General features: G+C 40.7%; 6 protein-coding genes and 1 pseudogene across 6 annotated transcripts; 5 read left to right on the forward strand and 2 right to left on the reverse strand.

Annotated features, from left to right (window-relative positions):
- Positions 1–3,095: 3,095 nt before the first annotated feature.
- LOC146375781 (uncharacterized) lies at positions 3,096–22,142 on the reverse strand. The gene is made up of 4 exons (XM_084946397.1): positions 21,969–22,142; positions 5,152–5,240; positions 4,105–4,285; positions 3,096–3,617 (listed from the first exon to the last, which is right to left on the reverse strand). Exons 1-4 carry the CDS (start codon positions 21,987–21,989, stop codon positions 3,546–3,548), a joined length of 363 nt encoding a protein of 120 aa, XP_084802523.1. The 5' UTR covers positions 21,990–22,142; the 3' UTR covers positions 3,096–3,545.
- Positions 11,281–12,246, forward strand: LOC146375782 (uncharacterized). The gene has a single exon (XM_084946668.1). The coding sequence runs from the start codon at positions 11,281–11,283 to the stop codon at positions 12,244–12,246; it is 966 nt and encodes a 321-aa protein (XP_084802794.1).
- LOC146375783 (uncharacterized) lies at positions 13,868–15,564 on the forward strand (annotated as a pseudogene).
- Positions 16,508–17,806, forward strand: LOC146375784 (uncharacterized). Its single transcript, XM_084946398.1, has 6 exons — positions 16,508–16,563; positions 16,661–16,711; positions 16,800–16,844; positions 16,929–16,993; positions 17,070–17,178; positions 17,298–17,806. The coding sequence occupies exons 2-6, from the start codon at positions 16,703–16,705 to the stop codon at positions 17,565–17,567; spliced, it is 498 nt and encodes a 165-aa protein (XP_084802524.1). The 5' UTR covers positions 16,508–16,563; positions 16,661–16,702; the 3' UTR covers positions 17,568–17,806.
- An 11,372-nt stretch (positions 22,143–33,514) lies between the features above and the next one.
- LOC146375785 (C-X-C motif chemokine 10-like) lies at positions 33,515–34,431 on the forward strand. Its single transcript, XM_084947162.1, has 4 exons — positions 33,515–33,619; positions 33,735–33,861; positions 33,946–34,026; positions 34,126–34,431. Exons 1-4 carry the CDS (start codon positions 33,568–33,570, stop codon positions 34,184–34,186), a joined length of 321 nt encoding a protein of 106 aa, XP_084803288.1. The 5' UTR covers positions 33,515–33,567; the 3' UTR covers positions 34,187–34,431.
- A 2,138-nt stretch (positions 34,432–36,569) lies between these two features.
- Positions 36,570–37,387, forward strand: LOC146375786 (C-X-C motif chemokine 10-like). Its single transcript, XM_084947404.1, has 4 exons — positions 36,570–36,621; positions 36,737–36,863; positions 36,948–37,028; positions 37,130–37,387. Exons 1-4 carry the CDS (start codon positions 36,570–36,572, stop codon positions 37,188–37,190), a joined length of 321 nt encoding a protein of 106 aa, XP_084803530.1. The 3' UTR covers positions 37,191–37,387.
- Positions 37,388–42,991: 5,604 nt separating this feature from the next.
- On the reverse strand, positions 42,992–58,778 carry ppm1f (protein phosphatase, Mg2+/Mn2+ dependent, 1F). The gene is made up of 8 exons (XM_084946430.1): positions 58,521–58,778; positions 52,602–52,828; positions 51,326–51,462; positions 50,334–50,536; positions 49,605–49,793; positions 49,330–49,473; positions 48,890–48,983; positions 42,992–44,764 (listed from the first exon to the last, which is right to left on the reverse strand). Exons 2-8 carry the CDS (start codon positions 52,766–52,768, stop codon positions 44,439–44,441), a joined length of 1,260 nt encoding a protein of 419 aa, XP_084802556.1. The 5' UTR covers positions 52,769–52,828; positions 58,521–58,778; the 3' UTR covers positions 42,992–44,438.
- Positions 58,779–71,316: the final 12,538 nt, after the last annotated feature.

Consider the following 71,316-nt stretch of genomic DNA (forward strand, 5'->3'; position numbering starts at 1 on the left):
TGCATTTAGGTGACCATGATGAGAGAGACAGACAGAAGTTGTGTTCCAAAACGTCGGCTGCATCCTTCGGAGGACCTGGCCTTCGCGGTCTACGTGGGCTGGGTCCTTCGAAGACCGAGAAGGCCGGAAGTGCGAGGCTGTGAAACGGAACGGTCTAGCCTTCAGATTTGCGTCACCGCTGTCTCGGTGGAGTTTAATAAACTCGGCCGTCTGCTCCGCGCTATCTAAAATATAACAGGACACTGGCGTAAATTCTCAACCGTCTCACACTTCTGTTTAATCAGTTTTCTGTTTGACGTTTATTCAGCTGTGTGAAAATCCCGGAGGAACCCACCAGATAGATTAATAACGTTTTATTTAATCTAATAACTTTGATCTCAGCCAAACCGATTTACTCCGGAACAAATAAAACACCGAAAAAAAGGCAAACAATTACATTTTTAAGTTATCCGAGTGACTTATATATCATGTTTAACCTGAGTAGCAAAAGAGCGGGGATCTGAAAACGACGAAGCCGCGATTCCGCTGCTCTCGCCGGCTCGAGTGACCACTGAACCCTCCCCGGCTTGCTATCCAGCGGGAACAGACGTCTCCAAAAACGTCGGCGCACTTTTGCAAATATGCGATGTCTTGATAAACCAAGCAGATATTTGAAATTTACACAGCTTCTTTCTCGCCTGAAAATATGTTAAAAGTTTATTTTGTGACCCAGAAGGAGTAATAAGACTAATTTTAAAACTTAGCAGCGGCCGCCATTGTTGGCAGCTGAAATTTGGCTGGGCCGCGCTATGAATTCTGGGATATGGTGGGCCACGAAGGACACACCCGACCCATCCTTCAAATTCGGGGAAATGAAGGACGCATTTGTTGGCCGCATTTGAAGGAGTTGACGAATTGGTTGGCTCAGATGCTGGCAGTTCTCGCTGCAGTCTACCATTAGCGTCTCCTTTCAGGCCAGGATATACGAATGTCACCGAGCAGTGTCTAAGTTTGTGGTAAAAGGCTTGCACCCATTTGCACCCAGAAGTGTGAGACGGTCGATTTTCGGTAAGTGAATGTGTTTAATTGTAGGCAGGGACATTACTGGATATTCTTGTGTAATTGCTACAGAACAATTTATGTTATACTTTGTTATTGCTACAGAAGAATATTTATTTTATTATTTTACATTTACAATTTTTTTTCCTGGGGACCCCGTGACACCCCATTGAAGAGCCATAGGCTGGATCTCTTAAGGATCTCTTAAGATCTCACTGTTGGGTTTGTAAGGCCATGTTACTCCTAAATTTCTATCTTGTTCAAAGAGAAGATATAAAACAAATTTCTAAGCTAATCGACCTGTGTGTTCTCCTTTTTTTTAAAAAAAGAATCGATAAGAGAATCGATAAAGAATCGAATCGTTAAACAGAATCGAAAATGGAATCGTAATCGTGAAAATCTTATCAATACCCATCCCTAAACGAGACAATTCTACTACAACAGCAAAAACAAGACACAAGTCACCATAGTTTTTGTGTTACTTGTGCACAAGGGAGAGAACTGTGACGAGCGCCGTTCCTTCCGCTCGAACACCAGTCGCTCTTGTCTGCTCCCTCATAACACTGTTCTTTATTGAGGTTACATGAATATGCATAAGTTCATTAACATATGACATCTTACATAGGCATACATGTGAACAAAGAATACCTTGTCTGTGCGTTCGTGTAGGTGTGTGTGTGTGCGTGGGGGGGGGTGTTAGGATGTGACCCTGTGAAGACTCCCCACACCTACTGGCGCCAGGGAGTCCAGCAGTTCACTTGAACAGAAGGCTCTTACACTCAAACAGATATACGTGTGTTTGCTATACCACATATCAGCAAGAGAAGATACAACCTCTCTCATGACCCTAGGAGGTGTGTGATCTATGCCAGAACATTGAAGAGGAGTGAACGTACTCCCCTCTTCACGCTACACAGGGTTGTTACAGACCTCCTAGGATGAGACACTCTTTCAATCTACAAACGACTATATACTTCTAAGCATAAATGATTATATATTTCTAAATACAAATGAGAATAATAAAATATAAAACCAGGTCACTCTATAGTAGACACGCACAGCCTCCTCTCCCTCTGCCCTGTCCTCTGTCCTTTCCTCTTCCTCTGCAACCCATGTTTCCACTCACCACGGCACCAGCATCAGCGCTGCATTGTGCAGGTCGGTACTTTGCATCTCTTCCTTTGCTGTTTTCTTTGTCTCCAGCCTTTTCTTTGCTATGAAGCGCCTTGAGGCGACTTTTGTTGTGATTTGGCGCTATATAAATAAAATTGAATTGAATTGAATTGAATTTTCTGGGCATGTCAGGTCTCAGTCCTTGGAAAATGTGTCCACAGAGCTGACTCTCATTGGGGTCATCTTCCACTTCGGTGGCTTAAACATGCCACCATTGGCTTTGAATGTTCTTTGCAGGTGTTTAATTTAACCATGTTAACTTTGTCAGGGAAAGCCTGTCAAAAAGCAACAGTCAGGTCAGCTATGGCATTCCAGTAATCCTAGTTGTCGCCATGTGTCCAGGACTGTGTCCAATATATGTTCTTAGGTATATTGATTCTATTAATATCCATCATTTATTTATTGCATGTTTAAGGACTTTGTTTTCCTTTCAAATAAACATTCCTTTAAACATCTGCCTGCCTACTAGACTGCATTTGGGGTCCTCAGGCATTAATTTGATTTATGCTGTTATCAGTGTTTGCAATGATAGCATGGCTGTGGTGTCATATCAATGTATGCTCTCAGTGTTTGCTGATATCAAACTGTGGTATGAGGACCACTGTGGGTTAATCTTTGTAGTGATACTCACTTTTTTTTTTAATTTAGACCTGGTTTAATTCTGGTATAGTTGAATATTTGTATATAATCCTCGCAGCTGTCAGACTGTATAACAGGGGTCACCAGCCTTTCTTAAAACAGAGCTAGATAAAATTGTGAACAGTTTGGTTCAACTTTAGTTATATGGTTCTATCTAGCATATTCTATCTTGATAAGCTATGTCTTATCACAGGTTAATTTTTCAAAAATATTAACAATGATTTAAGCAAGGAAAGGGCTACATGTCAACATACAACTCTTTATTTCTATTAATGTCTTACTTCATTCCTACCTGATTGACATGTCTAGGAATTATGAGTGATTGGCACACTGTAGTGGTAAAAGTTGCTACCAATCAAATTATGATATGGTAAAGTTAAAACAAAACACAACTGACTGTTTTATATTATATCTAATATATATTATGTAATTATCCTTATAATTACAAAATGTTTTATGTAAGATTTATGTTTTGTAATTTAAATCTGACATCACAAAAGTATCTTGGAATTTGAATAATGTGTTTTGTAACTGCAGTACACATAATACTAATTTTGAATAATTTTGTCCAGGTTCCTTGCCACCGGGGACTGCTTCAGGACCATCGCGTTCACGTGTCCACGGTGTGCCAGATCACCCCCCAGGTAGCGACGGCCATCTGGGACTGTCTAGTGGACGACTTCATGGCTGTGTCCTCAGCTGGAGACTGGCAGTCCATCACAGAGGGATTCCAGGAGCGCTGGAACTTCCTTCTCTGCTGTGGAGCTCTGGATGGGAAGCACGTCCAGACAAAGGCACCCCATATATCATATAGGAGACACACACATTGATATACACTAAATATTTATTCCATTTCTTTTTTTGTGGTGCCCAAATTTATGCACCTGCTTGATTTTGTTTAAACAATTGCACACTTTTTGTAAATCCAGTAAACTTCTTTTCACTTCTCAAATATCACTGTGTGTGTCTCCTGTATGATATATTTAACTGACATTTTTTATTGTAACAACCAACGATTTATACAGGAAAATAATGACTATTAACAAGATTGCCCAAACTTTTGCATCCCACTGTATTAGTATATATTGTCATTAGTATAATATGAAATAAATTCTACATGTGTCAAGTCGTGTGCCAACATTTGCTGTGTAGTAGAACTGAGACATTAGTCATTATAAAAATGTATTTGAAATAATATTAAAATTCTCACACAGAAAAACATTAAACATAAATATATAAAATATAAGTATTTACAGAGAGACAGGAATAAAAAGGACCCAGCTGCTCTCCAGAGCAGGAACAAGGCTGAGGAGGAAATGCTCCATTGGAGACTGGTGTGGCCTCTTCAGGGACACCAGGATGGCCAGCTCCACCGCCGATGGACCGTCCTGGGACCCGTCCCTCATCTGCCTCGGAGCTGTCCTCCTCTGTGGGCCTGTAAAACACAGCACAAAACACAAAGAAATGAGAAGGCTGCTACTAGATTTTAATTTCAACATTGAGAAAAAAAAAAACCAAAACAGGATATAATCAGATTGGTTGTAGATATTTAGTAAAGGTGATCAGTAAAGGGAATCTCACCGAGTAAGGCTGGGTCATATCATACCATTCACAGTAATACCGGTATAATGTTCGGCAACGATAAGAAAATGAAATATCGCGATAGAATATGGGTAAAACGCACATGCGCAGTGCCTTTGTTTTCATACGCACATGGCGGAAAAAGTGTGCCGGCAACAGAGAATGAGAAGGGCGAAAGCGGATCGTTGAATGAAACTGATGAATCAGAATTGGTTTGTAAAAATGCTGCAACTTCAGTGGTGTGGGACTGGTTTAGCTTTTGTCCGTCAGATACACAACAAAGCACTAGTTTTGGTAGCGCATGCTAGCGGGCCATCGTTATTACCGTGTTGTTTGGAAAATACGGCACACTTAAAATCAATCCTTTGATTTTTCTGAAAATCGACAGTGCCTCTCAAATGTTTTTGTACGACTTTGCTAAGCTACGAACCCGCACCGCATGACGGATTTTTGGAAATTTGCATTTGCACTGTTAAATTTTTATATAACTTTAATGCACATAAAAAAAATGCAGTTTAAATACATTGATGTACATTGATGATAATAAAGTTGTGGAGTTGTAAAGTATTTTGTCTAGCGTCAATTATATCGTCAGTTATATCGTTATCGCAAATTTTCAAATGTTTATCATGATAAATATTTTTGGTCATATCGCCCTGCTCTACCACCGAGTACAACGCTATCAGTGCTTGCTGTACATCTGATGCTACAATTGCATACCTGTGGGTGCAGCAGCAGGAGCGGAGGGACCAGGGACCGGGGAGCCAGGAGAAGCAACGGGGGATGCTCTGCTGCAGAATCAGTTGGTTCTATCAAGACAATATTAAATGTTAACAGGATGAATACAATAATCATAGAGAAAGTATATACAGTGGTCCCTCATTTATTGCAGCAGGGGTTATCAGAATAACTAGCCCCTCACCACGCATTTTATACACTTTTTCCCCCACACACGAACATTAGTCACAGTTCTCACAAGTTGATTCTCAAAGTAAGAAAAATAAGGTCGTACGTGATATGAATGAAGTGGTAAATGAATTTAATTCTTTTTTTGTAAATATTGGGCCTAACCTGGCAAACTTAATTGGAAAACAAGATGATTCAGAATGGAAAGGAGATAGCAGAGTGGTACAGTCTATGTTTTTAGGGGAAATCACTGAAAAAGAAATCATAGCTATTGTAGCAGAATCTAAAAACAAGACATCCACTGACTGTGATGGGTTAGACATGGTCATCGTAAAAAAGACCTTGGATTGTATAATCAAACCTCTCTGTTATATTTTTAATCTCTCATTTTATTTGGGTGTATTTCCTGACCGAATGAAAGTGGCAAAAGTTATCCCTCTTTATAAATCGGGAGACACACATAGTTTTAATAATTATAGACCAGTATCATTGCTATCACAGTTTTCTAAAGTGCTTGAAAAACTCTTTGCACAAAGATTTGATAGTTTCATTGAAAAACATCAACTGTTAAGCGAAAGTCAGTACGGATTTCGACGGAACAGATCAACAGCATTAGCATTAATGAATACTATTGAAGACATTTCATCAGCAACACATCATAATAAATATACTATAGGGGTATTCGTTGATTTAAGAAAAGCTTTTGACACTCTGCAACACTCCATCTTGATTTCTAAGTTAAGAACTTATGGTGTGAGAGGAATAGTATTGAACTGGTTAAGCAGCTATTTAGATAATAGGTTTCAGCATGTGCAGTGTTTAGGCAATTCATCTGATAGAATGAAAATAGAATGTGGGGTCCCTCAAGGTTCTGTTTTAGGACCAAAACTTTTTAATTTATATATAAATGACATTTGTGATGTGTCAAAAATGTTGAATTTTGTTTTGTTTGCAGACGATACTAATTTTTATTGTTCCTGAGAGAACTTGAAAGAATTGGCTAAAATTATGGTTATTGAAATGAAAAAAATTTAAAAAATGGTTTGATGTAAATGAGTTATCACTGAATTTGGAAAAAACAAAGTTTATGATATTCGGAAACCGTGTAAAGGAGGAAGAGATAGTATTATCTATAGAGGGAGTATTAATTGAAAGAGTGACAGAATTCCGTTTTCTGGGTGTAATAGTGGATGACAAGTTAACATGGAAATCACATATTGAACATGTTAAAAAAAAGTTGGCTAAAAGTATTTATATCCTGGGTAATGTTAGATATATATTAGATTACAAGACAATGAGAATATTATATTTTTCATTGTTTCTACCCTATCTGAGCTATTGTGTTGAAGTATGGGGGAATACATACGTGACTAATATGAAACCATTATATTTATTACAGAAGAGAGCGCTTCGAATTATGCATAATGTTAAATATAGAGAACACACTAATAATTTGTAAAAAAAAAAAATCGAAATTGTTAAAACTAGAAGACATAGTGAAATTACAGACTTTAACTATTATGTTTAGGGCGAAAAATAAAACACTACCTCTTAAGTTACAAAGTTTATTTGTATTGTGTTCAGAAAATGGGGACGGCAGAAGGAAGTTTTATTTTAAGCACCGGTTTGCTCGAACCACACAAAGGCAAATGTGTCCAACAGTCATAGGAATAAGAAACTGGAATTCTCTCAGTGATCATCTTAAGTGTTGTATAAATGTTTCTCAATTTAAAATCTGCTATAAGAATAAAATGATAAACCAATATGAAGAAGTTGAAAAGAATAGAATTTAATTGTAGAAAAATGATCCTTTTAGTTTGATATTTAGTGGTATTGCTCATTGTTGAGTATATTGTTCTGTTTGCTTTGTTTTGTTTTGTTATGTGCAGAAAACTGTCATAGTGTAATTTTGGTTGCCTACTTGTATTATCACAGATAGGGGGCAGGTATCAATAAGAATTGATTCTTCTTCCTGCTCCTTTTCATGCATGGAAACAGTGTTACTTTAATTGAAAGGAAGGTTGTGTATGGGAATGCATTACTGCTGTACCATGTGTGAAACAAAAAAAATAAAAAATAAATAAAAAAGTGCAAACCTTTGTAGATTGCAAAACGTAAAAATATTATTATCCCGCGTTTTGTCTTCATCTACCTGCCACTTTCGTGCGCCTTTTTTCCTCGCGGTGCAGGTGTCTATTTCCGAATGAAGGTCATAGTTATGGGTGTTTTTGTGCTGTTTTTTCTATTGGACGTGATGGTTATCAAAACCAAACATGATAAATTTGGCAAGCGCAGGAGCACGGAGATTTGTCAATCAGGCTGCAGAATGCAATACTGTACTGTGCAATAAAAAATGAGCGAAAAAGCGAGGCAGTGACGGATGAGCGGGACCACTGTGTCCTGTTTATTAATAAACAAAATATATTCCTATATGACAACATGCATAAAAGCAGAACGGTATTTGTACATCAGTGGAGAAGGGTCTGGCTGCAGCCACTGTGGAGCTCCACAGTAACCGGATACACGTGACCTCCACAGTAACCGGATACACGGGACCGCCACAGTAGCCGGAAGCACGTGACCTCCACAGTAGCCGTAAACACGCATGGATACCGTGGAAGTCTTGCAAGTTGATCGCAAAGGTTGGGACAGAGTCTTTCTTAAATAAATTTGCCGTTAGTGATTTCATAATTCTAGGAATCGTCTAGTTTTCTTACAATGATCATGTTGCCACTTTTTTTGCGTTACAACAACATTCCTTCTTATTTTAATGTTTTTTCATCGTGCTCCATGGCAGAGAAACACACAGATATGCTTTTTCCTGGGCCTGGTTTAAGTAAGAGAGCTGGATTAACGGCTTCTGTGGGCGAGAAGAAGCAAAAAACACATTTTGCATTAGAGTATGATTTATTGTTGGCGTCAGAGATGCAAAATAACGAATACTTCAATACTGTACTTAAGTAGAATTTTCTGGTATCTTTACTTTACTGCTGTACTTTTTTGTGCCTACTGTATACTTCTTTATACTTCTACTTCTCACATTTTAGCACGCGTATCTGTACTTTGTAATCCGTACATTTGTAAATCAGTCCCCCGCACGCGTGCTTTGGACGCAAGATTACTTCAAAATTTTGCACATAAATTATATTTTAGACCCTGTACTTCTTACTTCCACTTGACTAAAAAGTCGAGTCAGTGCTTTTTAAACAGAGGTATCTAAACTGTAGTAAGGAACGTGTGTACTTGTGACACCTTTGGTTAGCGTCAACACTGTAAATTTCGTCACAAACAGATTTATATATTTATCAATACTTCTATTCGTTATTCTATTCTGTACAGCTTTTTTATTGCCCAGATTTTAGTTAGCCCCTGTTCAATTGACTGTTATACAGGGAGTGCAGAATTATTAGGCAAGTTGTATTTTTGAGGAATAATTTTATTATTGAACAACAACCATGTTCTCAATGAACCCAAAAAACTCATTAATATCAAAGCTGAATGTTTTTGGAAGTAGTTTTTAGTTTGTTTTTAGTTTTAGCTATTTTAGGGGGATATCTGTGTGTGCAGGTGACTATTACTGTGCATAATTATTAGGCAACTCAACAAAAAACAAATATATACCCATTTCAATTATTTATTTTTACCAGTAAAACCAATATAACATCTCCACATTCACAAATATACATTTCTGACATTCAAAAACAAAACAAAAACAAATCAGCGACCAATATAGCCACCTTTCTTTGCAAGGACACTCAAAAGCCTGCCATCCATGGATTCTGTCAGTGTTTTGATCTGTTCACCATCAACATTGCGTGCAGCAGCAACCACAGCCTCCCAGACACTGTTCAGAGAGGTGTACTGTTTTCCCTCCTTGTAAATCTCACATTTGATGATGGACCACAGGTTCTCAATGGGGTTCAGATCAGGTGAACAAGGTGGCCATGTCATTAGTTTTTCTTCTTTTATACCCTTTCTTGCCAGCCACGCTGTGGAGTACTTGGACGCGTGTAATGGAGCATTGTCCTGCATGAAAATCATGTTTTTCTTGAAGGATGCAGACTTCTTCCTGTACCACTGCTTGAAGAAGGTGTCTTCCAGAAACTGGCAGTAGGACTGGGAGTTGAGCTTGACTCCATCCTCAACCCGAAAAGGCCCCACAAGCTCATCTTTGATGATACCAGCCCAAACCAGTACTCCACCTCCACCTTGCTGGCGTCTGAGTCGGACTGGAGCTCTCTGCCCTTTACCAATCCAGCCACGGGCCCATCCATCTGGCCCATCAAGACTCACTCTCATTTCATCAGTCCATAAAACCTTAGAAAGTCTTGACGTTTCAGCTTGTGTGTCTTGTTCAGTGGTGGTCGTCTTTCAGCCTTTCTTACCTTGGCCATGTCTCTGAGTATTGCACACCTTGTGCTTTTGGGCACTCCAGTGATGTTGCAGCTCTGAAATATGGCCAAACTGGTGGCAAGTGGCATCTTGGCAGCTGCACGCTTGACTTTTCTCAGTTCATGGGCAGTTATTTTGCGCCTTGGTTTTTCCACACGCCTCTTGCGACCCTGTTGACTATTTTGAATGAAACGCTTGATTGTTCGATGATCACGCTTCAGAAGCTTTGCAATTTTGAGACTGCTGCATCCCTCTGCAAGATATCTCACTATTTTTGACTTTTCTGAGCCTGTCAAGTCCTTCTTTTGACCCATTTTGCCAAAGGAAAGGACGTTGCCTAATAATTATGCACACCTGATATAGGGTGTTGATGTCATTAGACCACACCCCTTCTCATTACAGAGATGCACATCACCTAATATGCTTAATTGGTAGTAGGCTTTTGAGCCTATACAGCTTGGAGTAAGACAACATGCATGAAGAGGATGATGTGGACAAAATACTCATTTGCCTAATAATTCTGCACTCCCTGTATGTCAATAGAAACATATCTCACAAATTAAAGTGTCTTGTAAAATATTTGTGGTTTTTTTTCAAGAATTTTCTTCCCAAATCTATTACATGCCAACTGTAAATTGTTATTTCTGCTAAAACCTTAACTTAAATGTGTATATGGTGTTTCTCTGTTTCTCTCTCTGTTTTAGATGCACATGTCAATCTGGAATTCGGGCTTAAAGCCAGAATTGCAGGAATGCAACAGGTGTTGCAGAGGACTCTTTCACTGCCCTCTGTGCCCCACTTTCAGCCCTACTGTCAGGGCAAAGATTGAGGAGCATCTAAGTGTGCATATAAAAAATGCTTTGCCTTTCAAAGGTATGTTTGTATTAAATATACTTTATAGTTATAAATATGCACTTTTTTAAGCACTTCTGCAGTATCTTTGTTGACTTAAAAGTTGCTGTTGATATTGTACAGTTCAGTGCATTCATCTGCAACAAAAATAGTGTTTTTATAAAATATATTTTTATTTACTTTTCACCACTTTTCTTGACATAACTTTTGTGATCCATACCATTTTGCTTTCATTACTGAGGTTGGCTTGGATGTTTTTGTTAACATGTACAATCTGATTGTTAGACAAATTGATTGCATTCTATACAACTACATTTAAATTACATCTGTTTGTTTGTTTGTTTGTTTTTTTCTCTTACAGATAAAATGATATGCTGGTGCAGGCTGCCTTGTAGGACAACAGGACACTTTCACTGCCCTGTCTGTAAGATTACAATCATACGGCGTGGGGATATGGCAAGGCATTTATTGTCTTGTCAGCATTCTTCAATGCCAAGTCAGCCACCATTATCAGGACTGCTCCCCACTGAACTCTCCGAGGAGACCTGTATTCCTCCGGCAGTACTCTTCGAGGAGCCCCGTCTCCCCCCCAAGGTTTTGTCTTCGGTATCTGAACCATTTTCTGAGTCTTTGTTAGAACATTCATATGCTCTACCCTCTGTGTTCAATAAAACTGCAGCTGATGGAAAGTCCATGAAAATGACATGCCCTCAGTGTGGCCTTACTCTTCGTACCAAAAACTACAAGGCTCACATGATGAGGAAACACTCCAACCAATCAATAGATGTTTGCCTGGCCAGTCATCTGCAGTGTGTTTGTGTAGATGAAACTACAGGGTTATTTGCTGTGCAGAGAACTGGCCATGGGTTTTCTGTGCCAGTTCACGTTCAGAGGAAAACATGGGGGATGTCTCACAATATCAGATGTGAGCTGGAGGAATGTCAGCGATACCAGTTGCTGGCCCAGCGGAGCGGACTAGGCTTCAGTTTATGTGAGCACCTTCGCTCACTAGATTACTGCCGAGAAACTGTAAAGGAGGTTTTTCTTCAAGAGCACATCGTGATGGAAATGGTGGACCTTAAATTTTTTGGAGAGGCCAAAGCTGCTACATGCATAAAGAGACAGAAAGCTGCCCAGATGGCACATGCTCCACTTTGTGTGAGGGTGGATTTTGGTGGATCCTCAACACAGATCTGTTTGTCTGTATTTGAGCCAGAAATACACAGTTTCTGCCGTCTTGGCAGAATATTTGTGACTTACAATGCTCTGAGGAACACCTGGCATTGTGCTTGTGCAAAGCCACGAATATCATGTCCTCATAAAAACATAGCTAAATGGCATCTCTTCCAGACACAGAGAGACATCTTCAAATCAACTGAACCACTATCATCAGGCACCCCATCACAGATGACTCAGGAGAGTTCTTCCTTTGAGGACAATGCTGCCGTCGAAAGGAGTATACGCTATATTTTTAAAGAGAAAAAAATTCCTGGATCTTTTCCAGAAAATGTCATCTCACAGAAAATGGATCATCAGAAACAGCTCTTTCCATGTGAAACGTTGTGCCAGGTGTGCCCAGAGCACCCAAAACTTGATGAGGCTGTTCTAGTTACCAATAAAGCGAGGATTGTCAGCATGATGGGAGTGATTGAGAGTAAGTTTTAATGAATAAGATTAAACATCAGTGTGAAATAATTAGTTATAATTGTTCTTATACTAATGTTTTGACATTAATGTGATTTGTCTTTAACAGATGTTTCAACACACCATAGATCGTGTCCTCGGTGCCACATGGTCTACAGATACCAGGAGTGGTCAGATGGGCTTCACAACTTTGACAACCACGTTGTTTTGTCTCTTGAACTCTGCCTTTTTTTGAGAGAAAATCTGCAGGTGAGGATCACAAAAATAAAATATACTCATCTGAAGATTGCTTTAAAAATGTGTTTGTGTCATTATGATATTTTGGTGCCCAAATTTAAATATCTGTGTAATCATAGTCTTCTTCACCCTATTGTCATATTACAGAACCATGTATCCGCTTCAAGGGTCATTGACTCATTGGAGGGCTTAAGAAGAGTGAAGTTTCCTTCTAGGGATACCATTTTTCATGCTTATTGCCATTTTGAGGCTTTCACTGACGCAGAATACATGTACTCCTGCATAAACTGTGGGTTTCACCCCCTGTGGTAGTTATGGACTTACACAGAAAAGGGGTGTTCAAGTTAGCAGGTAAGTTTAATGTACATTTGTGTATATAGTTCATTGTATACATTATGTGCATGTTCTTATGAGTCAATTTATTATAGTGAGTGACCTCAAAGCCCCAGAAGACTTCAATGGTGAACATGACATTGAAGGTTTTTGGAACTCTATTCACCTGGAAATGATAAGCCGTGGGTTTTTTCCAAGTGAGTGATGGCAAAAACTTATTGAAAGTCATTCAGTGTTTTAAAGTAATTTAGATTGTAATTAAAAACATGCCATTTTCTGTAGGCGGCGTGAAGAATCCATTTTCAGTTCCACCAAGTTACACGCCCTGGGCACCATGGATCGGGAGTGAAACTCGAACAAGTGACATTATGCTTAACACAGAGTTTCAAAAAGTAGGAACAAACTCTTCACATGAAGCAAAGCTTAGCAATGTCACAGAAGACCGTCTGTTGGATGAACTCGCCAAACAAAAGGTAACATTGCTTTGAAGTTTTCAGAATATGTGACATAAAGTTCTGGGGTTGTTCCATTTACAGTTTTCCCTAATTACTGTCAGGTTGGAGTGGTAAGAAAATTGTGTAAAGCATGCAACATCGACTCCAAAGGCTCCCGCTTTGATCTCATCACCAGACTGAGGGAGAAGATGAAGAGCAGGCAGACATATGATAAGGTCTTTCAAAGCATATGGGGTGCCTCTGGTAAGCATCACTTAGCGATTATTAGAAGTAGCATTAAAATATGTAATTACAATCACAAACAACTTTTTAAATCTTTGCTTGCAGGAGGATGGTCTGTAATACTATGTCCACATGGCATTGTATACAGTGTTAAATTTAATCTCCGTGCTGAAAGTCCCCGGGATTTTGCTGACCTTCTCCTGTCCTGGAAGCACATGCCAAACGTCTGTGTTTACGATTTTGCGAGGGGTTTGGCAGCACACACCAATTTGCGGGTTCCTGATAAACTGCCATTTCATCCACATGAAGGTCGACTGGCTGAGCCCACTGAGGAAAATGTCAAGGCTGCACAGGATGGAAGCCTGAAAGTGAATCTTCCATGGCTACATGAAAGGATGGATAGTGTAAATGAAAATCCTCATCCTGTCACTGGATCATCTGACCATTATGTCCTGTATGACAGATTTCATGAGGGAAATACAAAAGATCCCAAGGACATATTACGCAGAATTCAACTTGTCCCGGAGCTGAAAGGCTGGCTGAACAGTCAAGTTGTTGAACAGTTCTTTGCAAACATGAGGAAAAGCAATTACTTTTTAAGTAATATGAGTCCATCCACACATGTGTTTCTGATGAGAAATATAAATCATCATTATAACACTGTCACCAACAAGAAACTTCTGGAGAGGCAGCTAAGACATGGTCGACTTGGAAAGATCAATATCTCATTGTCGGCACTGGGTCAAGCTGTCATAGGTAAGTACATGCATTGTCTCATGACCAGAACGCTACCATTATTTACATGTTAGATTTGTTCCTATCTGTGTGTGTATATTCTTTTCTTTGTGTACCTTGCCCCACAGATGTGCAATAAACCCAGAGAAATCACAGAAACGGTGTTGAACCCAGCACCTTCAATGTCTGGTGACACCGGTAAAATTTCTTATTTTGAATAGTGATTGTCATATATAGGTGAAATAATAATCTTGCATTCATTATCTTGTTGTAGTTGATGGCTCATAAACGAATTTGTCACATGCTGTTTCAAATGAATTTCCTTCTATAAATAATGCTTATTTTTCTTGCATTTGTATGCATTTAATATGCATTCTATGTAGTGTTTTGTCTGAAACCTGTTAAAATCCCTATAGAACCTCAGGAAAGAGTTGACAACAAGAAAGCCAATAGAAGGTCAACAGATGCAACTTTTGCTGAACTGTGTGGACCACCGTGCGAAGCTCTGACAAAGCCTGAGAACATTTTGGCCAGCCGTTCATCATGGTGTTTTGTACCGCACCCTGGCCAACAACAGCTTGTATGTTAAAGTTTTCAGATGTCGCAAAGTGCAACTTTTAGTGCTTATCTGATTTTGTCATCCACAGTCTATGACACCTATCTGTTTTTTTTAGCTCAACTATGTTCTGGACATCAGCAGACCCAAAGATGAGCTGATTGTTGAAACGTCTTCTGGATGCCTCACGCGGGCAGATTTTTGGACACTGGGTTTAAACAAACAAATGGAATCGACTGTAAGTATTTTTTTTTCTATGAATATGAAATAATAAAGTGTACATTCATTTTTTTCATGATTTTTTCTGTTTCAGATTGGAAATGGCTGTTTTGAGCTTATCACTAAAATTGTTCAGTCAAAGGTACTGTATGTTGTATATGATGATTGTCAAGCTTTAATTTAAAGAGTTGTTGTTTTAAATGTTTTTTTTTTTGTTTTTTTTTACATTCTAGGGGATAAGCATTTACATAGAAAATCTGTATGTCACCCGGACTTGGCTTGCACCCTATGGCTGTGGTCCATTGCAGTCCTTTCCTGTAAGTGTACCGTCCTTTAAAGAAACAAGCAAGTAATCAAAATGATTTTTTTTATAACTTTGGTGAGAGTTCATATACAGGATACTTAAAAATACAATTCTGTTTCAGACTGATGCTCAGAGGATGGACATCATAGTTCTCCCTCTCTGGACACCTGGTCATTTCCAGTTGTGTGTAAGTCTTGTTTTTTGACACATACACACTGTTAGAATTTTGCTATGTGTCTGAGATGTATTCAAGCTTTTATGATGCAGTTTCAAAAGTCTTTGATTGTGATCACTTTAGGTACTGAAGCCACCTAAAAGAGAAATCCTCTTTCTTGACCCATTATACACCAAGGCAGGATTTGGTGGCCAACAATATGTTTCACTTTTGAGGTCACATTTTTATAAGCATTTTTGGTTTGTTCCGGAGTTTTCAGGAACCTGTTCAGTGTTCCAGGTTAGGTGCATCCCAGATCATGTTCTGCTGATCTTGAGTGTTCACACATACAGTACACTCACATGCTTTTTTTATAAACTATATCAGCAAATTTCTGTGTGGAGTTTGCATGTTCTCCCCGTGTTTGCGTGGGTTCCCTCTGGGTACTCCGGCTTCCTCCCACCGCCCAAAGACATGCAGCTTGTGGGGATAGGTTAATTGGATAATCCAAATTGCCACTAGGTGTAACTGTGTGAATGAATGTGAGTGCAAATGGTTGTCTGTCCCTGTGTGTTGGCCCTGCGACAGACTGGCGACCTGTCCAGTCTGTCGCCCTATGACAGCTGGGATAGGCTCCAGCGCCCCCCGCGACCCTGAAAAGGATAAGCGGAAGCGAATGGATGGATGGATGGATGGATGGATATATCAGCATGATGCTTCAACATTTTATTCTATTTCTCATCTTCACATTATGATCAAGTCAGTGATGCTGTCTTTAGATGAGTTTCAGACATAAATAGGGTCTTCAAATGTTCTAGTTTAACATAAAACACCATTAAAAATTAGTTTATAAAATATGCCAACCTTAACTTAAAGCTGTAAATGCTTTATTTTGACCAACTGTGAGCATGTGACTGTACTTTTTCATTTTGTTATGCTGTTTTGTTGAGGTCGTGTTCCTAAGGCCTGTAGTTACAGTTGGTGCTATTAGCAATAAACATTTCACACCCATCATGATGACATCTGTTAACTTGTGAATGTAACTGTCTTTAAAAAAAAAAGGTATCTTGCAGTGAAGATCATTCCCGGGCAGTGGTCAGAAAAAAAGAGCTTTGACTTGAAGGTATGTGCTAGTTTAAGTGTATGGTGAATAATATGAATTACACTAGTCTTCTTTTAAGGGATTTTATTAACGAGCCTTTATTTTCAATGTAATACAGGGTTTTCCAAGCCAAGACTATGGAGTTGACTGTGGGATCTTCATGCTGATGGTAATTTTTCTCTTCTCTTCTTGAGATTCATACAGAAGCTAATTTAAGCTTCTAAAAAAATGACATTTTTATTTTTTCTTCCAAATAGTCTGCTCTGTACGTGGCACTGGATGCTTCATTTGACTATACTATAGTAAGTATTCTATTTACTTTCACAGCAATGGAGTCTTGAATCTTTTGAAAGTTGTTAAATATGTTTCATATTAATATTTTACAGTCAGACATGCCCTACTTGCGTAAATGGTGGTGCTTGCTGTTGATGGAGAACTTTGATCTCAGGAGGTATTTATATTTTGACTTCTGTTCTATGTTGTGTCAAAGTTTACACACCTTAACAATATCAACATTTTCTGTTAAGCTCTGGCAAGCTATTTGCACACTGGAGAGAGGAAGCCAAAGCTGTGCTTGAAGGACAACACGTGCCCATTTTCAGACTGAAAAAGCGCAAGTTCCACGAAATCAGTCAGGTCAGTATTCACTTTAAACAGTAGTGTAATTACATGGTTAGTGACATTTGAATAACTGTTAAAAAACTGTTCTGCAACAGAGAAATAACTATGTTTTTATCCCCATTTGCCTGACACAGGAGCCAGCAGTTATTGAAGATCTGCGTCCTGCTGTGCAGTGGGTTGTCCAAAATAAGGCACTTTTCCGTGGACACGTAACAATGCCAAAATATCTGTCCTTAAATCAAGGAGACCAGCAGAGGGTCTTAAGAGACATGTCAGAGGAAGAAGACACTGGAGCAAGGGACTTGTTCCTCTTTGTTTTTCAGTTTGCAGAGGACATGGAGCTCTTTTTGAAAGCATGTGCTGATGAGCAGGGACTAAGGGTCAGTGCTATGTTTGACATGTAATGAACAAATGAAGGCACTGGCTGTGTTTGTTTGTTTGTTTAATATGTCGTTGTTGTTGTTTTTTGTTTTGTTTTTGCATAGTACAAAATTCCAATTAAACTTATTTCAAAATGTTGTTCACTTGATTCTATGTCCATACTTATAATAAAGGATTACAGTGTAACAGCATTAAATGTAAATGTAACAGCATTTTTTTTAAACTTGTAATTTCAAAATAAAAAGCTTATTGTTGATATTAACAGTAAAGAATTGTAATCAATAATATTTTTTATACATTTTAAACATTAACACTCTGGGCTCGATCCTGGCCATTTGTGGACACTTCACTTATTCTTTTTTTTTTGACTACTGCACTGCAGTGGACCAAAAGAATGACACGGGTTTGATCTTAAGGATCTAATAGTTGTGTGTGTTGTGCACAGTGTTGGGTAAGTTACTTTAAATTAGTAACTTAGTTACATTACTAGTTACTTCTATCAAAAGTAACTCAGTTACTTCAAGTTACTCGTTACTTTCAGAGTAACTAGTTACTAGGGAAAGTAACTTTGGTTTTACTCAGAATTCTCTTGTTAATGTGTTGCTTCCATAACTGGATACCCAGCAAGATTGCCAGTCTTCTAGCTTGCTTACTTGCCACAAGTGCACTGTGCCACCTACCAATAGAAAGGAAAAAATAATGTGCACATTTCCACGAGAGAAATCCCACACCTGATTCTATCCTAGCCTGCTTTTTACATCCAACACAAAAACTGCAGTCGTGGTGCTTTCGATTGTACTCAGAACTCGGAAATTCTGCCTTCTGAATAGGAAGATGTAGGTAACACCAGACTGAAGATGAGCTGCATACAGAGCTGGACTCGGACAAAAAAATCGTCCCGGGCATTTTGACTAGACCACCATTATAGGAAAAATCATAAAGCCTTTGAATGAAAATAAACACTGTTGTGACAGTGATGTACACTGTTCTGATGGTATATATGTATCAATCTATCAATTGTTTGTTGTAAGACTCAGATAATTATTTTTTTAAAAGTGAGACATTTTAAATGAGAATAAGAAAGTATTTCCTTGTGCCCCCCTTTCCCTTTTAATGCCCTACATGGACCCCTGGCAACACTTTACTAGACCCGCCCCTGCACAGTTACCAGCTGTCAGCTACTTAGAAAAGGATCCTGGTGTTATTTGTCTCTCAGAAACAGTTCATAACTTCCCTTCAACTCATTCCTGTCACCTAAAAGGTAAACCTTTTTCTCCATCACAGCTCTGATGATTCAGTAAGGACATCTCCTGGTTTCATCTGCATGTTTCCCTCTCACCACATATCCAAACCGATATCATGACCAGCAGCTTTACAGCTGTGGCTCCAGCAAACATCAGCTGATACTAGAAATTAATATTACATAAATTCTAACGACAGCTGATCAAGCTTAAAAGTGCTGCTGTTGTTTACCGCGACATCCGCTGGTTTCCTCTTTCTGGCGCAAAGTGGGCGATAAATAAACAAGAGAGAAAAGCCGATCAGCTGATCATTGATCAGTTTCATGATTGAAGTAGAAACAGGAGAGGGAGGGTGAGAGGATGAGAGAAGAAGAGGGAGCTGTGCAGCGTAAACACAGAATAACTCCAGCTTTGTGTCTTTTTCATTGTAGCTGAAGTCCGGGACAAACTGTTCCTTTTCACCTCAATACGAAACGCGTAATATTTTCTCTGAATACGAGACGATTCCGTTTTTTACGGGACGGTTGGCAACTCTAATAATTAACCTTATGAACAAAATAAAGTTCAACATCAGTAACATAGCACCCACCCAGCTGTATAGAAACTCCGTCATGCTAGCTAGCACGCAGTACGAAAAAGTCAGCATAACGAAAATAAACTCCACCTAAACTTGGTTCATATCTGACCCAGATGGACTGCAGGTTATAACTTCTTACCTGAAGTTCAGTTCACCTGACACTCTCGGACCAGCGGCCGCTTCGGGTCTCTCCTCTTGCCTCCCTTTTCCTTCATCCACCTGCTGGCTTCCACCACTTTCTAATGTTATTGAATCTGTGGAAGCTCCGCGATAGCCACCACACGAAGTAACGAATAACGAGCCTATCTAAATCCCAGTAACGAGTAACGCGTTCCCGGTTTTGGCACAATAACTAGTTACCGTGCTCGTTACCACAATAATAACGTAGTTACTGTAACGCGTTACTTAATAACGCGTTAGTCCCAACACTGGTTGTGCATGACATTGCCACACAAATATGTATTTGCAAGATAGAGTAGAATAAATTATGACGCATGAAATATTACATAGGCTGCAGTGAATTTCTGTTGATACAGACTATTGAGCTTTGAGTTTCCCAGTCAAACTTAGCTTTGAGGCACATGCTAAAAACACTTTTACTCTTGTACATTTCATAACAAGACACCATAGCCAAAATATTAACAAAATATAAATTATTAAAAAATTCAAAGCTGCAGCACATACAGCAACAAACACCGTTAGTAAATGTGTCCTGGAGTTTATGCAGGTGCAGAAAGTGCTGCTGCTGCAAGTAAGCCTAACAGCTTCCAGATCACTTATTTTTCTGGAAAGATGGTAGGAAGGGCATCACTGCTCATTTCTACAGTCACCCAGATCTTGGAATACAATCCCTTTGTACCATGAAACCACTTCGCAGTACTAGGAGTCCACTAAAACCTATAAAGAGAGTGATCCTGGAAGAAATGGGGCGCACACTAGTGACCTCAACAATTGCAAGACAGCCTTTTCCCCGATGCTCAGATGGGGAAAAAAAGGAAGTTTCATGAAAACATTAGGACTTGATCACCGTTTTATCTGAAAAGTTAATGGTAATACATAACCTAACTGGCTATAAAGAGTAAAAAATTTAGATACAATTTTGATTTTGATGAAAAGGACTGGTGCTATTTTAAAGAGTCACGTCGGTAAAAGTAGATAAATGTTTTAAGAAATATACATTTTATAGCATTTTGTGAACATACACAAAAAGTGGCCATTTTTGGCAACAAACAAGCTGAGAGAGAGTTTTATATTTTTTGCTCTCCTTGAACAAAAATAATAGTGCATAATAATCAATGTTGATGTTAATCAATTAGATGTCCCAGACACTACTATTAATAATACAGCAGTCCCTCGTTTATCGCTGGTGTTACGTTCTAAAAATAACCCGCAGTAGGTGAAATCCATGAAGTAGCCAACTTTATTTTTTACAATTATTATAGATGTTAAGACTGTAAAACCCCTCACTACATGCTTTATACACTTTTCTCAGACAGGCATGAACATTTTCACACTTTTCTCTTTTGTTTAAACACTCTTAGAGTTCAAACCTTCGTAGAAACATAAGTCCAGTATTATGGAATGAAACCAAAAGGTGCATTTGAGGGTGCAAAACGTTTCATCGGCATTGTTGTGTTTGTTTGGGAGAAAACTTACAAACATACAGTACAGCACTTCAGAGTTACACTGCTAGCGATCGAAGATTTATGTAAATTCGACAAGCTAAACGCATTCTGTACTGTACAGCAGGAGTCCCCAACCTTTTTTGCACCACAGACCACTTTAATGTCAGACAATATTTTCAGGGAACGACCTTTAAGGTGTCGCGGATAAATACAACAAAAGAATAAAAAAAAGAAACTGTGGTATTTTGTAAATATAATAATAAACGTGACTTGAGCTGTGCGCCAACAACAATGACAGTGACATCCTCCTCTCTGCTTCTTAATGCTCTCTGGTCGCTATGGTAACGCGTAAATAGTTCTTTCAAAATAAGACACACAACTACAACCATACATTTCACACCGGAGGATCAACTCTCGCAGAATGGTACCAAAGGACTCACGGACCGGTACCGGTCCGTGGGCCTATTAGGGACCGCTCCTGTACAGGAGACACTGGACTAGATTGATTGACAATGGTCTACAGCAATCAGAACGCACAACACGATGTACTGTAAAAAAAACAAATAAATCAGCGAAACAGCAAGTGTCGCGGAAGGTGCGCCGCGTTATAGCGAGGGACCACTGTACACTTTTGGCCACGAACAATTTTAGGGGATGGTGAATTTTTTTGAACAAACCCAGAGTGTTAAAAAACCCCCACTTAAAACCATTTTTATTTCTCAGCAGCATCAATAGTAACAAAAACGCAATTTAGTTTTCGCTGTCAAAGTCGATTTAACTGAAATTACGTGTTTCCGGTTACTGTGGAGGTCACGTGTTTCCGGTTACTGTGGAGGTCACGTGTTTCCGGTTACTGTGGAGCTCCACAGTGGCTGCAGCCAGGTGCTCTTGCATCAGTGGGAAAATAGCGGTGGCTTGTTAGCTTTTGTGCGGCTTCCCCGGGTCAGTCAAAAATTTCAAAAGAGAAATGAATGAACTTACCAAGTTGTCCGATCTCTTCATATATCTTCCTCCAAGCTTGGTCCTTTATATTCCTGTCTCGGTACAGAAAGCAGCTGGTGTCGTACATCTCCGGGTTGTTTGCAACAGCGTTGATTAGCCTTTCCTCCATATTGAATGAAGAATGAAGGGCTTTGGCTGGATCCGCCCCTTTGACCTAGGTCAGAGCCACGTCACCAGGCTCCTGATTGGTTGTTGCGGCCCGAATTGACGCTGGAGTTTAGATTTTTCCAACTGCGCATGCACAAAATGCAACACAAAAACTCATGTGTGTGGTTTTATTCGCGAGTCAAACGCGCCAGACGTATGGCGTTATTTTTGTGCCACTATTCTGAGCGCACGTAAAAAAAAAGTTTGCAGGTGCAGGTGTTGTATTTTGAGGAGAAATTTATTTTGAGCATAGAAAAGCTGAATTTGAGTGAACAAAATTCATTGCTGCGTGCAAAAAATGTATTTCAGTGTTTGCTATTATCCATACACACACACACAATAGCAGCCCCTCTTGCTCAGTTTTTGCATTTGCGCTTGCTTGCAACGTGTTGCTGCGCTCTCAACATTTCTGCCCGTGTGCGCTCAACCAGTGTTGCCAACTCCTCAGTAAGGAAAATCGTTATTGGCTGTCCTAAAAGTCGCTAGAAGTCGCCAAATGACGTCATCGCCCAATTTGCATAATTGGTCATGCTAATGTAATTGTAACCTACGTTGTTGGAGAGAGAAATAACATCGTGGAAGAGACATAAAGTGAGTAAAAAACGTCCTAAATGCAGTTAGAATTTATTTAGAACTACAAATTAAATTTCTTTTAGCAATTATTGTTTTTTAATGTCACAATTCCAACCCTACTCCTTTATCCGGGCCTGAACCAGCAAAAGTGACCCGATTTTTCAAGTCATTTTTTACAACATTTAGTAAAATATTTGTAACCAGTGTTGGGGAGTAACAGAATACGTGTACCGTCGTTATGTATTTAAAATACAAAATATGAGTATTCTGTTGCAGTTACCTTTTAAAAGGGTGGTATTCAGAACACAGTTACAGTTGCTAGGGGCGATCGTGGCTCAAGAGTTGGCAGTTTGTCTTGTAATTGGAAGGTTGTCGGTTCGAGCCCTGGCTCCCACAGTCTCTGTCGTTGTGACCTTGGGCAAGACACTTCACCCGTTGCCTACTGGTGGTGGTCAGAGGGCCTGGTGGCGCCAGTGTCCGGCAGCCTCGCCTCTGTCAGTGCGCCCCAGGGTAGCTGTGGCTACAATGTAGCTTGCCATCACGAGTGTGTGAATGGGTGGATGACTGAATGTAGTGTAAAGCGCTTTGGGGTCCTTAGGGACTAAGTAAAGCCCTATACAAATACAGGCCGTTTACCATTTACTTCGTTGAAATAAATGTATTATGTGGTATTTTCCTGTTTCATATGCTATGCCCTCTCTATTTTTGGTAATTTCACGCCGGTGGAAATCCAAACAAATGGTAAATGGATTGATTCTTATATAGCGCTTTTCTACTCTCCCGGAGTACTCAAAGCGCTCTATACAACATGCCTCATTCACCCATTCACACCCACTCATACAAGCACTTCTAAACTCAAGTGCAACGTAAACTACATTCATAAACTATATTCATACACAAAACACATATTAAGAGGCTCTAATTCCTGGGTCTCAATCTCACGGCCCATGTCACCCCTACTTGCAGCCCGCATAATGACGTGTAGAAATATTTTTAAAAATTATTCAAAAAATTATTTAATATGAAGGGAATAGGTAGAGTGTTACAGGCATAGGCCTAAAGAATGTAGCATCATGGACAGTGTGCTCCGTGCTGCAGGGACAATGTGTCTGTGAGCGCAAGGGAGGGAGAAAAAGGAGAGTCGAAAAGTACGAGTTGTCACCTATCAGAAAGAGATGGAAGCGTGTAAATATAATAATAACCACTGCAGCCAAAAAGAGTGCCTGACGAGCCCAGTTGTAAGTAAGCTATTAAGACTCGACTGTACACTGTGTTCGTGTTTTCCTCCGAAACAATAAGTTCCGTTGGAGCAGCCTTTCAACGCCTATCTCTTTCTCTCACTAGCAAAGCTGACCCAGATAAGAAAGTAAAGCTAGTTTTCGGTTATGAGCCCGACACGGTACCCGACATATTAGCCAGAGGTCCCTTTACTACGGTTCGGAGCCGCGGACCTGTTTTATATACGCGCGGAATAATTTTCTATACCAGAGCGCTACTGTTAAGAGATGTATTCTAAAACACTTCTTCAGCTGAGAGTCAGAGAGGAGAAACACACAGTTTTACTTGTTGCTTAGCAAGGGCAGCTCTGAGCTCTCGCACGAGAGTGAGGGCTCAGGGACTTGCAGCTCTGAGACTGCCCTGGTCTTTATTTATACATCAGTGGGTGTTTGTTCCTTACATTGGAATGTGGAGGTGTATATGTATGTATGTGTGTGTGTGTGCGTGTGTCAGAGTGTGACCCCATAAACGACTTCCCTAAACCTGATGGTCTGGAAAATCCAACAATTCATCTATATGTAAAAAAGGCACTTAGACTAAAACCGACATATCTACATTTATCCTACTGTAAAACAATAAAAGAAGGTACAACCTTTCCCATGCTCCCAGGATGTGGGTGTGAATGCCAGAGCACTCTGGAATGCACACAAAGCCTTTGCAAACTATTAAGGATCGCACATCCTATCACTACCATATGCAAACTTATATTATTAAAAAATTATACTGACTACTAAGTACAATTTTCTATTGACAGCTACAAAAAGTGCAGCCTTACCTGATGTCCACCTTACTTTTACTCATTTTATATTAAGATTTAAAAATCTATTTGGTATTGGTATGGCGAATAGCCTTCAGTAATAGTAATAAATCACACAGCAATAGTAGTCAAGTTCAAGTTCAAGTTCAAATTTTATTCGCCACATGCAGTGGCAGGTTGCCCTGCAGTGGAGTGCAGTACATTCATGTAGTTGTAAAATAAAGCATGATAATATATTAAGTAATCCAAAGTATTCAGAATACGTTACTTCATTGAGTAACGTAACGGAATACGTTACAAAATACATTTTGGGGCATGTGTTCTGTAATCTGTAGTGGGATACTTTTTTTTTTTTTTTTTTTTTTGTGTCCCGTTTGGATCTTTAGCCATCAGAATTGTTGTCTTAAGGCCAAGAAAGATGCCAAGCGGATTTATTTTACCAAGTGGATCATCATGGCCTTGCCATATTGGTCCATTTGATTGACCTTTATTATAATTATGAATTTATTTTATTTTCGGTTGCTACAAACGGGACAGACATGACTGGGGGATAGGACAGGGAGAAAGAATGAAAGAAAGAGAGGGAGAGAAAGAAAACCAAAGGGGAGAAGAGACGGTGAGAAGGGGGGGAAGAAAGAAAAAACAAAACAAAACAAACAAAACACCTGGATCACCTGTATGGAGAAAAAAAACAGAAGAGAAAGCAAACAACAAAGAGCAACATAATAAAAACAAAAAAAACAGCACCATCACAATAAACTAGCTAGCAGTAGATAACAGTAGATACTAAATAATAAACGATATTGTGCAGCACGCAAGATAGACAGCGCACAATGTGCTTTGAGGCAGCAGCCAAGAAAGGTGTAGTCCGCGTCTGTGAACACCCGTGTGTACACCTGTGTGCATACCTGTGTGGATCAGCATGCTTGTATTCCAAAGATTTCTCCATGTAACGATCTGCTAGGGAGTGTGGGGAGCCATAGCCCCGTCCACCAGGGTATGAAGCAGGTATGGAGGAGATCCAGGCCCCAGATATCCAGAGGCCCCAGAGTACAAGGACCCGAGGAGGACCACCAAAGGGGGGGAACCGTGCCACCCTCCTGGGAAGAGCTGGGTAGAGCCCGAAACGAGAGGTCACCCCGCAGCTACGGAGCAGAGGCCAGAGGGGGTTGCAGTGGCGTGCCCGCGGGCTCTGCCGGCAGCCAGCTGTGCCAGAGAGGACCGAGCTTCAGGCCCAGAGGCCAGAGGCCTGAGGGCATCCCACCGCCGGGAAGGAGCCCAGCCGGGCCACAGGCGCCCGGCCCCGCCAATTGGCCACCAGGAGTGAGCCGGTACATACATGAGCGCCCAGCCCCAGACGACAAGGACCACCAACACACCAACGTCTGAGGGCATCAGCCACCGGCAGGGAGTGTGGTGAGGGGAGATAGGCCTCCGTACTTTAGAGGGCCTGAGATGTACCCAGAGAGGTTGAGTCTAAGACCCAACCTGACATATAGACACAGACGAACAGGCACACGCGGACACAAACGTGCATTCCCACCCCATATGCACAACCAAATACTCGGCACTCACCCAATGTGTAGACAGACACAAATAGACACTGCACAGACAGTCGCACTCCCCAAACATACTCTATATCCCAGGTCCAGGTACCCCCGCCCTCAGAGGGGCAAGCCGCACCTAGACCCAGGAGATGTAACCCTTCTCTCTGGGGTGGAGGCAAGCGGACCACCTCCTTATCTGCAGTAGCAGGGAGGCCCCGCATCCCAGACCCCAGTCTGACGGCCAGCACCTCCTCCCAGCCCCCCAGCCCTGACGGCTAACAGAACCGGGGTGAGTGAAGACCTCAAACCTCCCTACGCCCGCTCATATGTAGTGTTGCTGTGTGCTGTTCTAAAGTGCATTTAAAACTCAGGAGAGCATGGTACTAGCTTCCTCTCAGAGAGCAGCACGGCTCCTCCCAAAAACCCTTAGTGTCTAAATGCATTTAAAATTGAGGGTAGGGCACCAGCGCCAGAGGTGGGTTGGAGTACACCGACCATCCTCTGGATGCTGTAAAACGTGCCCACCCCCAAGGCCCTATATGTATGTGTTATGTGAGAGTGTGAGTAATGTGTGAGCTGGCCCTCCCTGGGGCCAGCTCCCCCGCTGACCCCAGTAGGCACCCCCACACTCTGGAACCCACCAGGGCAAGGGGGCCCAGGCCCATCCGGACCGGGGCCCGCAGCAGCAGCACCGCCCAGCCCCACAGAGTCCGGGGCAGCCCACCCGACTCCACCACAGAGAAAACTGCACCCACCCCATCATCCAATCATCTCCCAAACTACACAAGACAATAGACACCCAGGTTGAGTTCATTCTCCACCTCTCCTATATCTCTCCCCCCACCTGCAGAGTGAGCTCCTGTAGTGAGGAGACCACCTGCAAAGAGTGGAATACATTTTAAAAGTAACCATCCCTACACTGTTTGTAACTTTTTATATTTAAAACACAATTTTAAATGTTAAATCTAAATGTAAAATTTTAGATCTAAATATTATATTTACATCTAAATGTTAAATCTAAATATTATATTTAAAGCTAAATAGTCGATAGTCCCATTCTGAACTAACTGGTATATTTGGGCCCTTTGGCATACCTCTGGTTTTTAAATGTGCTATATAAATAAAATAGTATTGTATTGTAATTGTAAATGTTAAATTTAAATTTAAATTTAATTTCAGCATGTTTCACTTTACAAACGGCGATCAGTGCAAGTACAACAGGCACAAGGAGCAGTACCCTTCATGGAGAAGGAGACTAGAGGCTAAGATCCAGGTGGTATGGATGGAGGTTAGCCAGCTATTAGAGCTGCAGAAATGGGCAATGAAGAAAGTACCTAAGAAGTACAGCAAGCTGTCCACACCTGAAGCCTTGGCCAGAGTGATAGAAGGCAGGAGAATAAACCATCTCTTCATCACAGAATTAGCCAAGGTGTACTCTTCGTGGCAGGGGAACGATATGAGAACAGCACCACCACAGCTGGAAACAGAGCAATACTGGAAAAGCATATGGGAGAAGGATGCAACACATAATGCCAATGAGTAGCTCTTTTCCATTCTTACTGACCAAAGCAGTTAAAGTGTACACACATTCAAGAGTTTTCCTCTCACACACACTCACACTCTGCTGCTTTGTTTGAAGCAGCTGCGTTGCTTTCTGTATTATGCATTATGTGTTTAACATCTTCATATTCTTCTGATATTATACTTTTATCTTCCTTTGTAAAATCAGTGGTTCTGCTGCCACTCCACTTATGTGGATATGTGAACACATAGGGTGAATCCCCTGTTAACTTGCTGATAATCAGTATTGTGTGTTGGCTCCTAACTGGTTTTTCTGATTGATTACAACAGAGTAAGTAAATCCTGATAACAGATAGATACTCTAGTACAGAGTCCCTATCGAAGCTTGTTTCTCCAACAGAAAAATTTCAAGATATCTTCTTGAAATATCTTGAAATATAAAGTTGAAATTTTGAATTAGGCCTGTCAATCAGGAAGTTCAGTGAAGGATGCCATTTCCTTGTTAGCCAGATGCAGATGACTTAGATGCTTGCACACTCAAAATTGGATGGTGACTTCATTATAACAAAAATGAACAAACTGATGCCAAGTTGTTAAGCTTTAAATGCCTTCTAGTAAATGATAACTACATAAAAGATAATTTTTCATGGGTGAAAACAAGGTTCATGGGGTCAAGGGTAGGGCTGGGCTATATCATACTGTTCACGGTAATACCGGTGTAATTTTGGGCAACGATAGGAAAATGAAATATCGCGATAGAATATGGGTAAAACGCGCATGCACAGTGCCTATGTTTACATACGCACATGGCGGCAACGCAGAATGAGAAGAGCGAAAGTGGATCGTTAAATGAAACGGATGAACCAGAATTGGTTCGTCAGATACACAACAAAGCACTATTTTTGGTAGAGCATGCTAGCGGGCCGTCGTTATTACCGTGTTGTTTGGAAAATACGGCACACTTAAAATCAATCCTTTGATTTTTCTGACAATTGACAGTGCCCCTTATAATCCCGTGTGTCTTATGTATGAATTCTGGTTGTGTTTACTGACCTCGAAACGATTTTATGTCGTACACGGCGCTGGAAAATCTGTCACATGTTTTAGTACGACTTTGCTAAGCTACGAACCCGCACCGCACCGCATGATGGATTGTCGGAGCATTACGGCTATCGTAGGCAGGAGCCTCGCGGAGTGATATGTACTGTGCTTCAACATAACATTACCGTATTGTGTGTGTATACCCTTTTTTTTAAGTTTTGTGGATATTATACATGGTTATGCTGAGGATATGTCGGCCAATTTCCACTGGAAATGCCTTTTGGTTAAACTGTCAGCAAGGAATTTGCACTGTTACTTTTTTATATAACTTTAATGCACATAAAAAACAGCTGCTTGTTTACGTGAAAATACATTGATGGGGTTTTTTGCACTAATAAAGTTGTGGAGTTGTAAAGCATTTTGTCTAGTGTCAATTATATCGTCAGTTATATCGTTATCGCAAATTTTCAAATGTATATCGTGATAAATATTTTTGGTCATATCGCCCTGCTCTAGTCAAGGGTCACTCCCATGCAGGTAATTAAAATGTTGCTTTGTCATTTTGTAATCCAGATAACATTTTATTATTTCATTTTCATAGTTTGGCGAAAAAGGTAAAAAAAAGATACAAGGTGATAGCACACTTACATGCCTCAATTACAAATACAGCTACACTTGAATCCAAATCAGATGCCAAAATCTTTAGAAGTGTGAGCTTCAGACTACAGGAGCAACTCTTTCTGGAAAACATCTGATTTAATGACATGTGAATATATGTTTCGTCACCACTTTAGTATTTTAAGGTACATTGCGGAGTTTACTGGGACTGGGGTTTTCCATCAGCATGTTTCTTTCAATTTCATTTCCTCTTCTTTAGCAGTATTGAGGAATCTACTGAAAATTTAAAAAAAAAAAAAAAAAGCTGCAACATATATTGTCAGTGTCATTGTCACAGAAGCAGAAGTTAGAAAACAACATGCCGAGTAAGCGACAAAATTACAGTTGTGTTGTGACTGAGCATAGAGGTTACTTCATGACCAGTGTTGGGAAGGTTACTTTTAAAATGTATTCCATTATACCATACCAATACCAACTAGATTTTTAAATCTTAATATAAAATGAGTAACAGTTGGGATGACATTATGTAAGGCTGCAGTTTTTGCAGCACTCTGGTATAGAAAACTATTCCGTGCGTATATAAAACAGGTCCCCGGCTCCGAACCGTAGTAAAGGGACCTCTGGCTAATTCGTCGGGTTCTGTGTTGGGCTCGTAGCCGAAAACTAGCTTTACTTTGTTGCCTGGGTCAGCTTTGCTAGTGAGAGAAAGAGAGAGGCGTTGAAAGGCTGCTCCAACGGAACTTATCGTTTCGGAGGAAAACGAACACAGCGTACAGTCGAGTCTTAATAGCTTACTTACAACTGGGCTCGTCAGGCTCTCTTTTTGGCTGCAGTGGTTATTATTATATTTACATGTTTCCATCTACCGTTTGTGGTTGGTGACAACTCGTACTTTTCTTTCGACTCTCCTTTTTCTCCCTCCCTTGAGCTCACATGGCAGTCCATTCTCCCTGCAGCACGGACTACACTGCCAATGAGGCTACATAATTTAGGGTTATTGCCTGTAACACTCTAAAACTCTCTGATTGAGACACATGCATTAGAGCCTCGTATTGCGTGTTTTGTTTGGGTTTCCACCGGCGTCGAATTACCAAAAATAGAGAGGGCATAGCCTAACATATGAAACAGGAAAATACCGTGTAATCCATTTATTTCAACAAAGTAACTGTATTCTGAATACCACCCTTTTAAACGGTAATTGTAACGGAATACAGTTACTCATATTTTTTATTTTAAATACGTACATGTAGGGCTGGGCCATATTATACCGTTCACGGTAATACCGGTACAATGTTAGGCAACGATAAGAAAATAAAATAATGCGATAGAATATGGGTAAAATGCGCATGTGCAGTGCCTTTGTTTTCATACGCACATGGCCGAAAAAGCATGGCAGCAACGGAGAATGAGAAGGGGGAAAGTGGATCGTTGAGTGAAACGGATGAAACAGAATTGGCTTGTAAAAATGGTGCAACTTCAGTGGTGTGGAACTGGTTTGGTGTTTGTCCGTCAGATACCCACCAAAGCACATTTTTTTGTAGAACGTGCAAGCAGGCAGTCGTTATTGCCGTATTTGTCGGACTAAGGTGCTCATAAATCTGGGTCCAAAACTCCGTCCGCTTCAGGTCTCAAAGTCAAACGAACACTGCGGCATCACTGAGAGTTACAAATAGGGCTGTACGATATAATGATATATATCGGATGACGATATAAAAATGTCTATCGTTTCATTTTACGCTATCGTTTGTTTCGTGGTGTCGCAAAATAAACTGTTTATGGCAATATTTTTTCATCGTTTTGATGGTCACTGTAGTGGCTATATTAATTTCTTAAAGTTCTCTCTTTCTCGTATATTTTATATAACCACACTACGGAAAGACAAGCGCCTGTTTTTATGTGTTGTCGTGAGCAACAACGACGGTAAAACCATCACGTGTCCGGTTGTTTATTTTCCACATAAACCTTTCACAATAAAGCTCCAGATCCTGTTGAGACTTTTCAAAATCAACTGAATTGCGTGAAAGAGTCTGCAGAGTGCTAAAAAATAAACCTTAGACTCAAACGTTAGAACAGGCTTTTCCCCACAGCACGCTGTGTAATAAATATTCACAAAGAAAACGGCGGCCGTTACAAGTTATGTCTAAAAATGCATCCTTTAATGCATCGGTTAAAACACTCGACTCCAGGTATATGACGCCCAGCTGGAAACACTTCACGCAAGTCGAGGTGCCCGAGATTCACAGAATTTACAGAAAACGTTAAATCTTTGTGATTTATATCGTTATCGGGACGATAGATGTCTTATATCAGGATGTGAGATTTTGTTCATATTGCACAGCCCTAGTTAAAAACTGTCTAAATTCTTTCATTTTTAATAAAACGAACAGCATTGCTGCTTTACCAGGTGTAACAATTAAGTTTAACATCCAGGCATCCATGAAAACAGAATTTATTACATTTAACAGAGTTAGAAGTTAGCATGATATACCATGTTCTCACTGAAAGATTTCTGAAAAAATTAAAACGTACAGCTCTGCTATCACTTCCAACATAAATGAAGACAGAAAACTAAACAGCAGTGACATTTGTAGGGTTACTGAAGTTGGGCTAGCTGGTATATAATGATGTGCTACGTGATCGCTAGCGACACAGCTATGTTAGCATAACATAAACAGTGAAGCTGCAGGATGAATGCTAACATTTTTCCACTCGATAAAAGTTAACGTGAGGGTTCCTGATGGTTAGAGACAAATGCAATCGCATGGCAGGATGCTGTAAACTAGTGATGTGTCGGTGGCAAACGAAACGGCTCTTAGAGCCGACTCTTTGAAGTGAACAACGTAAGCCATAAGGAGCCGTGGTTTTTTTTTTTCCTGTCTCTCACCCTCTCTCTCGCACTTTTTCCCCCGCTTCACTCCGCACGCAAGCCTTGTGCTCTGCGCTGGGCAGAGGGGTATGGCGTTATTTTTGTGCCACTATTCTGAGCGCACGTAAAAAAAATTGCAGGTGCAAGTGTTGCAATTTGAGGAGAAATTTATTTTAAGCGAAGAAAAGCTAAATTTGAGTGAACAAAATTCATTGCTGCGTGCAAAAAATGTATTTCTGTGTTTGCTATTATCCATACACACACACAATAGCAGCCCCTGTCACTCAGTTTTTGCATTTGCTCGCAATGTGTTGCTTGCGCTCTCAACATTTCTGCCTGTGCGCGCTCAACTCTTTCTGTACACCGTTATATTTGTGCCACAAAACCAGCCAATCACAGACTTGGATGAAAAAAAATCTGATTGGCTGTTTTGGTCTCCAATCAGCTTGAAATGATGAAATGCAATATCCCAGAATCCATTTCGTCCAAAACTCAAACGAGGCAGTGGTGGAGGAACACAGAGTGGCGGAGTTTGAAATATTACTATTTCTGGGTCACAAAATAAACTTTTAAGATATTTTCATGCGAAACTTCAAATATTTGCTCGATTTATCAAGACATCACATATTTGCATAAGTGCTCCCCCAAAAAAAAAAAACAGGGGGGAAAGCCTTTCTGCAGGATATTTGTTTTCTTTAATCCTAAGCCTAACAAGAACATTTAAAAAAAAAAAAACCTAAACAGACAAAGTGGAAGGCCACAGTCAGAGGTCAGCGTAATCACATAGATCTACATAGCTGAGAAAATCATTTTTGCTGTTTTGTTTTTTTTTGTTTTTTTTAAATCAGATCTCACATTAACAATGCAACTGGAAACTTTATGGTGATAGCTAAAGTGTAAGGGATAGCAGTGTACAAAACAGTTTAAATTAATATATAGTTGCTTTTGTCATGAGCTGTCTTATTAATGTCATTTATGTACCTAAAAGATTTCCCTCTGTAGGCATTTTTTCAATAGCTGTGATTCTCGGAAACAGGCTTTGCAGAGGGGAAAAAGAAGAAGAAAGTGAAAGGCACTCTGGAAAGTGAAATTAATGTTGCAAAACACCTCTTGGGGGTGGGGCCACTTGTGCAGGCAGTGTATATAAGCGTGATGCTTACTGCTTCACAGCATCAGGAGCCATACTCAAGACAGAAACGGTGAACAGCGGATCTGCCTACAGCCACAACTATGAACTCAGTCACTGCCTTCGTTGCCTGCCTGCTTATCCTAGGTGCACAAGGTACTGTGAAAATCTTATTTTTTTTCCTTCTTTGTTTCTTTTTTTCCCCTTCATCCTGTTTATGGATAGTTTGGCTGCTGATCAACAGGTAATGCTCTTGTCTTTTCCTACACAGGACAACCAGCCAGCAAATCTAATAAATGCAAGTGTTACAGTTACATTGGCAGGATCAGCCCAAAGCTCATCAAGACTGAGCCAGTGATACACTACCCAAGTATCTTCTGTCCACATACAGAGATCATGTGAGTCCACAAGATGACCTGAGGTATGATTCTGCTGTGTTCTCCAGCTCCTTCCTAATACACCTCTTTTTAAAAATCTTTCAGTGTTACCACAAAAGCAGATATGAAGAAGTGTGTGAATCCAGAGTCCCCACTTGGACGACACATTCTAAAAAATCACAACAAGTAAGCCAAATTCAGAACGACATGCACGCACAACTCTGTGAAGATGACAAACTAAAGGTCTGTGTTGCTTGTCACTGATAATCTCACTTGTTTCTTCAGGCAAGGGAAGAAAGGAGCTGTAAGCACCACGACTGCTGGTCAGAGTACTGCTGCAATCTAAATAAGACACTGCATGACGTACACACTGCACTCCTACTGCACAGCAGAAGTGACACCTGGTGTTGAACTAAAAGAACTCATTCAGTCTCACCGGAAATACAAGACAGCCAATATTCTTTATGATTACTCTGCAATTTTTGTTCCCCTTGCATATATATATATATATATATATATATATATATATATATGTGTGTATATATATATAAACATATGTATGGTCTAGACTTGAACTTCTTACATTTTTGTACATATGCTTTTTAAATAATAAAATAAAACCCATATGACGGGACTTTCTGTTCTCCATGTTTTGCTTTGTTTCCTGTGTACCTGTGTACCAACACAAGACAAACTAAACTCTTACACATGATGTTTTTTAATCTGGGAAAAATGCAGTGATCAATCCATATGACCTTTGTATGATGCAAGTGTAGCAGTTATGGTTTTAATATTTGAAATGTGAGCCACCAGATAAGGGATCTCTACTAAATCAGGGATAGCTGCATGAAAGAAATACAAGGCAAACCTAGACTTCAGAAAAATAATTGAGGCAATTCATTTACATGGGATCAAAATGTAATTGAGACAGTGATGCAAAGAATGAAAAATATTACACCAGAATAATAACAAGATGCAGCACAATGGTTAGCACTGTTAACTCACAGCAACAGCAGTCCTTCTGTGGAAATCTAACCGGAAATCTTACTATTTTCTATTAGTCTTTTTGTTCACTTTTGACTAATTAGTGGTGTTATGAAGGGACACTGTATCAGCTGAGAACCATAGCTAAATTAAAGCTACTTGTATTACTTACGAAGAGTGATCCATGCATATCAAATACTGGAGTAATACAAGTCCTTGCACATAGAGCTGTCACATACCGTCAGGTGTTGCCTACAGTTGGTTCATATGCTAAACTTGTAAACAGAAAAAACTCAACACTCAACAGTTGCACCTGATGAAATACATACATTTTTAGACAGTGAGATGACTTTCAATTTGAAGATGCAACTTAACAGACTCTCAGATTTAATTCAAAGGCAAAAATATTGCAGTTAAGAGATTAGTAATATGTTTGAATACAGATGCTACACTTGGGATCATCTCCAAACATTCGTATTCATTGGTGTAACTTTGTGCTGAACATTGGGTGGGTCAAGAACTCTGTCTAAATAAATAAATAAATCTGGGTAAATTCCCAGATGATTAAACTTGCAACTATTTTGCTGGTAAAAACTGAAATGAGCAAAGAAAACCAACAGCCTATTTATGCAAGATAATTCATAATTTTATTGAGGGGGGTTATATTGATTGGGTCTGATTATTGGGGTGGGTCATAACCCCCCTAAACCACCTTGGAAATTACGCCCCTATTCGTATTGCATATATATATAAAGAGATAATGAAGAAATGGCTCACATACACAGCTTCTGAATTAACTCGATATTTCATTTCACAATATATAAGCTAAACTTTCTCAACAGCCCCCTTAAATGTAAGCTGAGAGTGTGCACAGTATAAATAGTTTTATTTCAAATCTATTTTGCTGACACACAGAGTCAACACTGTGAAAATTGTACAACATTAATGAATTACTATGTACTCGCTGTGTAGTTCAAAAGTACAATATTTATTGTGACTTTCAATAAAGGTACCCTGACTTTAAAGCCTTCTGTTTCGTATGCTTGACATTTGTGGTATGTGATGAATTAGTAGTAGTAGCACGAAAGAGCATAGAAAAAAGTGTTTGTGTGAATGAGTGTTCAGATAGAGTAGAAAAGTGCTATATAAGAACCAGTCCATTTACCATTTGGTAATCTCAGTCTGGTGAATACATTTTTGTGACTGGAGTGGCTTTCTGACATGAACTGCTGTGTTTGTATTGAGTTAGTTCGAAACTTTTACAATCTTGTTCATAACAGACACCACCCACATTAAAAATCTAAAACTAATGTTGAAATGAAATGCGCAAACCCACTCTAAAAAATAATTATAATTAAAACAAAATTGCAAATGAAAAATAAAAAAAATAGCTCAGTAGGTTGACCATTCGCCCCATGATCGGGGGTTCAAATCCACCAAATGGCTACCATGAGGTACCCTGAGCAAAGTACCATCCCTACGCAGTGCTCCCCGTGTGCTGGATTGGTGGCTGCCCACTGCTTCACTGAGTGAATGGATTAAATGCAGAGAGTAATTTCCCTACAGTGGATTAATAAAGTATACCAACCCATTGGCATTCTGGAAAGTGAAATTAATGTTGCAAAACACCTCTTGGGGGGTGGGGCCACTTGTGCAGGCAGTGTATATAAGCGTGATGCTTACTGCTTCACAGCATCAGGAGCCATACTCAAGACAGAAACAGTGAACACCCTACAGCCACAACTATGAACTTAGTCACTGCCTTCGTTGCCTGCCTGCTTATCCTAGGTGCACAAGGTACTGTGAAAATCTTATTTTTTTCCTTTCTTGTTTTTTTTTCTTCACCCTGTTTATATAAATGGATATTTTGGCTGCTGATCGACAGATAATGCTCCTGTCTTTTCCTACACAGGACAACCAGCCAGCAAATCTAATAAATGCAAGTGTTACAGTTACATTGGCAGAATCAGCCCAAAGCTCATCAAGGCTGAGCCAATGATACACTATCCAAGTATCTTCTGTCCACATACAGAGATCATGTGAGTCCACAAGATGACCTGAGGTATGATTCTGCTGTGTTCTCCAGCTCCTTCCTAATATACCTCTTTTTAAAAATCTTTCAGTGTTACCACAAAAGCAGATATGAAGAAGTGTGTGAATCCAGAGTCCCCACTTGGACGACACATTCTAAAAAATCACAACAAGTAAGCCAAGTTCAGAACGATACACACGCACAACTCTGTGTGAAGATGACAAACTAAAGGTCTGTGTTGCTTGTCACTGATAATCTCACTTGTTTCTTCAGGCAAGGGAAGAAAGGAGCTGTAAGCACCACGACTGCTGGTCAGAGTACTGCTGCAATCTAAATAAGACACTGCATGACGTACACGCTGCACTCCTACTGCACAGCAGAAGTGACACCTGGTGTTGAACTAAAAGGACTCATTCAGTCTCACCGGAAATACAAGAAAGCCAATATTCTTTGTCATTTCTGTTCCCCTCCCATGTGTGTGTATGTGTATAAATTATATCTATCTATCTATATATATATATCGAAGATGCTCCTGACCATGACTTGAACTTTTTAAATACTAAAATAAAACCCATGTGACGGGACTTTCCGTTCTCCGTGTTATGCTTCGTTTCCTGTGTACCTGTGTAAGACACACTAAACTCTTACACATGATGTTCTTTAATTTAGGGAAAAAAATACAGTGATCAATCCATATGACTTGTTTATGATGCAAATGTAGCAGTTATTGTTTTATTATTTGAAATGGGATCTCTACCAATTCAGTGATAGCTGCATGAAAGAAATACAAGGCTTCTATACAAGGCCTAGACTTCAGAAGAATAACTGAGGCAATTCATTTACATGGGATCAAAATGTAACTGAGACAATGATGCACAGGATGAAAAATATTACACCAGAATAACAACAAGGTTCAGCACGGTGGCTTGCCTCACAGCAAGTAGGCTCAATTCCACCATCAGGCTGTGTGAAGTTCGCATGTTCTCCCTGTGCTTGTGTGGGTTCTCTCTGGGTACCCCGGCTTCCTCCCACAGTCCAAAGAGATGCAGTTAGTGGGGTTAGGTTAATTGGTAACTCTAAATTGCCCACAGGTGTGAATGTGAGTGCGAATGGTTGTCCATCTCTGTGATGGCATGCCACACATGGTAAGCTCCACACCTCACCACTAGTTGATTCACTTTAGTTTAATTTACAGTCACTACTTTAATATATTCTACTTATTGTTCAATATTGTTTCTTTATTAAATGTATTTATTTTTCCATACACCTTCCAATGTTTATATGGCGTGCACACATATTAACACTGCAAGGTCAAACTTCTGTTTTGTTATATTAATACATCTTTCTTTGTTTGAGTTACCTGGGGTTTGGCTTCTCCTCCTGTCTGGCAAAAGGTGTGGCAAAGGGCTGGGAAAGCTGAAGTATCACTGACAGCATAATTGGATAAAATCACATGCTTCATTGCCTGGGGGGTGTTTCATGTTTGTTTAATTGTTTTGTATTAGTTGGTTATATGGCAGCCATTTTGTTTTCCCCCGTGTGTGTCATTTGGTTTAGCTAAACCAGTATTTAAGTTCCCCCTGTGTCATTTCAGGAGGTCAGTTTGTCTTATGTTTGTTTGAGATTTTGTTAATTGTTATCTTGAGTTTAGTCTATTTAGTTGACCTCTTTTATTGGCCTGCCTGTTTAAGTTTTGGCTTTGTTAAATATATTTTCATATTTTTTGAATTAAAACACCTGTGTCCTTTATGCTTTACTGCTTGGTCCCTGACAGTCTCTTAGCCCTGCGACAGACTGGTGACCTGTCCAGGGTGTATCCCGTCTCTCGTCCTAAGACAGCTGGGATTTTTGGAACAGATTGGCTGGAGTTTAATAACCCATTGGAGCGGTGTTTGGGGATTTGTTCAAGACCTGTAGTGGCAAGAAGTGTCTTTGCTTCACTCAGCAGTGATGCAAGGTCGTCCAATGTTGACTCTGGGGAGAAGGAGACAGTGATGCCATCTTGGGAGACCATGTACCCTCCAATCATTCATTCTAAAGATTTCCCACTAGAGCAATCGTGATGACACACTATTCTCAGCCAGTGAGTGAGTTGTGATACTTCCATGTAAGAGGAACATATCCAGGTGTTGTTAAGGGGCTAGAATCAGACAATTTTTTTACTGAGAAATAAAGGGCTTGTATTACTCCCTTCCTCTAGCCCACAGTTACTCGCCAAAACAGCAAGGGCCCTTTGTGGTCACACAGTGAACGGGGAACATTGATTATGAGGTGGTATTTTCAGACAAGGGTGGCACCACACAGGTGTATCACCTCAATCTCCTCAAAGCTTGGAGAGAGGCTGAAACTGCTTCTCTGGTGATTCTGATGAATGAACATTCCCATATTCCACATGTAGTGTAGTGTGACATGAATGGAAATGAATACATTGTAAAAAGTAACATTTAAACAAGAGAAGCCTGTAGAGAATTTAGAGAGCTCATCTAGGAAAAGCAAATTCTTTACATCACTTCCACTTTCTCATGCTGTCAAGCTCATTGCCACATCACTGGTCCATCCAGTCGTCTTTCTGTCCATCTTCTTCAAGCCAATCAGCCTCCACTCAGCGTACTTATAATCTCACTGCTCATCCGTCATTCTCGCTTGCAGATGCCTTTATGCAACCCACCTCCTCCCCTCCGTCCCAATCCCCCTTTTAAGGTGTGGATTAAATGCCTTCTTTTTCTACATTCATGGTCTACATAAATAGATCAAGCTGAGTATATTCTTTAGAATTACAATTTAGACTGAAATAAATTTTGTATTCGCATATACTAATATAAATTTGTTACATTAATATAACACAAGATTTTGTTATTTTTACAGAAAAAACGCTAGTAGAAATGTTCTAGAATGATTTACTTTCTGTGGAACCAGCTTCCAGCTTGGATTCGGGAGACAGACAGTGTCTCTACTTTTAAGATTACTACTACTACTACTACTACTACTACTAATAATAATAATAATACATTTTACTTGAGGACGCCTTTCTAAAACCCAAGATCACCTTACAAAGAGAAAACGGTATCAATAAAACAATGGATTAAAATAGATTCTAATACATTAAAATGCAGAAAACAACAACTAAAAAACAAAAGAGAAAAACAAATAAGATGACAAGTACAATCTCTTACTTACTTTAATCTGTATTAAAGTAAGTAAGCCAGTTTAAACAAGTAGGTTTTGAGCTGTGACTTAAATAAGGGAAGAGAATCTATGAGATTAGGTTTAAAACTTTCCTTTTTGCTAAAGCATATAGTTAGGGCTGGAACAGGTGACCCTGAATCCTCCCTTAATTATGCTGCAATAGTAGTAGGCTGCTGGTGGACTCCCATGATGCACTGAGTATTTCAAAGTCAAAGTCAACTTTATTGTCATCTCTGCTATATACAGTTCAGTCTATAGAGAGACGAGGAGGCTCCAGTTCCATACAGTGCAAAAGAACAACAATAAATATAGGAAGAATAAGAATAATAAATATATATTTCTTCTTCAGTCACGTTTCTCACTCACTATGTGTTAATAGACCTCTCTGCACTAAAACATACCCGTTATTAATCTGTCTCTCTTCTACAGCATGTCTTTTTTCCTGACTTCCTTCTATCGCCCCAACGGGGCGCAACAGATGGCCACACCTTCCAGAGCCTGCTTTTTCCTTCCCACGGTCACCAAAGCACTTGCTCATAGGGGATCACATGATTTTGGGGTTTTTCTCTGTGTGTATTGGAGGGTCTACCTTACAATATAAAGCACCTTGAGGCGACTGTTGTAGTCATTTGGTGCTATATAAATAAAATTTGAAATGGATAGATTATCATCAGAGAATATTGTAAACCTTGTCGATAATGTAATAGATGTAATATTATCTACAGCTACTCTTAGTACCATTGATGTTAAGTTAGACTCTTTTTCTCCAATTGATCTTTCTCAGTTAACTTCAATAATTACTTCCTCCAAACCATCAACGTGTCTTTTAGACCCCATTCCTACAAAACTGCTCAAAGAAGTCCTGCCATTGATTAATTCTTCGATCTTAAATATGATCAACCTATCTCTAATGGTCGGCTATGTACCACAGGCCTTCAAGCTGGCTGTGGTTAAACCTTTACTCAAAAAGCCATCTCTAGACCCAGCAGTCTTAGCTAATTATAAGCCAATCTCCAACCTTCCTTTCATATCAAAAATCCTTGAAAGAGTAGTTGTCAAACAGCTAACAGATCATCTGCAGAGGAATGGTTTATTTGAAGAGTTTCAGTCAGGTTTCAGAGCTCATCACAGCACAGAAACAGCTTTAGTGAAGGTTACAAATGATCTTCTTATGGCCTCTGACAGTGGACTCATCTCTGTGCTTGTCCTGCTAGACCTCAGTGCAGCGTTCGATACTGTCGACCATAATATCCTATTAGAGCGATTAGAACATGCTGTAGGTATTACAGGTACTGCACTGCAGTGGTTTGTATCATATCTATCTAATAGACTCCAATTTGTGCATGTAAATGGAGAGTCCTCTTCACACACTGAGGTTAATTATGGAGTTCCACAGGGTTCAGTGCTAGGACCAATTCTGTTTACATTATACATGCTTCCCTTAGGCAGCATCATTAGAAGACATAGCATACATTTTCACTGCTATGCAGATGACACCCAGCTCTATCTGTCCATGAAGCCAGATAACACACACCAGTTAGTTAAACTGCAGGAATGTCTTAAAGACATAAAGACCTGGATGGCCGCTAACTTTCTGCTTCTTAATTCAGATAAAACTGAGGTTATTGTACTCGGCCCTGAAAATCTTAGAAATATGGTATCTAACCAGATTCATACTCTGGATGGCATTACCTTGGCCTCCAGTAACGCTGTGAGGAACCTTGGAGTCATTTTTGACCAGGACATGTCCTTCAACGCACATATTAAACAAATATGTAAGACTGCTTTCTTCCATTTGCGCAACATCTCTAAAATTAGAAATATCCTGTCTCAGAGTGACGCTGAAAAACTAGTTCATGCATTTATTACTTCCAGGCTGGACTACTGTAATTCATTATTATTAGGATGTCCAAAAAACTCACTGAAAAGCCTTCAGCTAATCCAAAATGCTGCAGCAAGAGTACTGACAGGGACTAGAAGGAGAGAGCATATTTCTCCTGTTTTGGCTTCCCTTCATTGGCTTCCTGTTAAATCCAGAATTGAATTCAAAATCCTGCTCCTCACATACAAGGTCTTAAATAATCAGGCCCCATCTTATCTTAATGACCTTGTAGTACCATATCACCCTATTAGAGCACTTCGCTCTCGCTCTGCAGGCCTACTTGTTGTTCCTAGAGTATTTAAAAGTAGAATGGGAGGCAGAGCCTTCAGTTTTCAGGCCCCTCTTCTGTGGAACCAGCTTCCAGTTTGGATTCGGGAGACAGAAACTATCTCTACTTTTAAGATTAGGCTTAAAACTTTCCTTTTTGCTAAAGCATATAGTTAGGGCTGGACCAGGTGACCCTGAATCCTCCCTTAGTTATGCTGCAATAGACGTAGGCTGCCGGGGGATTCCCAAGATGCATTGAGTTTTTCCTTTCCAGTCACCTTTCTCACTCACTATGTATTAATAGACCTCTCTGCATTGAATCATATCTGTTATTAACCTCTGTCTCTCTTCCACAGCATGTCTTTTATCCTGTCTTCCTTCTCTCACCCCAACCGGTCGCAGCAGATGGCCGCCCCTCCCTGAGCCTGGTTCTGCCGGAGGTTTCTTCCTGTTAAAAGGGAGTTTTTCCTTCCCACTGTCGCCAAAGTGCTTGCTCATAGGGGGTCATATGATTGTTGGGTTTTTCTCTGTATCTATGAAGCGCCTTGAGGCGACTTTTGTTGTGATTTGGCGCTATATAAATAAAATTGAATTGAATTGAATTGATAAAGGACAAAACAAACAGGTCCTGACCAGATTGTGTTTGCACGGCTGTTTATTGAGACAATATTAAACCTTCTTCTCTGCAATACACAATATGAAATGTATTATTATTTCTTTGTGTGTTACGGGAAACATTATTGTCAAGACTTCAGTTTTAAAGATTCTGACATTTTAGAACAAACAAACAAACAAACACAGGAATTGCATCAGAATTTATTATCAATGTTCCACATCAGTGCTCCCTCGCCCCATCCCCCAGCTCTTGAATGCATTTTTTTAGACTGACACAAAAACTATTCATTTTGTAACATAAAGGTATCACTTGCACATTACAAACAAAGCACATTTATAATGTCTGTGTCTGTGATTTCCATTATATGTTAATATTGCAATGAGGACATACTGATAAGGCATGGTGAACAAGAACAAAAAAAATGAATAAAACATGATAATGAAGAGATTAAAAGGGTAACAGAATGTCTTAACGGTATGTAGGCCAAGAGGAGGCAAACCTTTCTATCTTAAACAGAAAAAGGTGTCAGGATATGATGTTAGTAACAAGCAGAGCTAACACTGAAAATATTAAAAACAGTCTGCATTTTTGTGGTTAAACTGAGCTTTGATTATTGAGCAGTGAGTATTCTGTAGCTATTTCATCTCGCAAACGGGTGTTCAGCTGCTCATAAAGTTCAAGTTGTGGCTTTCTTTGCTTCCCCCACAGAATCACTCAGTAAGACTTATGTCATAATCACACATCAGAGTGACAATGGAACATAACAGAAACATATAAAATTTTTGAAATTATTATCATTTATATTTTTATAGAAATACAAATCCACCAAGACATATAGCTGTTTTAACAGCTAGTGCCACATCAGATCAATATTTCAATATTTTAAGATCAATACTGACAACAAAAGCTGGACAAGCTGTCCTTAAATTCAGTAACAGTCAAACAAGTGGAAAAGTGAAGTAGCTATTTTAGAGAGCAGGCACATTTGGGATGTACAGGTTGCAGCACTGGGGGTTAGTGTGGCCCTTGCATTATCTATTAGAACTTTTCAAACACTGTTGCCTCAATACAGCAGTGTAAGCTTTTATTTCAAAGCAGCACGATAGTGAGACTAGATCAGGGGTGTCAAACATAAGGCCCAGAGGCTGGAATCAGCCCAGCAAAGACTCTAATGTGGTCCGCTGGAAGACTTCAGAAAATGTGCAGTATTTCATTGATTTTAACTGTACTACCATAATTCATATTCCTATTGATAAAGACTCTAAAAGATTAAAGGACATAAAAGTTCGATTTTCCACAGTTGGCACCCTTAAACCCTTGTGCAATGACAATAAAGAGCTATTTTTTTCTATTCTATTCTACGGAAACTGAGATGTACAGTTAAAATTGCATTTATTTTTCTTATATTTTCACTGGTTCGCCCAACTTAAAATCAAATTGTGTGGGACACAATTTAAAACGAGTTTGACATCCCTGGACTAGCGTCAATCTACAGCATGTCTTAATGCACCTGAGGACAAAAGCAGGCAACAGCTTGGCACAATGGTGTCTGTGCACCACACCTTTCCTGTATTGCTGTGGTGCATGTCGAGAAGTGGAGTACTGAGCAGCTTGTGCACTCCTAGGGTGGTCTACTGAGCCAGCAGTTGCTCTGGTGGACGCAGGAACACCACCATTACTGTGATGTTATCACTAGAACCAGCTGTCTTAGCATTACCCACCAACTGTTGGGCGACTCTTGCCCCCACATCATCCTCGGACTGTTCCACTGGAGCAGTTCCTCCTTCTGGTTTACCAGCCAGCTTTAGTGCATCCAAAACTAGATGTGGGACTGCTGACGCCTTAACTGCATCAAAGAAACCGTCGCATGCCAGAAGAACATAGTCCTCATCACCCTGCAGTTTCATTGTTAGGCTTTCAGCGTCTCCAGACACAAAGGGCTTCTGGTCAAAGTCACCTGAACGAGGGATGGATGAGTGGTTAACAGCTGCAAGTGAATACTGCAGAACCTCATCAGACTGTTGCAGTCATTGCCTGAAAACTATTTATTAAATCAACAGGCAAAACACGTGTACATAATCACTCACACTGCATTTTATGTATACAAAAACCCTCCCTTTTAGTATATTTTACTGTATATAGTAAGCATTTGTACACAACACAAGTTACTCTTGTTTTTTACTTTATTTTTCTTAATTCTCTAATATCTCTAAGTCACTTTTTCATTCCCAGTTTCCTAGTGTGGGATTAATAAAGTCTATAAAGACTCCCTGACTCTCAATTAAGACTGCAACAATTTAAGTAACTCCAACACATGCACTGCACACAACATTTGTTTTTACAGATGTTGCATGTAAGGTGAGGATTACTTGTCACCATCTAAGTAGTTTAACATGGAGCTGCAGTCTAGTTCTGTCTACACACGGTGAAGAACAAAGAGGCAGCCTTTACAGTGATGCAAATAAAAAAACGTGTATGTGTAGGGATGGGTATTGAAACCCGGTTCTTGTTGAGAACCGGTTCCCACTGTTTCAATTCCTTGGAATTGTTTGCCATTTTTGCAAACAATTCCCTTATCGATTCCAGTCGCCCCGAATGACGTCACCACGTTGCGGAGCGTTATTTACCAAACGGCTCAAACGCTCAAAAGTTTGGTTATACTTTACGAGAACGGATGATGAAAGGGCAACTTGCAATACTTGCAAGTAGATATTTCATTTAAGGGAGGAAACACTACGAATATGCAAAAGCATTTGCTCACAAAACACGCGATGACCTTAAATGAATGTCGTGTTTTTAATTCCGCTCCGGACTCATGAATCTCAACCCAGCAGCAGCGGTAACGTTTGTACGTCCTCTCCCGTTAATGCGGCAGGTAAATAATCAACTAACAGTGCATATTATGTTAGCGCGATCTGCCTTATTACAAAACCTGCCATTACTGTGCGCTGCATTTAGGTGACCATGATGAGAGAGACAGACAGAAGCTGTGTTCCAAAACGTCGGCTGCATCCTTCGGAGGACCTGGCCTTCGCGGTCTACGTGGGCTGGGTCCTTCGAAGACCGAGAAGGCCGGAAGTGCGAGGCTGTGAAACGGAACGGTCTAGCCTTCAGATTTGCGTCACCGCTGTCTCGGTGGAGTTTAATAAACTCGGCCGTCTGCTCCGCGCTATCTAAAATATAACAGGACACTGGCGTAAATTCTCAACCGTCTCACACTTCTGTTTAATCAGTTTTCTGTTTGACGTTTATTCAGCTGTGTGAAAATCCCGGAGGAACCCACCAGATAGATTAAATAAAACGTTATTAATCTAATAATCTAATAACTTTGATCTCAGCCAAACCGATTTACTCCGGAACAAATAAAACACCGAAAAAAAGGCAAACAATTACATTTTTAAGTTATCCGAGTGACTTATATATCATGTTTAACCTGAGTAGCGAAAGAGCGGGGAACTGAAAACGACGAAGCCGCGATTCCGCTGCTCTCGCCGGCTCGAGTGACCACTGAACCCCCCGGCTTGCTATCCAGCGGGTGGCTAACAGACGTCTCCAAAAACGTCGGCGCACTTTTGCAAATATGCGATATCTTGATAAACCAAGCAGATATTTGAAATTTACACAGCTTCTTTCTCGCCTGAAAATATGTTAAAAGTTTATTTTGTGACCCAGAAAGAGTAATAAGACTAATTTTAAAACTTAGCAGCGGCCGCCATTGTTGGCAGCTGAAATTTGGCTGGGCCGCGCTATAAACTCTGGGATATGGTGGGCCACGAAGGACACACCCGACCCATCCTTCAAATTCGGGGAAACGAAGGACGCATTTGTCGGCCGCATTTGAAGGAGTCGACGAATTGGTTGGCTCAGATGCTGGCAGTTCTCGCTGCAGTCTACCGTTAGCGTCTCCTTTCAGGCCAGGATATACGAATGTCACCAAGCAGTGTCTAAGTTTGTGGTAAAAGGCTTGCACCCATTTGCACCCAGAAGTGTGAGACGGTCGATTTTCGATAAGTGAATGTGTTTAATTGTAGGCAGGGACATTACTGGATATTCTTGTGTAATTGCTACAGAACAATTTATGTTATACTTTGTTATTGCTACAGAAGAATATTTATTTTATTATTTTACATTTACATTTTTTTTCCTGGGGACCCCGTGACACCCCATTGAAGAGCCATAGGCTGGATCTCTTAAGGATCTCTTAAGATCTCACTGTTGGGTTTGTAAGGCCATGTTATTCCTAAATTTCTATCTTGTTCAAAGAGTAGGGATGGGTATTGATAAGATTTTCACGATTCCGATTCCATTTTCGATTCTGTTTAACGATTCGATTCTTTATCGATTCTCTTATCGATTCTTTTTAAAAAACGAGAACACTAAGGTCGATTAGCTTAGAACTTTGTTTTATATCTTCTCTTTGAACAAGATAGAAATTTAGGAGTAACATGGCCTTACAAACCCAACAGTGAGATCTTAAAAGATCCAGCCTACGGCTCTTCAATGGGTGTCACAGGGTCCCCAGGAAAAAAAATTGTAAATGTAAAATAAAGTATAACCAAACTTTTGAGCGTTTGAGCTGCTTACGCGCCGTGTTTCCTGCCAGGTAAATGACACTCCGCAACGTGGTGACGTCATTCGGGGCGACTGGAATCGATAAGGGAATCGTTTGTAAAAATGTCAAACAATTCCAAGGAATTGAAACAGTGGGAACCGGTTCTCAACAAGAACCGGTTTTCGATACCCATCCCTATCAAAGAGAAGATATAAAACAAAGTTCTAAGCTAATCGACCTTAGTGTTCTCCTTTTTTTAAAAAGAATCGATAAAAAGAATCGATAAGAGAATCGATAAAGGATCAAATCGTTAAACAGAATCGAAAATGGAATCGGAATCGTGAAAATCTTATCAATACCCATCCCTATGTATGTGTCCAGGTGACACATTATTTAAATTCTTCTGCTTGCTGAAGGTTGTTGGCAGCTATCTTGCTTTATTTGGCAGTGATTACTGTAGTCTTTCCATTACAATATAAAGCACCTTAACGCAACTGTTGTGGTATGGTGCTATATAAATATTGAACAGTGATACCTGTGGCAAGCAGGGCTGAATCAAATGAGGAGCATCCAGTGGGTCACCTTAAAAAGGCGGTTCATGTTTGAAAATCCTCCAATCTGTCTGAATTACAACCATTCTGAAAAGATGAGTGGACCAAAATTCCTCCACAGAACTGTAAAAGACTCATTGCCAGTCAGGGCAGCCCAACTAGTTACTAGGCTTAGGGGGGGCGATCACTTTTTCACACAGGAACAGGACCATGTAGGTTTGGATTTTTTCCCCCCTTAATAGTAAACCCTTCATTTAGAAACTGTATTTTGAGTTTAATTGTATTGTCTTTGTCTAGTATTTAAATGTGTTTGATCTATAACAATTAAATGTTACAAACATACAAAAAAGTAGGAAATGAGGAAGGGGGCAAAAACTTTTTCACACTACAGTAAACTACTAAAAACATTGCAATTTCTAACACCTAAACCAGTGAACATTTCATCAAGACCTGTATCTCAATCAAAAAAATGATCAGCAGAATACGTGCTTACAACACAAAAATTTCCTTTGTGGGATCAATAAAGCATCTATCCATTATTCTAGCTGTAGCCTTACTATCAATAATACTTATCAATGCACTTTCAATAATACTAAAATAGCAGTTTTTCATTTCCGTTTTTATTTCTATTTCAGTTGAAATAAAACTGAAATAAGCTTATCTTTTTTCATCATATAATTTAAAATGAGTTTTTTATATATATATATGAAATGGTACATTTTCTAAATACCTAACACCGATTGCAAATATGAGTTAATGAGATTTGCAAATCATTAGATTTCCCTTTTAATTTACAATTTACACACTGTCTCAACTTTTTTTGGAACCAAGTTTGTCGTTTACTTTCAGTTAACATGAGCAACCTCAGTTTATGTAGCAGTGGAGGTCAATTAAGGTCACACTTTGAGAACTACTATATGATACAGCCAGTCAAATCACATCTACATTTCTGTGGTTTTGTGAGTTGGGACTGACTTACCTATGGCTCTCGATACAGCATATGTGCCATTAACACGCCAGCAACCCATGAAAGTAATGCAGCCTCCAAGATCCTCAATTCTCTGTTTCTCATCCTGGACAGTTTAACACATCAGAGAAGGAGTTTAGCTTCTGGCTTCCTTCTCACCATTATATGTGAGTATGTAAAAATAAGTGCATGAGTAATTTAACTTCACATGAAGTAACTGCATTTGTTAGTAATAGTTAAAACACACACACACACACACACACACACACACACACACACACACACACACACACACACACACACAGAGTGTGTGAGAAAGAGCTCTGAGGAATGTTTGACCCATATCACGCAATAAACTTTTCAAATATTTTATCTGCATTCCCATTTTGGAATACAACATAGTATGAAATTTGAGGCAGCAGAGGTTGTGTGTTTGTATGTGGGATTCTTACCTCTCTCTCTGGTTTATGTGGGTCCATGAGTCTAACAACATGCCCATCTCTGACCAGTATTGCCTGAGAGTCTCCCAGCCAAGCAACAGTCAGCTCTTGATCCTGGATCAGTACTGCCACTCCTGTACTGCCACTCCGGAGACGCTGCAGCACACACAAGTGTAATTTAAAGACAAAAGACAGAGCAAGACAGCACACCAAGTTGAGTACTATAGCATGTAAATGTCAGCAGAAAACATTGTGCTCAAGATGCTGCGCTGCTGATTTCTCAGTACCTCTCTCTTAGCCTTGTTTCTGAACATGTCATCTGTGCGTTTGAAGGCTGTTTTAAAGGCTGTGGTTGCATCACTCTGCAGCATCTCCTGTTTACTTAGAACAACATGGAGGTGAGTGGAAGCGTAGGTTGCTGCATCCACCCCTCCATGGCCATCAAACACAGCATAGTAAGCACGATCTACATCATCCTGGACCATACGGGAGGGAAAGAAAGACACAGTCATAAATAAATGTCACAGAATGCAGTTTTGTGAAAAACTAAGTGTACCCCATGATTCAGTGGCTTGTAGGACCACCTACAATACACACCCTCTGAAGTGTGGGCTGACAGATGCCCCCCATAGGCAGCAGTGATCCCAGGATGCAGCCTACCAATCCCCAGATCTAGCCAACCCCTCAGATGTGACTCTAAAATACTTTGGTATGCAGAGGAGCTCATGGTTGAGTTGGTGACTGCAAGATATGCTGCACAACAAATCTAAATCACCTCTCCACCACCATGCAGCATTTGTGTATGCTTGGCTTTCTTCAAATATGGCTTTTATAGATGATCAGCACCTCACTGCTGCTTACTTTATTCCTATACAAGCAGTAAGGGTACACTTAGTTTTAACAGGACTTTATGCGGTCCTGTGAAAACTTTTTTATTTTTACATGACAGTATGTTTGATAATTAGTTGGGATTGTAATTTCAGTTTTTATTTTTGTGTCTGTGATATTTTTCATACCTGAATTCCAAAGAGCTGGTTGAACTCGGCTAAAGCCAAATGTTTGTCCTCCATTTTTCTCCGGGTGTTTTTGATGGCATGAATGGAGCACTGGAGGTTGCGAGAGGGACAAAGGGCCACCTTGGGGAAGTTTCTGTGCCACGCCAGTGCTACATCTATCAGTTTATTCAGGAAGGTGCGTTGGACTGCCTCTGATTGAAATACTGACAATAAATTACAATACAAGTAAGAAACCTGTTATATTTCTGTTTTTTTTTTCAATAACATCATGGACAAAGGCATTTTATTCCTTGAATTAATATGTACAATGGAAGTCAAACTACTTCCAGGTGGCACGGTGGTTAGCACTGTTGCCGCACAGCAAGAAGGTCCTGAGTTCAATTCCACCATCAGGCTGGGGTCTTTCTGTGATCTTTCTTCCTCCCACCGTCCAAAGACATGCAGTTTGTGAGGATAGGTTAATTGGTTAATCCAAATTGCCCATAGGTGTGAATGTGAGCGCGAATGGTTGTCTGTCGCTATGTGTTAGCCCTGTGACAGACTGCCAACCTGTCCAGGGTGTACCCCGCCTCTCGCCCTATGACAGCTGGGATAGGCTCCAGCACCCCCCACGACCCTGAAAAGTATAAGTGGAAGCGAATGGATGGAAGTCAAAATACCACTTTTCAGTGCAGTGCAATGCAACATTGCCAACCACTATGCAAATGTACACCAGTTCCTTATAGAGGAGAGGTCTACTCATAGTTTCAATTTTAGTTTTTTACTTGTTTAAAAACTTTAGAAACTGAAAATATAATTGTTTGTATTAAAACGGACCCTTTCACATGCATGTGGCATCATCGAGGCTGAGGCTGTGCCCAAGTTGGTATATATCAGATATATGATCCTGGACAGACAACTTCCAAACACAAGATTATTTCATTCTGTCTTCTTGAAATTCAAATTGGCATCTTTCAGTATAATGCAATATATTCAAAGCACCACAAACATACAGACTGCTTTGTCGTCTGCCTTCTCTTCTTGGTCACCTTCAGGTTCCTCAGGGCACTGGTAAGGTAAAAGGTCAGTCTGCAGCAGCTGGGAATATGCTGCCTGGCAAAGGAGGGCACCGAGTCTTGGAGAAGCACCCCTGAACAAACACAGAGATAAATACATGTTGTGTAATCTCTTGAAATTTGAGTCATTTTTCTAACTGCAGTCACAAAGTGTTGCACCAAAGTCCAAATTGTGGACAGAAAAAAAAAAAAGATAATTTTTGGGCAGTAACCTGTAAATGCGCTTCTTTTCCTCTACAGAATTGCATTTCTCTGGCAGCAAAGATTGTGTTTAGGAAACAGGAAGTGGCATGAACAATTTTGTTTCTGCAGACAGGAAATGAAACCTTCCTGACAGAGAATACTTCTGTAGAAAATGTGAGCAGAACAGAAAGCCTGTCACAGTTTTTAAGTGTTACTTTTTCCTGCTCAAAGTTTAAAAGTGTTTGAAAGTCTTTTACCAGCCTCTTCTCATTGCAGAAAGATTGACTGCAGATTATTGATTTCTAGAAGCCCAGACTTCTTACCTAACAAAAATGTTAAATGCAATCTCTAATCTGCAAATAAAAATTCTATTAAAAGTACAATACTGAACTGAACACTGTAGGATTAATGGTTACTTTGCCTCTTTCCCGTGTTATGCGTATATAAAGAGACGACCGTGGCTCAGGGGGTTGGGAAGGTCGCCGGTTCAATCCCTGGGCTCTCTGTCCTGGTCGTTGTGTCCTTGGGTAAGACACTTTACCATACCGCCTACTGGTGTTGGCCAGAGGGGCCGATGGCGCGATATGGCAGCCTCGCTTCTGTCAGTCTGCCACAGGGCAGCTGTAGCTACAACTGTAGCTTGCCTCCACCAGTGTGTGAATGTGAAAGTGAATGAATAGCGCTTTGGGTGCGTTGAAAAGCGCTATATAAATGCAATCCATTATTATTATACAACAATAATCAGCATTCGACTCACATTTACAGTTTGTATAAAACAAGAATAAATAAGTTTTACTTCATGTCTGCTTGTGTATCACCATACACTAAAAATCATTACATTTAAAAAATGGAATATGTAAAATAATCCACAGTATAATCCTTTGTATTTATAATATTAATTAAGGCCCATCACTAACTAAATGGTGTGTGTCTTAGATAGCCACAATCATTTTCTCTTATTGGACCAGAGAAAACTAAATTTGTTCATCGTTACAACCTTCTATTCAGTTTGTCTCCTTCCCAGTCATACCTGTTTGCCAATAGCCTCAGGCCCAGCTCCAGGCTCTCTCCATGCAACTCCTCCATTGTGAATTTACGACTAAGAGGGCTAACAGGAAGTGAAGCGCCTTCCTCCAGAGCAGCTGGAAACTCCTCCAAAAATGCCTTCAAAAAGCACAGAGCCTCCTCCTGCTCCATCCCGCTGACTCTGGCTGGAGTGAACTCTTCGGTAAACAGGAGGTCAGGGCTCACAGGTCACTTCACAGTGGACAATTGAAGGGCACAAATCGAAACAAATTAATCAGTATAATTACATTACCATTTTCATCTAAAACTGTTTTTTTGTCATACAAGTTCAGAGAACTAATATGGGAGGTGCTTACTGTGTCACAAGATGCTTGTCTGAGAGTAAAATTAAAAGCAAAAAAACGTAAAATACCCAAATTCCCCCCAATCTTATATTTTAATTGAAAGTACTAATGTAACGATACAAGTGTTGTTATAAGCTACAGGACTAATAGGATTGCCACATCTTGTAATTTGTACAGATTTATTGGTCGAGGATGTACTGCAGTCATCTGTGTGCATTTTGTGTATGATATGATGCTCCCCTGAGACAATATAATTCGAAGGTATAGCATACAGTTTCATTGGTAGGGAGATGATACCCACCTCTAAGTATATAGGTATCAGTGAAGCCAGATAATACACACACTGACTACCGAAATGTCTTAAAGACAAAGACCTGGATGACCTCTAATTTCTTGTTCTAAATCAGATAAAACTGAGGTCCTTGTATTTGGCCCTAAATAGCTTAGAAATATGGTATCTTACCAGATTCTTAAGCTGGCTAGCATTACTTTGGACTCCGGTAACATTGTGTGGAATCTCTGACTTATTTCTGACCAGGATATATCCTTCAATACACATATTAAACAAATATATCGGACTGCTTTTTCCCCATTGTACTCTAAATATCTCTAAAGTTTGAAACATTCAGTCTCAGAGTTATGTTCAATAACTAATTCAAACATTTATTACTTCTAGGCTGGACTATTGTAATTCATTATTATCAGCATGTCCTAAAAACTCCCTGAAAAGCCTTTATTTAATACAAAATGCTGCATGAAGAGTACTGACAGGGACTAGAAAAAGAGCATATTTCTTCCATACTGGTGTCTTTTCATTAGCTCCCTGTTTAAAAATCAACTTAATCAACTTTAAAATTCTTCACCTCATATCCAAGGTCTTGAATAATCAGACCCAGTCTTATCTTAATGACCTCATAGTATTCTATGATCCCAATACAGCATGCGACTCTCAGACTGCTGGTTTACTTGTGGTTCCTAGGATATTTAAAAGTAGAGTGGGAGGCAAACCTTCAGCTTTTCAGGCCCCTATTTTAGGGAACTAGCTCCCAATTCTAATTCAGGAGGGAGACACCCTTTCTAATTTTAATATTAATTAATATATTATGGTAAATGGTAGAGCAGGGCGATATGACCAAAAATATTTATCATGATATATATTTGAAAATTTGCAATAACGATATAACTGACGATATAATTGACACTAGACAAAACACTTTACAACTCCACAACTTTATTAGTGCAAAAAACATCAATGTATTTTCACTTAAACAGGCAGTAGTTTTTTATGTGCATTAAAGTTATATAAAAATTTAACAGTGCAAATGCAAATTCCTTGCTGACAGTTTAACCAAAAGGAATTTCCAGTGAAAATTGGCCGACATATAATAATAATAATAATAATAATAATAATGGATTGGATTTATATAGCGCTTTTCAAGGCACCCAAAGCGCTTTACAATTCCATTATTCATTCACTCTCACATTCACACACTGGTGGAAGCAAGCAAGCTACAGTTGCAGCCACAGCTGCCCTGGGGCAGACTGACAGAAGCGAGGCTGCCATATCGCGCCATCAGCCCCTCTGGCCAACACCAGTAGGCGGTAGGGTAAAGTGTCTTGCCCACGGACACAACGACCAGGACAGAGAGCCCAGGGATCGAACCGGCGACCTTCCGGTTACTCCGCGAGGCTCCTGCCTACAATAGCCGTAATGCTCCGACAATTCATCAAGCGATGCGGATTCGTAGCTTAGCAAAGTCGTACTAAAACATTTGACAGATTTTCCAGTGCCTTGTACCATCGTTTCGAGGTCAGTAAACACAACCAGAATTCATACATAAGGCACACGGGATTATAAGGGGCACTGTTGATTTTCAGAAAAATCAAAGGATTGATTTTAAGTGTGCTGTATTTTCCAAAAAACACGGTAATAACGACGGCCCGCTAGCATGCTCTACCAAAAATAGTGCTTTGTTGTGTATCTGATGGACGAAAGCTAAACCAGTTCCACACCACTGAAGTTGCAGCATTTTTACAAACCAATGATGGTTCATCCATTTCATTCAACGATCCGCTTTCGCCCTTCTCATTCTCCGTCGCCGCCATGCTTTTACAGCTATGTGCATATGAAAACAAAGGCACTGCGCATGTGCGTTTTACCCATATTCTATCGCGATATTTCATTTTCTTATCATTGCCGAACATTATATCGGTATTACGATATGATATGGTCCAGCCCTAGTAAATGGTAAATGGACTGGTTCATATATAGCGCTTTTCTACTCTGAGCATTCAAAGCGCTTGTAAATTCACCCATTCGCACAAGCACTTTTTTCCTACCCTTTTCTAAGTACTTCCTATCTAACAGTCAGACAGATTCATACGAGCAACATGGGGTTAGTATCTTGCCCGAGGACACTTGGCATGCAAGTGGAGCAGACTCAGACTCAGACTCAACCCTAGTAGGTGACCTGCTCTACCACTACAGCCAATGTTCCCTCTAAGCTGCGCACATGCGCAATTGCGCACTGCTGGCACGGTCTCTGCGCACAGAAAATCTGCGTTGCACAGAAAAAAAAAAAATCTAACCTGAATTGAAAATTAATACTTTAACAATTCTGTTTTGCAGTGTTAGTCAGTAAGTGACCGGCTGCTCCCGTATGGGATTAGAACGATGCCACCTATAGTCCAGCCAATAATGCGATTCACATTCGTATATACGCAGATAATCAATGTCGTTGACAGGCTATGACAGCATCCTTATGTGCCGATACCGGTGTTTTAGCTAGCAAAGCGGCGTGGCTGACGTGGAGGGAAGCCACGTTAATGACAACGTGTACAATCATTGGAGATGTGAGCAGGAGAGACGGAACAATTGACGGAAGAAGTGTGGACTTTATACCAGTTTTTAAATTGTGTTGATAGGCCACGTAAAACCGGAGCTATGATAAAAATATCTGCAATGTTTGGTTTTCTTCCCGAATACTATCGTTGTTTATATTTACTGCGGGAAGAAACGGTAAAAACAGCGTTTTATAAGGAAAATGCTCAAAAGCACTCTCCGCCTGTGAGCAAAAACAACGCAAAAACCCCCCCACCCTTTCCTATTGGTCGAAAAATGAAACCTGGTCTACCAATCAAAAAATGACATGGCAAAATGGCATTTAGTTGTTTAGGAAGGGGGAAGTTTTGGGAGTGACGGCGGTGTTTTGAGATGTGACAGATTTTTGACGTTTAGCGGAAATCTTGTGTAGTTAGTGTGAAATGTAGTCAATAGTTTTGTTTTGTGTGTCAGAACAATGAGGCGACTACTGAATGTTACAGGTGTTACATCTCCTGTTGTCAGTCCTGCAGGTACCAGGCTTGTGATGTTCTCCTTTATCTCATAGTGGACAGAAATTATTTTTTGGAGTGGCACAAATGATTTGTTTGGCATCAAATTTGATGCAGAACACCTGATTGTTCTGTAAATAGTTTGAAATGTTTATTTAAAAAACAAAAACAAACGCCTTGGCTGCATTTTTAGGTAAACAGCTGCAAAAATCTTTGTTATTTGCATAACTCAGTTACTTTTTTGTAGAAGTAATTATATAATTAATTGCCCAACATTGGTCATTATATACTGTATTTTGCAGACAGAGAGTTACAGGACTCACTCCCAGACCACAGACTCAGACTCATGATACAAGTCACAGCTTTATAAAAAAGAAGAAGAAGAAGAAGAAGAAAGTTTTGTTTTCAAAATTGGAGTTCAAGTTATTTTTACTTCCAATAGTGTTAACATACTACACAGGTCATGAACAAGATTCTTTTTAATTTTCATTGTAAGCGGCCTAAAGCACTTAATTAAAAGTAGTCTAACATAAATGTAATTTGATTATTTTAATAAACCATGTAACTTGGACGGATTCGATGCTGGCGTGACCAAAGTGGACACGTCTACTGTTGCTCACAGTGGTCCAAGGGACCACTCAGGGAGTTTGTGTGTTCGCACATGAAAAATTAGAGGGAACATTGGCTACAGTCACCCCTATATGAGGCTTAAAACTTTCCTTTATGATAAAGTCGTGTTCTGCAGAAGGTTTCTATCTGCTAAAAGGGAGGGTTTTTTTCCCCCCTTCTTGCGGTCACTCATAGCGGCTGAGCGAGCACTTGGCTGTTGGATTTTTCTCCGTTTTGTATAGATGTACGGTCTACAATATAAAGTGCCTTGAGGCAACTGTTGTTTTGATTTTGCGATATATAAAGAAAACTGAATTGAACTGATGCACCAGTTGGTGTTCCTTAGTTCAATAAGTCTTTGGAGTTCTGGAACACCCACTATGTTTTAAAACATTTGTCATGGAGGATATCTTATCTGCAGTCGGTAAAATGCTAATGTCTACTCACTCACAAAAAACAAGTACCAATCTTCAAGACTGAAAAACTATTGACATAGGGGATAAAAAGGTATGTGCACAGATCTCATTTGTGCCATGAAGAAGGCAGTAGATCAATATCACAGCTCACTCTTGGGCTGTATATGTGACAAGAGTGGAGTTCTTGTAATGGTCACTTGGGGCTGGCTCCAAAACTTTTTCAGTCCCACGGACTGTCCAGCTTTACATGTTTATTGCCTGGTACAATAATGTGTCCAACTTGGACAGTTTCTCTCCCCAACTGTATGGTGGTAGACTTAAATTTTATGTTCTTATAATTCATTTATTTGGATATCGGTATTTGGGGGTGTAGACAGAAAACTGTCATTCTTGTTTTCTTCTTCTGACCCGTCTCTGTAAAGCTTAGGCTGTGTGGGAAAATTCCAGCATATCAGCAGTTTCTGAAATAGTGGGACTAACTTGTGTGGCACCAACAACCATGCCCCTTTTCTAATGCTCCGTTTGAACCCGAGGAGGTCAACTTGACCATGGCTACATGTTGCTGCCATAACTGCTGGTTAGATATTTACATGCATATCTAATAAAGTGGTAAGAGAGTGTATATGGATTTGTACAGGAAATATTCGTACAGTTCGATTCATAATTTGTTGGGCATATAGAACGTTTTTGTACAGCATCGCAGTGGACTTGAAATCAGCAATAATCAATTTATGAAATGTAACGCTCTAAACCAGGCCCCAGGGACTTCATTATTACAGGATATTTTTAAAAATAAAAATAAAAAGTTTTTTTTGTTTTTTTTTTTTAAATGCGCCAGCTTGTTGTCATGTAAGTTACATGTTGGCCAATATGTCTGAACATTTCTTGAAAGAAGCGCAGAGAAGCACTTGAAAAGGGCTCGCAAACTCCCCACACTTTGAGTTAAACGCAAAGAAAAAAAGCAACCGTGCTGCATTGGTTGTACACCAGGACTCATACCTGAAAACTGGAGCCTAACGATCAGCTTTTCCGTTTCTTTTCTTTGCAGTGCGTTACATGAATGTTGAGGGTTTGGTGCTTTGTATGCAGTACACATTATAGTGCTGCCCACAATTACACCTCGAGTCCTGAGTCACTCACTCACTTGTTTCATCGACATGATCGCTACCAGAATACATGCTTATTTTACAGCCAAGCAGACAGTGGTTAACTTGGTCTTACCGTCCGTTGACTTGGTGCAGTCCCTTGTTTTAGTACGCGTCTTCACACCTCCTGAAGTCCTACTGACGAAACACGCCCTTCGGCGAGACAAAGACTAAAGGGATTTACTGATAACGCAAACATGCACCGCGTATGGTAATACACAATCCCAGTTCACTATCAACAGTGTTTACAGATCTGCGCAACGATCCACACCCAATTGGACCGGCACTTTCCTGTACGCCATCATCGTCATCACCATTGTCATAAGACCCTTCTTCGCCTATCTTTTTATGGCGGGTAGCAAACAACTTTAGGTGTTATATCGCCACCCTCTGGACTGGAGAGTTGCTCGGAACAGCTTTTACATCCTATTCTCATGCAAATACCTGTTGCTCTTAAAAACCCACATATTGCCTTACAAACTACATCACCTGCATTCCTTTGAAATATTTCTTTTACCCTTAATTAAACTCTATTTTTCTGTATTTCCTGTTCCCGCTTATAGTCACCACATTCTAACTGTTACATGTTGGAAATTACATTTTCAAATATCTCCTGTTGTCCACAAATTCACAGTTCCAGTATCATTCTTATCTTTTATCTTTGTCTCTGTTACTTCTATGACTTCTTCTACATTGTCCAACGACTCTCTGGACACAACTGCAAATCCTGGTTGCAAACAACGGGTATACTAAAATCGATAGTAGTCATACAGAAATATTTTGTCTGAGTCTTCTTTAAGTAATTACAACTACCTTTATGAAGTTGTACCAAAACACCTTACATCTCCGAGATAATGCGTTTCTCACCATTACATGAACTCGCCTAAAGAAAAACATTTCTTCATTTTGTGAATAACTTGAAAGTCTTAGGTCAACACAAAGCTGAAGGTACAGCTGCGTTATTTTTCAGGAATTAAAAAGAATTTGACGTAACTTCAGTCAGAGATTGAAAAAGGTGGTTATCACCATGTAAAGCATTTAACCCATATGTTTGATGTAGTTAGGTCAAGTGTTATTCACATGTATATCATAAGATTATCATAAAACCTTGGCTTTGGGAGTTATCAAAGCCCTCCTATTGAAAGGTAGTTGGCAAACATGCAAGAGTAAACATCTTTTAAAATGCTAAGCTGGGTCGAGCCTGCCAAAGCAATCTGCTGGATGATGTAAATATAGGGATGCATCGTACTGTGCTGTGGGAGGTGCTGAGGAAACAATATTCTGATTATTGAGATCCCTCTAATTTAGAGGGGGAGGTTCTGAAGGATGAGTGCAGCCACTTAGAGGGACTGGTCAGAGCAAATGGAGGGATTAAACAGGGAGCGCCTGTAATACCAAATAAATCTACAGAGGCCTTGTTCAAAAGCATCGTGAAAAAAGGGTTGCCTGCTCCAGTGCAGCAAAAATTAGAGCAAGTGGTGGGCCTGAGTAAGATGGGCTGGCCACTGTTTGTGGTGCATATGCCATCATGTGAAGTATCACAGATAAGAGAAACAACGAGAGGAAGAGACCAATAAACACCTGACTAATAAACTAACACAGCTGCAACTGGGAGAGCTCACAAAAAAACAAAAAAGAGAAAGCCGATGAGGTTGAACTTTAAAATTCCGCATTGAGATGAAAAGGAATGCGATTTCAGCTTTTACTTCAGCTAGAATGAAAAAAAGACACAAAGTTGGAGTTATTCTGTGTCTTTGCGCTGTGCTGCTGCCTCTTCTTCTCTCATTCTCTCCCCCTCCCTCTCCTGTTGCTACTTCAATCATGAAAATGATCAATGATCAGCTGATCGGCTTTCCTGTGACAAGTCCCGTCTCTCTTGTTTGTTTATCGCCCAGAAAGAGGAAACCAGTGGCTGTTGCACTAAACTGCAGCATGTTTAAAATTGATAAGCTGGTGTTAGAATTAATATCAGCTGATGTTTGCTGGAGCCACAGCCATACAAGCTGCTTGTCATGATATTGGTTTGGATATCTGGTGAGGGGGAAACATGAAGATGAAATCAGGAGATGTCCTTCTTGAATCAGAACCAGGATCAGAATACTTTATTGATCCTTAGGGGAAACAGCTGAACAGGTGATGGAGACATGAATGAGTTGAAGGAAAGTTATGAACTGTTTCTGACAGGAAAAGAACACCAGTATCCTTTTCTACGTAGCTGACAGCTGGTAACTGTGCAGGGGCGGGTCTAGCAAAGTTCTGCCAAGTTGCCAGCTAGGGCATTAACAGGGAAAGAGGGGAACAAAGAAATACTTTTCTTTCTTATTCTCATTTAAAATGTCTAGTCTTTAAGAAATAATTATCTGAATCTTACAACAAAAGTTTTCATCTGATCTAAAATGTAGAATAGAATAAACCTTTATTATCTCATGGATGAGATACCCCCCACCACCCGCCCGGGTGATGATGGGGGCCTGGAAGGAGGGCATAAAGGACTGAACAGGCAGGGGACACCTGAGACACATGGAACACGTTATGGATCCGCATATTTCGGGGCAACTTGAGACGGACAGAGACCGGGTTTGCCATGGCTGCCGGGGCGAGCCGTGTGGTGTTGAAGGAAACGGACCCAAGATGCAGGCAGTAGATTGAGGATGTGAGTGGTGTTTATTTACAAATGTGGCAGTGACAAAAACAGGCAAAGAAGGGTGGAGAGCTAACTGAGACCTAAACTGGGAAGAACTGACCAGAACCCACAACGAGCTGGGAAGAACATGGGGCGGAGAACAGAGAACACAGAGAGACGCTGAGTTACATGGAGTTAGACAGACGAGCCGACAAGGAACGCAAACCGACACCCACTATACACAAACAGACACACGGAGCGATTAAGGCTAACGAGACAGGGGCAGGTAAAACTGAATACAATGACATGAAACAAGGGCTGTGTCCCAATTAAGAGACCGCACGCTTGAAATACGCACACTACGCGTACTACGTACGGTGCGTACTATAGTACGCATGGTACGAGAAGTGCGGAAGTGAGAAGCTTGTGAAATGGGACGGTCTAGCCTTCGTTGCGCTGTTCAGGTTGCCTAGCAACCATGATACTAACCGCGAGAAACGTTACATACAGCATTGTTTGACAGAAATGAAGGAGAAAAAATGTTTTGTTGGTCAATCATTTTTGTCATGACATCACTTTGATTAGTTGAGTATCTGAGGCTGAGACCACAGGACTGTAAAACATGATTGTTGGGCTTCGTTTCTGTACTGAACAGTCATTTCAAAATTAGTTAGTAAATAACAATTAGCTAATGTTGTTCATGAGACTAAAATCATCTAACTGTTGTAATGTAAATATAATATGGCCAATATTATATATATTGTCAGATTATTATGATTGAGATATATATATATTAGGGGTGCAACGATACACAAAATTCATGGTTAGGTTCGATACTTTGGTGTCACGGTTCGATATTTTTTCGATACAAAAAAATGTTCATGCCTTTTTAATTTGTCATTTATTAAAATTATAAATATATATTTTAACTCAAAAGTACAGTTTTTAAATTTAATGTTGCTGAAACAACAAAGTAATAAAATAAATAAATCTATCTGATCCAGAAATCATTCATCATTGGAAAAGAGAGTTTATTACAGAGAAATGGCTCTTTCCAAAATAAAAGCTATACTATACGCTTCTTCTGGGCTATATTCTCAGCAGCATATTAAACATATCAGGTCCCCATAAGGAGAATCATGTGCTAACAGCTGTCTAAATGACTCGGGTAAAGTTTGTAGCATGCGTGCTTGTTGTTTTTGTCTGCTTCCACTTGTCTTTGCACTAGGATGATGTCGGAGTAAATGTGCAGTCATATTCGTTGTGTTCCCACTATTGCTGTCAGCGTTAATCTCGTTGAAATGACGTTAACGCCACAACACGGCAAATCTCCGTTAACGAGCTACCGCGGATCGCCCCGTGGTTCACGCTTACTGTCTGAAGAAGCTGACTGCACTCCACGAGCGTCTGGCAGCACAAATGAACCAGCTGCTAGTTGACGAGAGACACCCGGAATGACCGAAGGTCGGACGGTCCTGATCCCCAAGGACCCCAAGTTGCCCTGGGGCAGACTGACAGAAGCGAGGCTGCCATATCGCGCCATCGGCCTCTCTGGCCAACACCAGTAGGCAGTAGGGTAAAGTGTCTTGCCCAAGGACACAACGACCAGGACAGAGAGCCCGGGGATCGAACCAGCGACCTTCCGGTTACAGATGCACAGATATATATATATATATATATACACACACACACATATATATATATATATATATATATATATATATATATATATATATATATATATATATATATATATGTGTGTGTGTGTGTGTATGTATGTGTATATATGTATGTATTACAGGATATATTACAGCAGTGAGCTTGAACTCTGGGTCAAAGATTCAAGTTGCAGTTATTTATATTTCCTATCACCTGAAATCTTCACTCAAAGACAAGTATCTCTGACAGTGTATATACAGATGTATTATACATAAGAGACAAATATTGTTCGTTTAATATGTTGGCATTACATTACATTTGGCTCAATGCTTACATATATGTGTAAAAAGAAAATGTACGAGCTGTGAAAACTGTTTCTGATAGAATGAAGAGTAGACTGATATATTTAATATTCCTTTATTGGGTGAGAAAATCATACCATGTCATAACTGCTTTAAGTCATACAGAATAGATATCAGAGCCTTAAACAGGCTGACTTCTGCTAAATGGGTCAAACTGGGCAGACGGTATACAAACACATAACATCCTTATAGAATATGATGTAACACTATAGATCAACTTACCTCAGAATATATAAAGCATATAAACAATTACAGCAATATGATGCAACAAACACAGCAGTACTACTAATCCAAAATACTCAAAGCTTCATAGAACTGAAACAAACATTTATTTTTAGGTCCATTCTGCTGCTGATACATACTTTAAGTTTCTGAACATTAAACTGGTTGCTGCCTTTCATAGTGTGTAACTTGAAGGCCCTGAGTACTTTCTCCCACACTGAAAACACTGGAATGATAAAATTATTTGAACATTACCTAATAAGACTGATTCAGGACAGACAATTAGTTGGTCTAAACTTTTCTAGCAGTCCTTCACAAACAGGGAACAGTCTGTCTATTCTCTCCATCTGTCAGCTGGCGCTGGCTCTTCCTCCTCCTCTTCCTCACACACTGCTGAGTTTGTCCTGGTGGATCATCAGGGATGCAAAGCCTCACAGATGATGTGCAGCAGTGGGTCCCTCAGGTTGTCCTCACTCTGGACACTTGCAGTTGTCACACATGGAAATCAAATGTGTGATAAGCTGCAGTATTCAAACACAAGTGTAACTTATAAATACATGTTCATACTTTTATTACACAATCAGAGAGAACGAAAAAGAGAGAGAGTGCAGGACAGACAGACAGGTGACAGTCTCAGGTGTATACACTGCTACAAAACAGCACAAGAGAAGGAGGATTTAGTGTTTGTGTTATTACGAGTGCTAAACAAGAAGAGTTCCCAGATGGTACAGTGGACACATGTGTGACTCCTGTGACTAAAGAATCTTTCTTTCAGCTTAACGAGTGAACCGTCAGCTCGTTCAAACACACGTTAAAGTCCGTTTGGCTCGATATCACCGAACAGAGGCAGCAATATAACATAGCTAACATTAACAGTGCAGTGAATCCTGCTTGTGCCGTGATATTCAGGACTGAAAACCGAGCAGCATCACTGACTTTCAGCTTGTTGTGTTTGTGGATATATGACTGACTTTAATTATCCATAAAATCATCACATTCTCTGTAAGATTAAGGTCAACTATATATATATATTTTGAAGCAGAGGCTTTAAAACCAAGTTCACGCTGAAAGTACAAACATCACTAATGGCACATAACTTTGCCGACATGTGGCCAACAGTAATGTTTTAATGTTCTTCATTGTTAAACATTCGCACATAAATAAGTGACATACTATTCAGTACTTACTTGTGACAGTTCACTCTTCGGCCGCTCTGCTTCTGCCGTCTGCCGTATTTTGAATTGTGGGATATATGGGACCACGAAGCGTGCACCGGACCACACTTGATATTTGGGGAAATCGATGGCGCATTTGGAGTTTGCATTTGGAGTACACTTCGAATTGGGACAGCCGTCGTCGCGTGGTGGTGACGTAATCGCACTCAAAATGTGTACTTCAAGCGTACTGTCTCTTAATTGGGACACAGCCAAGAACTGTCACAATCCTGGGTCTTTTGACTCAGCGTTTTGAGTTTTAGTTTATGGTTTATGTTTAAGCCCTTCAGGTTTTCTTAGTTCATTTTTTTTATCATGCCTAGGTTGTTATAGTTTGTTATTAGATTCCCCTTGTGTCTTCCACCCCTGTTAAGTCTCCCTTGCCCTTCATGTGTATCATGCATGTCTGTGTCTTACGTTATTAAGTTCAGGTTGTCATGTCTGCGTCTTTTGTTTCCTGTTTTATTTTGAAGAGGTCTTGTGTTCCTGTGTTCATCGAGTTTAGTTTTACTCTCCCCTTGTGACGTTGTTATGTTCATGTGTGTCAGCTGTTTCCCCATGTGTTCCCACTTCCCTCATTAGCCTCTTGTGTGTATTTAGTCCATGTGTTTTCAGTCATTCCTTGTCAGGTTGTCTGTTATTTCACGTCATGTTTTCAGGTATCTATGTCAGTTCACCATGTTTAAGGTTTTTTCATGTTTTAGTTTTAGTTCACCCAGTTTAGGTTATTGTTTAGTTTTCACCCATGCCCTTTGTTTGTACCTTTTTTGCCAGCCTTAATAAACGGCTTGTTTTTCTTAATCCATGTCATGTTCTGTTTTTGGTCTGCGTTTGAGTCCTCTTTTGGAAACTCATACAGTCTGCCTCAGCCAGACTGTGACAGAACGACCTGACCCTATAATGGACTCAGCAGACCGCGAGCTGTATGAGCGCCAGGAGGCAGCCATCGCCCAGCTGGAGGAGGAGCTCACTGGAAGCCATGGCGTGCATATTCCGTGGAACTCGGCTGGCTTTTGGAGGTCCCCGAAGTTGCCAAAAGCCGCCGCCTGTTGCCCCGCTCGCACCCAAGCCTTGGCCGCTTCAGGTGGGAGTGCTCCGTTTTTCTTCTGATGCTCACGCTCCAGCCTCTGCGTTGCCATCCTGCACATCACAGGCTCAGTTGTATGCCCTGTCAGCTTCCTCACCTCAGAAGAAGCGACGCTCACACAGCCGTCACTTTTCACCTGCTGAGCAACTTCCGGTGGTGAGTTTGCATTGCACAGCCCCAGCCGCTGCATCCTGAGCCAGCTGCATGCCCTGTGCAGCCACAGTTAGCTCCGCCTCGGCCAGAGGTCTTTTCACCTGCTGGTCCTGCCTTTGTTCCAGCTGGGCATTCAGGAGAACCGTCCCAGCTGCCTGTTCCTGCTGCAGGCCCAGGAGAGCCCCTCCAGCAACCTTCCTCGTCAGCTGGGGGTTCAGGAGAACCGCACCAGCCTGATGCCACCTCAGCTGGGGGTTCAGGAGAACCGCACCAGCCTCATGCCTTGCATGCTGGAGGGCCCGAGGAGCCCGTCCAGCCGCCTCATGCCTCATCAGCTGGCGGGCCCGAGGAGCCCCTCCAGCCTCATGCCACATCAGCGGGGGATTCTGGAGGGCCCATCCAGCATCTCCCCGTGTCCGCTGACGGCTCTGGTGGGACCGTTCAGCCTCCTGCTCCACCACCTGTGGCTTCCATGCTGAGGCCTGCAGCGCCACCACCTGGTTCACCATCTGCGGCTTCCACGCCGTCGCCTGCAGTGCCGCCACCTGGTCCTGCCTCGCCTGGTCCTGCCTCGCCTGGTCCTGCCTCGCCTGGTCCTGCGGTTGCCAAGCCACCGCCTTATCCATGTCCGGCTCAGCCTGCTAAACGTTGTCCACGCCTGGTTTGGTGTCAGCGGCCACCTTCCAGGCCACTGAATGGACTTCTTCACTGGCGCAACCTGCTTATTCGCCACCGCTGGCTCCGTGGCCGGCCTCCTGACCTGCTTCATCGCCACCGCTGGCTCCGCGGTCGGCCTTCTGACCTGTATAGTCTCCTGTGCACCACTCAGGTATTCAAAGGCACCTGAGTGGTGCCTTTGAACTTTCTTCGCCTGGAGTCATGGTCGCCACCCTGAAATGTTTATAGACCGTTTCCTCTGCTCCAGTGCCTTTCATGGACTTTTGTTTTGGACTATGTTGTGATTTCTAGGTTTTCTTGTGGACATTTTGTTTTATTGGTCAGTTTCAGCAGACATACAGTCTGCCTCAGGCAGACTGTGACAAGAACTTTCAAAGTAACACAGGAAACTAGAAACAATTCACAAAGACGCGGACTGAGAAAACTGAGCTTTACACAGCGGGACATACGGGCAGAGAAGACTAAGCACAGACAAAACCTAAACTAGAATAATAATAATAATAATCATCATCAACACAGGATAGCTAAAGAATCAGAACATCAACATAATGAACATAATCTAGAAAAACACCAAAATACAAAAAAACAAAACAGTCAAAATGACCCAGAACCGTGACAGGGTTAACCAGAGAGTCGATTATGAACGGGCCAGTGAATGTGGGGGACAGATTCTTAGACTCAGATCTGAGAGGTACGAATTTGGTCAACAGCCAAACCTTTTATCCAGGGGCATAGGCGGGTCCAGTGACGATCCGCCAGGCGCTTGTTGCGATCCGCTGTGCGAAGAAGGGTGGCGGAGTGAGGAGAGACTGACCTGAGCTCCGAGGGCATTGCAGAACTCCTTCCAGACCTGTGACGTCTTCAAGGAGTCTTGGCCCTCTGTCCGAGACGATGTCCGTAGGAATCCCATGAAGACGAAACGCGTGGTTAGTCAGGAGCCGAGCCGTCTCTAGAACAGTGGGGAGCTTGGGGAGGGCGACAAAGTGAGCAGCAGAGAAACGGTGAATGATAGTGAGAATGACATCCTGGGCTATCTGACCTCAGAAATCACATGATAGGGTGGGGCCAGGTTTCACAATGAGCTCACCCGAAACCCTGGCTGATTGTGACCCACACCCGCTTTCACACCTTGGCTCATGTGATTAGGTAGAGGATCATCAGGGGGTCCTTTGTCCCTCTTTGGGTGGAAACTCCCACTGGGTTTAAATCTGGGACTCTCCACCACTTGACCCTTAGAACTGAAGAAGCTTCTCGGAAGAGAGGTGAAACGTCTTCAAGCAACTCAAAGAAGTCCAGACGCTTTTTTTTCCAAGCTCCTTAGACTGTTTAAAAAATGATTTAATATGAAGGCAGAGTGTTAGAGGCATAGCCCTAAAGAATGTAGCCTAATGGGCAGTGTAGTCCGTGCTGCAGGGAGAATGGACTGCCATACCCGTTATGTGTCTTTGAGCTTCAGGGAGGGAGAAAAAGGGGAGTGGAAAAGTTCGAGTTGTCACTGAGCAGAAACGGGAGACAGAAGCATGTAAATATAATAATAACCACTGCAGCCAAAAAGAGTGCCTGACAAGCCCAGTTGTAAGTAAGCTATAGTGGGCTTTCACGGTACGTCATCAAACCGGAAGTCGCCATATTGAAGATACTGGAGGTAAACAAAGTGTGCACACTTAAATAGATTCCAAACGTCGAATGAAAGGAAATGGTAAATTATTGCCGCATTTTTGGCTGTACCAATCGGTCAGACCGTGAAAAACATTTGCAGTTTTATACACTGCCAAAAGTTATTACAAATCAGGGAGAACAATGCTGAAAGTTATCAGAGGAAAGGAGGCGGCTGTTGTTAGCGAAGCTAAACCAGGATCTACAAGGTAAAAATCTGGAAAACATCCAAATTTTTTCGGCTCATTTATTGTCAGGTAAGTGAATTGTTGATAGCAGCGGATCTTAACAAATTTTCTAGTGTGATCTTCTGCTGTGTATGGGCTTGGTGAGAAAACCAGGTAGTTGATGATATCAGGATACGCAATAGACAGAAGACTCTCCTGGTCCTCATTGATCCAAGACGAGGAGCCAACTTGTATGGATCTGCACCACCAATAAACCTTAACTTTTCCAAATATCGTGCCCTTTCCTGCGGACCAAGTCCTTCCCTGTATGCCTTTGCATCTATAATGCATTTTGAGGAGCTTTTCTGTGGTTTCGGACATTGATCGATTGCAGTGCTTACCTCCGAGTTCCTCCAATATGGCAGCGCATGCAGGTTACCGCCCAGAACGTGACGTAGGTGAAAACCCTCTATTAAGACTCGACTGTACATTGTGTTCTGTTGGAGCAGCCTTTCAATGCCTCTCTCTGTCTCTTGCTAGCAAAGCTGACCCAGACAACAAAGTAAAGGTAGTTTTCGGCTATGAGCCCGACACGGTACCCGATGTATTAGCCAGAGGTCCATTTACTACGGTTCGGAGATGCGAATCTGTTTTATATATGCGCGAAATAGTTTTCTATACGAGATGGCTTCCCTAATGTCCACCCTACTGTTACTCATTTTATATTAAGATTTAAAAATCTAGTTGCTATTGGTATGGTGAGTAACCTTTAGTAATAGTACTAAATCACACAGTAATAGTACATTCATGTAGTATAATATATTAAGTAATTCAGAGTATTCAGAATACATTACTCTCTCTGAGCAACGTAACGGAATACGTTACGAAATACATTTTGGGGCATGTATTCTGTAATCTGTAGCGGAATACATTTTAAAAGTAACCTTCCTGACACTGCCAGAATAACAATAAAAATTAAAGCTGCAAGCAGCATTATGAGGGCCCTCGCACCCCGGCACGTTGAGCCACACCCAACACCTAAAACCAGCACGTCCGATCTCATGTCACATTGATGGAATTCATGCATTTAACCACCAGCTAATATTTCATCTCATTCAATCATGATTATAGTCGTCCCACTAGGTGGTGCTCTAACCATTAATAACAAATGGCATAACAAACCTTTCCAAGCTCGAGTCTAATCATGCCTGCAACCTTTGAGAGAGATTGGACATTGTGTTTTTGAGTGACAGCAGATTACTGCTTTTTGGCGAGTGATTGAAACTCCACGTGCCGCCATGACCACCCCGGTTCCCTGAACGTAAAAAGCTTCGCAATTTAACATCACAAAGGTCTTTAGATGTCACACACTGGAGATGGGGTCAATCTGATGAAACCCCTTGGAGGAGTTCGTCAAAGTATGGTGCCTGAAAATAGGGTATAATGTCGCCAAAATTACACATTCATTTTAAAATGGCTGACTTCCTGTTGGATTTGGGATATTGCTCCAAGAGACTTTTTTGTACATCTTGGTATCTCCTATAAGCTTACCAGGTTTCAGACTGATAAATAAAACACAGAGCAGGGGCTGATGATTTGAAATTCTGTAGGGGGCGCTGATGAGCCAATTTGCGCTATTCAAGGAAAGTGATCACATAACAAGAAAGCGTTCATCACTTTGAAGCTGTGGGCCAAATTTCAAGACTTTTTAAACTTTCCAAGCCCCTCAAAAGCCACTTCATTGTTCATGGTAAACCGCGTTGCCACCAGAGTGCGCCATTCAGTTTAAAGTCACAATTTTCGCACTGAAGCATTATGAAGGACTGATGGTGATATTCACCGCTTTTGAGGTGGCCACGATGAACCTGTGAAAATCAGTACAGCAAAATGAAAGACATGACATTTCCTGTTGCCACTAGGTGGCGCTCTGCATATTCCTGACAATGGGCACGTCAATCTGTTCAGGGCGGGACTGAAATTATGCCTGTAAAGTCTGGTACTGATCAAACTGGATTTCATTGAGTTATACTAATTTGTTTCTTCATGGCGTGACATCAAAGTTCGCCATGCTGCTGGGGTCACACCCTTTCGCGAAAAGTCACACTTTCCACTGTAACCCAAGACCAACTCCTTAAGGCTTTCCTGGAGAAATTTGAGGCTGCAGATGTCACCCATCACAATACTGTACCCCAAAGTGTAAAACATGACATTTCCTGTTCCCACTAGGTGGCGCTGTCCCTGATGTCAAATATGGTAGTTGAAATTTGTTCAGGGGTGGAGCCTTATCATATGTGTGCTCTTTGGTCCAGATTGGACAATGTATGGCAGAATGAGAGGCAATAAGATTTTCATGGCGAGTCATCGAAATTCGCCATGGCGCCACGGCCTCACCGTATTGTGAAAACTCAAAAGCTCCGCAATTTAACATGGCCCAGGTGTGTAGTTGACACTGACCAAATATGAAGCTTATGCGACCAAATCCCAAGGAGGAGTTCGAAAAACTTCGAGGCATGGAAATGGCAAAATTAGAGCCAAAATGTCACCTTCACTTCCAAATTGCGAACTTCCTATTGGGTTTGCGTCAATGGGGCAATTGACTTTTTTGTTCGTCTTGGCATGGTACACATGTGTGCCAAATTTCATACATGTAGCTCAAACGATGTGGTCGTAGGGCTGCATTTAACAACGCATAGGTGGCGCTCTAGAGCCATTTCCCAGTGCTCATATGTAAAACCATTAAAATACAAAATTTTTCACCAGACCTGGCATGTGTGCAAAATTTCATGAGTTTTTGAGCATGTTAAAGCCCTCAAAAAGGCAATTCATTTCAATGAAAAATAATAAAAATTAAAGCTGCAAGCAGCGTTATAAGGGCCCTCGCACCCCCGGCGCGTCGAGCCACGCCCAACACCTAAAACCAGCACGTCCGATCTGATGTCACATTGATGGAATTCATGCCTTTAACCACCAGCTAACATTTCATCTCATTCAATCACGATTATAGTCGCCCCACTAGGTGGCGCTCTAACCATTACTGACAAATGGCATAAC

The sequence above is a fragment of the Perissodus microlepis genome, chromosome 12 (assembly GCF_051167445.1).
Source record: "Perissodus microlepis isolate ML-2025 ecotype Zambia chromosome 12, ASM5116744v1, whole genome shotgun sequence".
NCBI lineage: Eukaryota > Metazoa > Chordata > Actinopteri > Cichliformes > Cichlidae > Perissodus > Perissodus microlepis.

Excerpts from the sequence above, each read along its gene's own strand:
- LOC146375781 (XM_084946397.1), bottom strand. The coding sequence starts at position 21,989 with ATGAAGAGATCGGACAACTTG. Across the intron at positions 5,241-21,968 it reads TGAAGAGATCGGACAACTTG|AACCAACTGATTCTGCAGCA; the intron begins GTAAGTTCATTC and ends TTGTCTTGATAG. Across the intron at positions 4,286-5,151 it reads TCCTGCTGCTGCACCCACAG|GCCCACAGAGGAGGACAGCT; the intron begins GTATGCAATTGT and ends TGTGTTTTACAG.
- LOC146375784 (XM_084946398.1), top strand. Across the intron at positions 16,845-16,928 it reads CTTCATTTGACTATACTATA|TCAGACATGCCCTACTTGCG; the intron begins GTAAGTATTCTA and ends AATATTTTACAG. Across the intron at positions 16,994-17,069 it reads GAGAACTTTGATCTCAGGAG|CTCTGGCAAGCTATTTGCAC; the intron begins GTATTTATATTT and ends TTTTCTGTTAAG.
- ppm1f (XM_084946430.1), bottom strand. The coding sequence starts at position 52,768 with ATGGAGCAGGAGGAGGCTCTGTGCTTTTTGAAGGCATTTTTGGAGGAG. Across the intron at positions 49,474-49,604 it reads GAAACAAGGCTAAGAGAGAG|CGTCTCCGGAGTGGCAGTAC; the intron begins GTACTGAGAAAT and ends TGTGTGCTGCAG. Across the intron at positions 44,765-48,889 it reads TGCTGTATCGAGAGCCATAG|GTGACTTTGACCAGAAGCCC; the intron begins GTAAGTCAGTCC and ends TCCCTCGTTCAG.
- LOC146375786 (XM_084947404.1), top strand. The coding sequence starts at position 36,570 with ATGAACTTAGTCACTGCCTTCGTTGCCTGCCTGCTTATCCTAGGTGCA. Across the intron at positions 36,622-36,736 it reads GCTTATCCTAGGTGCACAAG|GACAACCAGCCAGCAAATCT; the intron begins GTACTGTGAAAA and ends TTTCCTACACAG. Across the intron at positions 37,029-37,129 it reads ATTCTAAAAAATCACAACAA|GCAAGGGAAGAAAGGAGCTG; the intron begins GTAAGCCAAGTT and ends TTGTTTCTTCAG.
- LOC146375785 (XM_084947162.1), top strand. The coding sequence starts at position 33,568 with ATGAACTCAGTCACTGCCTTCGTTGCCTGCCTGCTTATCCTAGGTGCA. Across the intron at positions 33,620-33,734 it reads GCTTATCCTAGGTGCACAAG|GACAACCAGCCAGCAAATCT; the intron begins GTACTGTGAAAA and ends TTTCCTACACAG. Across the intron at positions 33,862-33,945 it reads TGTCCACATACAGAGATCAT|TGTTACCACAAAAGCAGATA; the intron begins GTGAGTCCACAA and ends AAAATCTTTCAG.
- LOC146375782 (XM_084946668.1), top strand. The coding sequence starts at position 11,281 with ATGACATGCCCTCAGTGTGGCCTTACTCTTCGTACCAAAAACTACAAG.